This window comes from Meriones unguiculatus, chromosome 19 (genome assembly GCF_030254825.1).
Source record: "Meriones unguiculatus strain TT.TT164.6M chromosome 19, Bangor_MerUng_6.1, whole genome shotgun sequence".
Taxonomy (NCBI): Eukaryota; Metazoa; Chordata; class Mammalia; order Rodentia; family Muridae; genus Meriones; species Meriones unguiculatus.
The window spans coordinates 49,382,799-49,441,277 of record NC_083366.1 but is presented as its reverse complement, the minus strand read 5'-3'; the positions used below and the strand labels follow the sequence as shown (position 1 = coordinate 49,441,277).

General features: G+C 43.3%; 3 protein-coding genes across 3 annotated transcripts; all 3 read left to right on the top strand.

Annotated features, from left to right (window-relative positions):
- The first annotated feature begins 2,803 nt into the window (after nucleotides 1–2,803).
- Nucleotides 2,804–15,172, top strand: LOC110561375 (serpin B9-like). The gene is made up of 7 exons (XM_060372357.1): nucleotides 2,804–2,961; nucleotides 5,129–5,306; nucleotides 6,769–6,906; nucleotides 7,364–7,481; nucleotides 9,747–9,889; nucleotides 12,534–12,689; nucleotides 13,783–15,172. The coding sequence occupies exons 2-7, from the start codon at nucleotides 5,139–5,141 to the stop codon at nucleotides 14,185–14,187; spliced, it is 1,128 nt and encodes a 375-aa protein (XP_060228340.1). The 5' UTR covers nucleotides 2,804–2,961; nucleotides 5,129–5,138; the 3' UTR covers nucleotides 14,188–15,172.
- Nucleotides 15,173–24,220: 9,048 nt separating this feature from the next.
- LOC110542832 (serpin B9-like) lies at nucleotides 24,221–35,886 on the top strand. The gene is made up of 7 exons (XM_060373120.1): nucleotides 24,221–24,341; nucleotides 26,168–26,345; nucleotides 27,866–28,003; nucleotides 28,458–28,575; nucleotides 30,431–30,573; nucleotides 33,273–33,428; nucleotides 34,506–35,886. Exons 2-7 carry the CDS (start codon nucleotides 26,178–26,180, stop codon nucleotides 34,908–34,910), a joined length of 1,128 nt encoding a protein of 375 aa, XP_060229103.1. The 5' UTR covers nucleotides 24,221–24,341; nucleotides 26,168–26,177; the 3' UTR covers nucleotides 34,911–35,886.
- A 5,410-nt stretch (nucleotides 35,887–41,296) lies between these two features.
- LOC132649359 (serpin B9-like) lies at nucleotides 41,297–52,989 on the top strand. The gene is made up of 7 exons (XM_060373121.1): nucleotides 41,297–41,417; nucleotides 43,268–43,445; nucleotides 44,955–45,092; nucleotides 45,547–45,664; nucleotides 47,518–47,660; nucleotides 50,348–50,503; nucleotides 51,581–52,989. The coding sequence occupies exons 2-7, from the start codon at nucleotides 43,278–43,280 to the stop codon at nucleotides 51,980–51,982; spliced, it is 1,125 nt and encodes a 374-aa protein (XP_060229104.1). The 5' UTR covers nucleotides 41,297–41,417; nucleotides 43,268–43,277; the 3' UTR covers nucleotides 51,983–52,989.
- Nucleotides 52,990–58,479: the final 5,490 nt, after the last annotated feature.

Here is a 58,479-nt window from a genome sequence, read left to right as displayed (position 1 = left end):
CATGCTTTTATCTTACCATATTATAATGCCTATGCAAGGCACCACTAAAGTCACATTTCTTTATGAAAGACAAGGAAGAGAGCTGAGGTAGGAGGGGCAGTTGCTGTAGTCCTGTGGATTACAAGTCCTGAGCAACAACAATATGAAAGTATTTGAATAGAAAAAATACTTGAGGTGCAAAAGGATGAAGACCATGTGCCATGAAGCAAAAAGTAGAGTGAGGATGATGATGATGACAATGACTTAGCTGAGGAGGATAAAGTATGGTGAAGAGTATTGCTGTGGAAGCTGTGCTCTGAAGAATGCACAGTGTTTGAAAGCACAGATCCATGTTCTATCAGACTGCAGATAAAAAATCCAAATGAGGGTAGGGGTGGAGCAAGGCCAGAGCATTCCAGTCAAGAAGAGAAAATAACCAGGTCTTTGGTAAGAAGATGAAGAGGAGGATAGCAGAAAAGAAGGAGGAGCTGGAGGAAGCGGGGCTGAGGAAAGAGGAGAAGCAGAGCAGAAAGGAGACTCTGTGTCAGAACACACAAGGACAAAGAGGAAAGTAACCATGAGCCAGCTACTTCAGTGATGTGGGACCAAATGAAAAGTGGCCTTAAGAACACAGGCTAAGAGAGGAGATGGTCCGACTTGTTGTTGGTCAAAGCAGAGGAACTAGAGAAACCTAAAGGGCCAGAGGGTTGAAGTCCCATTCTGCTGATGGAGAACAGAGGTAACTGAGGAAGTAGATGCTGCACGTAAGCAAGCCAAAGCTTTCCTCAAGCAAGATGAGCAAGAGCCACAAGCTAAAGGTCCTTCAGCTGTGTCACTTCCTGCTGGGTCAGGGGTTAGAAGACAAGTGGTTTCTTGTGGGAATGTGGAGCCAAGCAGCAGAAGAGGAGTATCCTGGAGATGCCAAGGTGCACCACAGCAGAGCATCAGGGAGGAGGAGATTGGTGACAAGCTGTCCATCCATAAGCCACAACAGAGAACACGTGGGTGGAAAGATTTTCTAGACTGAGTGGAAACAGATAGTTTGAAAGGGAGAGAGAGCTCTCAGGCTCAGCAAAAGTCAAACCTTGATTTTGATGAGGAGAACTAGGTGAGTGATCCTGTAGACACGGTGAGGTTTTCCTGTCTGTGCAGTCTTTCTAATGTTCCTGATTCACAGCAAGGCATCTTTCTATGTTGGAGCTCTGCTTATGTGTCCTGGTCTCATATAGCTTCACTCCTTATCATTTAAAAATCTTGTCCTTAAATAAGCAAACAAATAACAATTAGAGCTGTATTCATTGTAAAGTGGAATGAGGGTTTCTCAGCAACTTTGTAGGTTGTAAGCTTTGAGAGTCACCATAGCTACTGCTGGGACACTGAAGCCATGCTCTCCCTTGAGACGTCTGCATGTTTAGGTGAGTCTCATCTTCTCTTTTCCTACTTGGCCTCCATCTACATACTACTGTTTTTAAATATATGTGTGTTTGCTTCTAAATAAATCCAGCTCTAGTTCATACTGACTCATCCTGTCACAAGCGCTTAATTATGCCTGAGGACTTTAACCGAAATGCTACAAAGGGTGGCAAGGTTTTGATAAAAGCCAATGCCAGAATGATTTTTGAATGCTGCTTTAATCACACAAATATCTAAAAGTTGCATAGCACATTATACATCTTATGGGGAATACAACCTGGCCACAGGTATGGGCTCGGACACTTTTGCCTCTGGTGTTGGGTATCTTCTAGGTCCAGCCGGACTTCAGGCGTGTCTTCTGATGACTTGATAGGCCTCGGAGCTTCTCTGTTCCAGCTAGGCCTCAGATGGGAAGGAAGCTGCAGTTGCTCCAGAGCCACCTTCCAGGGCCGGTCTGATAAGGTGGTCCTTTCAGAACGGGTTTATTAAGGTGGTGTGGGCTTTTCAAACAGCCGTTCAGAAATTGGCTGGTTATAGACAGTCCATCAGCTTCCTCATCATGAGTCTAGCCCGCCGTGCCTGTGTAGGCTCAGGGTGCATATTTACACATTTTTGGGGGCATGGCTTGGCTTATCATTCTTTCACAAGTGCCAGCTGCTAATCAGCTGACATTACCTAATTTCACTACTTAATGTCTAGGGGTGTTACTTTAATTGTTATGTTTTATTCCAGAGCATGGCTTAGCTTATCATTCTTGCACACACAGGCACACACATCAGCTGCCTTAAGGGTGTTACTTAGTTACTTAGTTACAAATATCTTCTTATCTATCCTTGACAGCTCTGCTGTCTTACAAGCTCTCAATGTCTTAGGAGTGTTGCCCAGTCAGTGTCACGAAAAATATCTCTTAACTTTGCTCCTGACAGCTCTGCTGTCTTACAGGCTCATTACACATCCTGAAATTCCATTGTGTTGCAAAGTCAAGATCTCACTTGAGTTGAGATCTCTGAAAAGAATTGAGCCCCTGAAGATGGTTTTGTGGAGCAAGTCTGTTGCCTGTGCCCCAGTCACTGCCACCTTGAAAGCTCAAGGCTCAGCCTTGGAAACGTCAGGCTAGCAAAAGAAAATTACACATGAATATGTATTCCTTTTACAAGAAATATATATATATTCTGTTTACAAGGAATATAGATTCCATTTACATGACTATTTGGGAAAAGGCAGAAGATGGATTAGTGTTTCTCAGGAAAGGAGGATGGGGCTGGGAAAATCGATATCAAAAATTGGCAACCATGAACCCATCTCCACCACTCAGAACATTATTAAAATCCTGCAAACAGTTTTTCTTGGCACACAGCAAAAGCTCCTGCTGCTTTCACTTTCTCTTAAGGGCCCATTTAACCCCAAACCACACCCATACTCTTCCTACACAGAGGCAGTCTGTTTCCTCTCCACTGACCAGAGGCACTCTCTAAATTGGATAAAGAGTCAGCAGAGCCTGGTAGGCAGCACCACTGAGCTGCTGGGACATCCAGGCTGCAGCTCCTGCTTTGAGAAGTCACTACTGAGGTAGGTGATGGTGCTGGCTCAGGCTGGGGCTGTGGGACCCACAGAGGTCAGGCTTCCAAGACACAGGCTGAGCCGGAGGGAAAACCAAGACTTCAGATTTAGGAAGGGAGACAGCTGGGAGGTGGTGTCTGATGGCATTTTAAAAGGTTGCTCCTCCAGGGACTCCAGACAATGGCAGCAAGGCTGGTCCTCAGGATGGTGTCTTGGAGCTGTGTTGGCTCCTCTTCAGCCAGGCCTAGGGGCTGCAGGTTATTGGGGGACCTTCTCCCCTGGCAGCTTTTCTCCACTGGCCTCCTTCTTGATTCCTCTCAGACCAGACCACCTAAATAACTTGCCTCTATTCTCGTCTCCCAGGTATTTTAGAAATAATGTCTCCTTTACTTCTGGGACCTTTAAAGATCTGGAGTCTCCAGTCCAAATTTGAGCACTGTTCATGCCCCTTCACATGACAATTCACTCCATGCTGACAGAAAGCTCCCTTTTCCTGAGCCTCCTTCCAGGTGCTTAGCCTCTCCCTTGCCTTCAGAGGGCGCCTGATATGATGGAGACAACAATCAGAAAGGATTACCCTTAGCAGTGATGAGCAGACCTGGGGTAGGGCAGTGGCACTAGGGTAGCACAGGCCCTGAGGTTGTCCTGTCCCAGGGAAGGTGGGAGGGCGAATAGTTTGAACTCAGTGACAGGGATGGGGGAGATGACCTTCTAGGTGGAATAAAGAGTACTTCAGGGATGGAGAAGCAACTTTAAAGTGACATAAAAATGGGCAGGAATGTAGGGTGGTAAACAGGGTCACTTGAGAGGACCAACCAGAGGAGAAGTCATTGAAATGAAGCAGCCCCAACATTCTGTCAGAGCCTGGGAGACTGAAGGGGAGGAGGCATGGGTCTAGGTACTCTCTCAGGATGCTGTGTCCCTCTGTCTGGGCAGTGGGCAGATGTATGGGATGGAGTGTTCTGAGCCTCCCTAGGCTGTCTGCTCTGCCAGAGCTGCCAGCAGAGTTGAACGGTTCTTGAGTCAGGAGTGACGATTAAAACAAATAAAATAACACACAATACATGGGACCTTTCGGGGAGGCTCTGGTGGAGACTAGACTCCGCCAGCAGCCTGGCTTTATTTCAGAATGCTTTTAAGCCAGAGTAAAAACAGCTCAGCACAGTGGGTTATATTCACAAGGAAGTGAAACAAGAGGCATGATTTTGACAAGCTGTCCCACCTGCTCTCACAAACAAAAGGAGATAGACTTGGAAATTCTTCCCTGACTTCAGTGAAGGCCAGGTAAAACCAGTCTTTCTGCTGAGATTTAAATATCAAAGCAGCTGCTAGAAGAGCAGCTCCCAACACTGATCTGCCTTTTAGCACAGAAGGAAATACTCTGGAACACACTGCCAGCGCTGAAGATCATGTGGCTGTGAGAGCAAGGCCATGGAATGCACAGTGACTCAGACCTGGGTTAAGGTTCAGCAACAGTCACTTAGTCTAGGCCAAGCTGTCCAATCACCTGGAAGGTGAGGCATGCTAAGGGAAAAGCAGCCTGGGTGCCTACAGCTGATATAAGTCCTGAGCACTGCAGGGGAATGCTCCCTGCTGCACAGCACAGGAGACAGCACCAGCCTGTAGATAGGTCTCATCCAGCATCTCAGTGTCTTTCCTGCAGCAACTGGCAAATGTGGAGCGCACTGTCTAATGTCTCCTGGATAACCCAGGAGGATTCTTCCCAGCAGAGTCCAGGATGCAGAGTTGATGAAACCACGCTAGATGGCCTGGAGGCCATGGCTGCTTCCTTCCTTTGTTCTTTCCTTCCTTCCTTCCTGCCTTCCTTCCTTCCTCTTCTCCTCCTAGGTCTCTTTATCCTGCTTCTTCAGAAGAGAGGAGTTGGTCTCTATTAAAGAAGACTAGAACCCACATCTCAGCTTGTCCAATGTATGGGTTCCTGATGGTCTTTCCTTCTACCTGTGCAGATGAGACAGAACCTAAATGATCTACTGCCATAACCTCACTTAGCTAATAATTTAAAATTGTAAAGACCTTGACCAAATATGAAGTTTAAAAATTAAATTTAGAGTACTTAAGAGCTTTGAAATGACAACCAGAGTAGAGTCCAATTTCCCTCTGTCAGGTCAATGAACATTAGGTGCTGTCTTAAGTACCATTTCTCTTTTGCATCCAGCCTCTGCATCATGAATACTGTGTCAGAAGCAAATGGCACTTTTGCCATCCAGCTTTTGAAGACGCTCTGTCAAAACAACCCTTCCAAAAATGTATGTTATTCCCCTGTGAGCATCTCCTCTGCTCTAGCGATGGTCCTCTTGGGGGCAAAGGGAGAGACTGCAGCCCAGATATGTCAGGTAAGTTTCCTGTCACCCACATACCTACCTCACTTGTCTGAAAGCTGCCAAGAACAGACAGTCGAAGATGCACACACTGTTTCATGGTGCGGCAGCTGTAGAGGAAGGAAGACAGAATCTCCTCCTGTAACACTTCCTTAAAGGCAATGAGTTTCCTTGAGTATAAATTTGCGGGGAGACTCTCAAAACTGTATCCAGACTTCACTGTGGTGCATAAATAATTTCATGCTAGGCCTGGTGGCACAAGCCTTTCATTCCAGCTACTAAGGAGACTGAAAAAGGAGGCTCCCAAGTCCAAGACTAGCCTGTGAAAATTAGTTTCAAATAAAAAAAGATTTTATAAAATAAGTTGGAAAGGAGTGGCTGGAGAGGTGCCTCATAGGTTGAGTGCACTGGCTGTTCTTCCAAAGGTCCTGAGTTCAATCCCCAGCAACCATAGGATGGCTCATAACCATCTGTAGTGAGATCTGGTGCCCTCTTCTGGTGTGCAGGCACACATGCAGGCAGAACACTGTATAAATAACAAATAAATGAATCTTAAAAAAAAAAAGAATATGGAGGAAGGGTGTCAGGGTTATAGCTTAGGTTCAGTCTCAAGTACTGCAATGTAAACGCAAAAAAGATAATGAAATTATAGAACACACAGGTTGCTGAGATCTGTCTTATTTTTAGATGGATAGAATTTGTAATTATTCATTGGCAAGGAAGGATAATTCCTCCTCTTAATTTTCTTCAATCTGCCTTGTATCAGCTAGGAAGGGGATAAAATGTGTGTAGCTGGTCTACGTTCTGAGTGGGCATTGGGTTGGTTCCTTTTAACAAGCATCCTGAGAGCCTTCCAGGGGATTAGGAATGGTTCTCAGACATGGGATGTATGTGTGTGGATGTTCCAGGGCAGGTAGGAAGCATCTGCCTGAGGGGTGTGTGGGGCCTTCAGCATCCAGTTTAACAGTTGTCACTGTTGCTTTGTGTTTGGCCAGGTCTTTCTTATGAAGCTCATTTTAGATATAACTCTGCTCATTCTAACCATTTCCAAATTCAGTCAGGAGTACAGGAAGACAAATGCAGAGAAGATGGTTCTTTGTAATCAACCTTTACTGTCTTCCCTAGGTTTTAGGTTCACTAATAAACACTTATAGAAAGCCTTTGTGTGTGTGTTTGTGTGTGTGTGTGTGTGTGTGTGTATGGCAGGTATGTGTGTGTGAGTGTATGTGTGTATGTGCCTCTGTATGAGAAGGACAGCAATCACTCCAGGGTGTCTTCTTGATAGTGCCTCTCAGTGCTGGGATTACAGCCAGACACCACTGGCCCAACTTCTTATTTGCATAGTGAGAATTCAACTCAGATTCTCATGTACTACTTTCTGAGCGATATCTATCTATCTATCTATCTATCTATCTATCTATCTATCTATCTATCTTTCCTCACTGAACTCATAATGTTTCATTCTTTTTCTCCACAGGCACTTGATTTGAACACCAAAGAAAACATCCATCAAGGCTTCCATTGGCTTCTCAGCAATCTGAACCAGCCACGCCGAAAGTATACCCTCAGCATGGCCAACAGGCTCTTTGCAGAGAACACTTGTGAAGTGCTCTCAGTAAGTTGTAGCAGTAGAATGGAAACAATTGTATTCATATAAAATGGTGCTTTGCATTTCAGAAGAAGGACCCTAGGGAACTTGAGAAAAGTCAGGACCAAGTTCTACCCAGTCTGAGGGTTTACATCTATAATATGTGCACTGAGAATGCTGAGACAGGAGGGTCATGAGTTCAAGGCCGGCCTTAGCTACATAGTGAGACTCACATATGAAACCTTCCCTGAAAACCACCATTCTATAATGATAGCATGGAATACACGAATTTTACTACTTGTGATTTTTATTTATTCTCACTGGCAAAGGCCTAAAATATGATGTTAATTGTTTAAAGTGCTATCTACACTGATTTTAGTGTTTGTTTTTTTTTTTTTTTTAATGCCATAGTATTCAGAAGGTTGGTAAGCTTGCTGCAAATTTATTTTTTATTGTTATCTCCCTGAACACTTTTTCTCCAAAGACCTTTAAGGAGTCCTGTCTTAAGTTCTATCAGTCAGAGTTGGAGCGGCTCTCCTTTGCCAAAGATGCAAAGAAGTCCAGGAAACACATAAACATGTGGGTCTCCAAGCAGACTAAAGGTCAGAATCTTAAGTCATTTCACACCCCACATTCCTGTAGTTTCCATCCCTCCCCCCCTCCTTCCTAACCTTCTCTATCTGTTAATTTCCACTTCTCTCCCCCTGGCTTAATCTCAGAGAGTCAAAGTGATGCAGACTGGCTAGCCCACGTGGTATAATTTCGAGCTCAGTGAATTCATGGAGGTTCTACTCAGACACTTAGATTTTGAAAGCAGAGCTGTTTGTGTATTTCTCTAGAACAGAGGGGGCCGATGCAATTGTTCTGAAACTCAATGGGTTTGATTTCCATTCTAACAGTTCACATTACAAGACACAGGTGGCCTGCAGTGTTCACAGGTCACCTGACTCCACCATCTCTGAGTGGAGATCCATGGGCAGACCTTCCCCACAGCTCTGCCTGGGGCTGCTTCTTCCTATAGTCTGTGTTGATTTACCCCCCTCTCCTCACCTCTGAAATGTAGAGCACACTCCTTGCTTCAGGTCTGTTACTGACATTTGAGGACACTAGACTTCATTTCCACTGGACACACTCTGTCAGGGCTGCTCAGTTACATTAACCTAAAAGCACCTTGCATTTGGGTTGGAACCTCATTTGTTTTTATGTCAGAGAAGACATCTTGGAGCATTGGTCTTTGAGATCATTGAGATCATCTTCAGATATTTGAACCATTCAGATGCCTCTGTATCACTAGCTACATTCCTATTTCTTCTAAGAGAGAGACAGAAGAGAGAGACAGACAGACAGACAGAGAGAGAAAGGAGAGAGAGAGAGAGAGAATCTCTTCTAAAGACTAAACAACCATTGCCCATTTCTTGTTGGAGTCTTTCTTCTTGTGCACACTTGCTATTGTAAGTTAGCAAGGATTGCCTTGACCAGTGAAAGGATACTCTTTAACAGAGAAGAAGGGAATCTGTTCCTTTCATCTGCATCATCTCTCCCAGGGATGGACAGCTCTCCAAAGTGTGGAGTGGTAATACCTCCTCCACAACTGCTTTCTGCCTTTGAGTCTCTGACATGTTGTCTAATCGTAGACGGTGGAGGTCTAGGTGAGATGCTGTATTTAACATTAGTAGATTAGTATGTGTTCTATAGAGGAGGAGAATGCATACATAGTATAGAGGGGATTTAGTAGATCAGCACACACAACTCAGGTTGAGTAGTCAGCCATTGACCATTGAATGTGGAGAAGCTGAGAATCTGGTGCCTGCTCAGTCTGGGAGGCTGGAGACCTCAGCAGTCTCAGTCTGGCAGGCAAAGCCTAGAGGATTCTGGTTTGTAGGCCTCTGCCATTCCAGTGTCCTCCTTTGTTAAATAGGAATTAACGACATTACCTACCCCATGGAGTGGGGGAAGGCCTGATCTAACCGCCTTTGTAATGAAGCTTTCCCTTCAGCCTCTGCTGTACTTGTAACCATCGCTAGAACCTGAGTACACTTTTGGATAGACTTTTAAACATACAGCTCTACCAGGCTTCTGGCCTCCTTCTAATGCTTCAGTCACACTGGGACATCCCAGCTCTCCATCAAAAAGGACCCCATAGAATAACCAGCTAAAGATACAGCCAACCCCAGCCTAGCAGCTACTGAGACACACTCAAACACAATGACTAAGGCTATCCATACATAGCAGCTAATACCGTCATACATATCATGAGTCTTCATGCTCATGATAGCCAGATCAGTTGTCAGCTAAACATGGCAGGTGCAGTGGCTTCAACAGTGCCCTCTCTAGCAAGGACTGAAGCAGGCAGACAAAACAGTCTGCTTCTCCCTCAGACCTTTATATCTACCAGCACAACAAAGTGTTACCCACCCTGGGGAGATCCTCTCCTTTAGTCATTCTGTCTGAGCAATGTCCTCACAGGTCTGCCCACAGACATGTCTCTTAGCTGATTCAAATCCAGTGAAGATGGCAACCAGCATTAGCCACCCCAAGGGGTAACCCTCCTACCCTCCCACCCACTTCCACTGTTCTTGCTTGTTTTCTTCTCCACCCTGGAGTCTCTTTTTCTGCTTCTCTCTAACCTGCTTTCCTTGAGAGACTTAAGAGTTTCTCACCATCCTCACCTTGGCTATGTTCCCCCAGCATGCATGACCTCAAGCCAGACATGGCTCTTGGTGTTTTGTTTTGATTCATTTTTTAATGTGTTTATCCAAATTCAGCAAACTTGAAAACATGAAGCTCGAATCTGCCCAGATATCACATCAGCATATGTCTCACAGGCGTATAAACCAACCTGACTGAAGTCTCTGCTTTCTCAAAAGGCAAAATTCCGGAGCTGTTGTCAGACAACGCAATTGATTCAGGGACCAGGCTGGTTCTTGTCAATGCCTTATATTTCAAAGGAAAGTGGGATCAACCATTTAACAAAGAATTAACCCTTGAAATGTCCTTTAAAATAAATGAGGTAAGGAACAGCATCTAAAGATTAAAAAAAAAGTCATTATATTTCAAAGGAATGTGGCATCAACAATTTGACAAAAATTGCACAATGGAAATGCCCTTTAAAATCATCAAGTCAAGGAACAGTATCCAAAAGCTCATGCCAGTGTGATGACGAAATTGCATAGAAAGCTTTAATCGTGAGTATGCAGCTCAGGGCTCAGTGATAGAGATTGGATACTCTGTGTGGGGTGCTAGGATTAATCCTCAGCTCAGGAAGAAAAAAAAACAGAAAAGCACAAAGAAACAGAGAGAGAGAGAGAGGAGAGATATTTCTCAATGAAATGTGAAACTCAGTAGAAAAATTATAAAGGTAGAGTATTTACTGCCTTTGCAATTTTGCATTCTGTTGGTGCCTCTTACCACTTCTGATAATTTGTCATAAAACCTTTGTTCTGCCTCATTCTAAAGACTAAATTTTCCTTTACATTCAAGAAAGCAAAAACTTAGGTGCTGATGTACTGTAATATATGTATGGAGCTCTAGGCAGAGTAGAAAAGAATGCACAAACATTTATAGAATTAGCATTTTTCATTTGAAATTAGCATATTGAATTATCAGTGAATTGATCAATCTTAAGTAGTATTTATAGCTTTCTAATATTGAAAATGAGTGATTAAGATCTCGGTTTGAATTACAGTATAATTACATAGATATTAGAATAGTTTCTCCAATTGCCATAAAGTATGATTAAATGCATGTTGGAGCATTATAGATGTTAAAGTTTCCATTCTTTTTTTATTAGCAATACATTAAAAAATGTTTGTAAAAGAATGAGTTTGTAGCCAGGCAGTGGTGGCACACATCTTCAATCCAAGCACATGGCAGACAAGCGCAGGCTGAGGTCAAGGCCAGCCTGGTCTACAGAGCATGTCCAAGGACAGTCATGGCTACACAGAGACACAGAGAAATGAGAAACCCTGTCTCAAGAAAAAAAAAAATTAAAAAAGAATGAATTCATTTATTAGGAAATTTAGTGTTTATTAGGTATGGTCTGTAGCAAATTTGTGTGATTTCTGTACCACCGTGATTAAAATCTGCTCAGCTGGCCCACTTCTCTGTTTAAAAATACTGCTGGACTGTTAGAGCTGAACCACCTGGAATAAGTGACAAAAAGATACATGACGTTCTATCCAGATGGTTCCCAACTGGTAATGGTGGACACACAAGCATTTTCTGCTTTGTGAAGGGTTTGTCACACTGTTACTGCATCACAAAGATACATGAGATCTGTCCAGATGCCTCCCAACTTTTAGTAATTTGACTTGGGTTTTTCATTCTCTCTTGGGCTATCAGGATGTAGCTCCACCCTGAGCCTGTGAGTGTATGTGCTCCTGAGATTTCTGCTTAGTGATGGGTTAGAAGGTTGTGACCCATTGTGAACCTCTGAGCATGTGTGCTCCTGTAGCCAGGGAGTTTTCTGAGAGAATGTGTCTGTCTATAGTTTCCCTCACAACACTATGAAAATATTCTGGTCTATGTTATGATAATTTTTTTCTGTTATTCAAAATTGATTATGCTGTTTCCTTAGATACAATTCTTAACCACATTAAATGCTGAAAATCCTACATGTGGTGTAGGATTTTCCATTAGAGTAACAAACTCTCTGAGATAGTCAACCTAAAAGGAAGAAATGTTTATTTTGGCTGATGGTTCAGAACGCCATTTGGGTCAGTTGGCCCAGTCACTCCAGGTTGTGGTGGTGCAGTGCAGCATGATGGAAATGCATGCTGGAGGCTCTTTACCTCACAGCACTCAGGAAGCAGAAGAGAGAAGCAGGAAGGGGCTGCAGTGCCCATATCCCCTTCCAGGAAACACACTCTCCAATATTGACCTTTCCTCCCATTAGTCCCTCTCTCTTAAAAGATTGGCTACTTCTCAGTAGTCACTATGTGAAGACAAAGGCTTTGAAATATGAACCTTTGTGGAATATTTATACCCAACTATAGGATTTTAAAATAGCAATATTTGAATGCTACATTTCCTTTTCTGGATAATGCCTTATCTTCCTGTACCTAGCCCAGGTCCTGATTGGTTTTGCTTGTGGTTTTTGTTTCTGTTCTTGGTGGGTGGGTGTGTGTGCCTGACACAAGCTAGCTCTAGAGGCTTATCTATCTGGGCATTTTCTTGATTAATGACTGGTGCAGGAAGGCTCAGCACACTGTGGGTTGTGCCAGCAATGGGCACGTGGTCCTGAGTTATGTAAGAAAGCAGGCTGAGAAAGCCATGAGGAATAAGCCAAAAGGCAGCACTCCTCTGTGACTTTTGCCTGAATTCCTGCTGTGACTTCACTCAGTGATGGAATGTAACCTGGGAGTTGTAATATGAAATAAACCCTTTCTTCCCCAAGTTGCTTTTTGACATGGTGTTTTCTCACACAGGATAAACCCTAACATACACAGTCCCTCCCATATCTGCTTACACCCAACATTTTTAATGAAATCAGGAACAAGCAGGCAGACATTATCTAAATGGTCACTGGAACATGAATATTGTTTTCATTGTGACTGTCAAAAATTTCGCTATGACTACTGAAATTAGCTACAGCTCATTTGGATACCTTGAACTCTCTCAGTAATATGTTTCATGTCATGTATTTGTCTGTTCAGAAGAAGGAAAGGCCAGTGGAGATGATGATGCATGAAGACATATTTAACTTGGCCTATGTCGATGAGGTGCAGGCAAAGTTGCTGGAGATTCCCTATAAGGGCATGGAGCTGAGCTTGTTTGTCCTGCTCCCAGATGACGGTGTGGACCTCAGAAAGGTGAGGCAGGAGAGTCCATAACATTCACTCCTCTAAGTGTCTTCAAGATGAAGCAAGTGTCCTTGGTGCCCTTTATCATTAGAACAGAGCTCAAAGTTGTCATCTTTGCAATTGCCAAATTGAGGTAGTGGTACTCACAGACCCAGCTTCGAGTTAGGTGTGAGCTCTGGGTTTGGGACTCAAAGCTGTGCATGAATAAGGGGTCCTTGTGAACAGAACAACTCCATCTGACTCTCAGCATCCAGCTCCCTAAATGTGGCGTTGCTTCTTTAGGGTGTTAGCTCGTTTCTCATCAATGTTAAAATGTCTGACATTGAGTAACCTAGAAGAGGAAGGATTTATCTTGGCAAAGAGATTCAGAGGGTTCATTTCAAGTTACCTGGCCGCATCATTGGTTGCCACGGTAGCAGGTGCATACAGCAGGGAACACAGACCTTTTACTTTACAGGAAGCCTAGAAAGGACAAAGGACAAAGGATCTAAGATGAAATCCTTGGTTCACCTCCAGCAGACACTTCCTTCATTTAACTGGACCCACCTCATGCCTAAAGTTTTACTTGCCTCTCAAATGTTGCCACAAGCTTAAAAACAAGGGTTCTCTGTGAGCCTTTTCAGGAAAGCATGGGTAGGGGGTCACTTTCAAGCCATAACAGCTCACAAAAGAAACAGAATTGCACCCTGGACTGACTGTCCTTCTGGTTTGGCTCATACCAAGAGTCCTTTCTTTTCTGATTTTTAATTTTTATTTCATCAGCAAATGATTTAGTATCTTCACCTAAGTCTAGATCAAGAAAACAAAAGCAAACAGAACCTAAGCCATAGCACCTGGGCATGGACACCTGTCAGAATAAAAGATGTCTTAGATGTGATTTAGGAGAGAACAGCCAGGTCTTCCTCCCCTGGGTTGTTTGGCCTCCGTGCACATCAGAGAAGTTGCATAAAAACTAGGAGATTATTGAGACCAGCATTTTGACCTTGAGAATAGGCAATGCCCTGTATGTCATGAGGGAGGGTGCTGTGAGCAAGAAGTGCCCATGGGTCTCTGGGTAAGACCTCAGCTGTGAATCTGAAAGTCTCTAATTCTGCTTTGTCAGGTGGAAAACAATCTCACTTTTGAGAAGTTGACAGCTTGGACCAGACCAGACTTTATGGAGAGCCTTAATGTTGAAGTTTACCTTCCAAAATTTAAGCTACAAGAGGATTATGACATGGAGTCCGTGTTTCAACAGTTGGGAATGGCAGATGTCTTTGATGGTAACAAGGCTGACTTATCAGGAATGTCTCCAGAGAGAGGCCTGTGTGTGTCCAAGCTTGTTCACAAGAGTGTAGTGGAGATCAGTGAGGAAGGCACAGAGGCTGCAGCAGCATCCTCTGCCATAGAATGTTGCTTTGCCAGTGAGGATGACTCAATTTTCTGTGCTGACCGCCCCTTCCTCTTCTTCATCAGGCACAACAAAACCAACAGCCTCCTCTTCTGTGGCAGGTTCTCATCTCCATAAAGGCACATTTCCTATGTGGGGAATAGTACTCTCTTCAGCATCTCCTCACGTGCTACAGCTCTGTAACCATGGGCAAATAGAGGGAAACCATTTTCCAAGCTGAGGGCATTTTCCTCCTGTTAGCCTCATCTTATGATGCCCACATTCAGCCCTCCCTATCCTGACCTTCATCGGTGTGCTTTGCCAGGTTATATCCAACAAAACCATATAGCATATGCTGTGCCATTGATAGCTCTATCTGACAGCCAATAACTTATAGCCAGTTAGATGTGGTTTCACTGTGTAAGAGGGCCATAATGGAGCTGGAGAGGAGGCTCAGTAGTTAGGAGCATTTGCTGCTTTACAGAGGACCTAAGGATACTCCACACCAACCACATGACTGCTCACAACCTCCTGCAACTCCAGGTTCATGAACTTGATGTCCTTTTCGGCTTTACTGGCTCCTGCATGCACATGGTACACTTCCCCTCACTCAGAGTCACACACATAGAAATAAATTTATTTTTTTTAATGAGTGCTGTAGGTTTATTAATGGTTGGATAATAACTGCAATTGTAGTGTTTTTATTTTATTGTAATTATTCTTGTAACAGTATCAATAGTTTATGGGTAAGCATCAGTGACATGCCATTATCATATCTTCATCGTGTACCATCAATCAGGGACTTTCAATTCTTCCTTTTCCTGTCTGTTTACCACCAATCTTCTTTCTGTCTCTGTGGTTTAACCTATAGAGGACAGTTTATATAAATGGACTCTGCTTTCTTGACAATATCCTCTAATTCACACAGGTTTCTTTGTTCAATAAAGTTCCCCTTATTTAATATTGCTCTTGACATATGGCTTCTATGTCACAGCTAAGAATCCCACTGCCATACTCAAGGTCACAAATAACTACCTCTATGTTTTTCTCCATGGCTTTCATGGCTTCTAACTTTTATGTTTGGGTCACTGATCAAATTTGAATTAAATTTTTAATTAATGTATGACGTAGGAATTCAATATGATTCTTTTTATATGAACAGCCAATTGTCCCAGTACTTGAAACTGTTTTTGAATTGTGAAATTGTTTTTGAATTCGACTAGTGGGCTAGGATAGGAGTTACGCAATTACATATATTGAACAATACCACAAGAATAACAGAAAAATATCAGAAATGAACAGGAAATGAAGGCTAAACTAAAAGATCTGAAATTGGGGCCCTCAGAAATGGCTGGGTGAGCAAAGAAGGTACTTGCTGCCATGCCTGACATCCTGAGTTCTATTTCTGGAATTCGTGTGGTGGAAGAAGAAAACGGACTCCAGCAAGTTGTCCTCTGACCTCACCATGTGCACGATGCAGTGAGGGAAACAGCCAAGGTCATCAGAGAGCTTAGACAATGTTGTCAAAGAGAGAGCTTAGGATACCTCAGAAACCACTGCCTAAGGTCTGACAACCGCAGCCCTGGCAGAAGATTCCCCAGAAACCTTAACTTTGATGCCTGTGAGGCTGTGGTTCCAGCCCTAGACCAGCCTTGCCATGTCCACACCTGAACAGGTACACAGAAGTAAACTTCCCTTTCATCAGGGCCTCTGAGAAACTCTTGGCTCCCCACATCCCCACATCAAAAATCAATCAAGAACATGTCCCTCAGATTTGCCTATGGGTCAATATATTTAAGGTGTTCTCAACTGAAGTTCCTTCCTCCTAGAGGACACTGATTTGTGACAAACAAATAAGAGCAGAGAACTATTTCTGCCAGGTCTGGTTTGGTGGGTTACTTCCAGAAGCATGAATAACTCATCAGACAGCTGCTCTCTTGAAAAACGCACTCAAAATCCATGGCCACTCTCTTATTAAAGGGCCAACAGTGGAGCAGCTTGAGCAACTTGAAGACATGTCCACTGAGGAGGCCTCTCCCTTAGCCCCTTTTCAGTGGCACACAACCTTAATGAGGGGATTTTGAGCCTGGTAACTTCTTTATGAGTTCTTTTACCCTTCTTCTGTATCCTGAGCTCCACCCACCCACCCAAGAGGGAATTTTTCAAACTGGAGGAAATAGCCACACACAAAAAAAGGCAATGGCTTAGCTCTCTGCACATCTCACACATGACAGATAGTAGGGAAAAACTTTTGAGAGGATGATTGACAAGCAGCTTTCCTAGGAGATGTTGTAGCGCTAACACCCACTGTCTCTGCTCCTCCACTCTGAATGAGGAAGAGAAATAGGCTGGCTTCCCCACACTTCCTGCAAGGTCCTCCTTACCTCACGCTTGGCAAGCAAAATCCTCACTGTCCACCATGAAAAAGCCTTGGGCTATCAGTGTTGAGTGAGACAGGTCTTGCATGGATTCCATAAAGTGCCTATCTCCAGGGCTGATGGAAGCTGTTTCTCCTGAGAGCTTGAATGGGAAAAGACTTTGTTATTGTTATTGGTAGTGAGTTTGTTTTAACACCAATCAACATTTTAATTTAAATTTTAAAAAATTTTCAAGATATTCACACATAAATGTGGCGTTTACATCATTTCCACATCCCTAATCAATTCCTGATACCACGTAAACATTCACCACGTGAGGTGAGAAGACAGCCCGAAGATAAAAGCCCCAAACTTAAAAGACTGCCCATACTTGTAATGTATGTTGCTCTGTAATTAGGAGTCTTCCTATAAACCCCTTTCTGTTTTGATAATTTGATAGTGTGAATCACAGAACCAAAGAAAGTATTAAGTGTACAAAACACAGGTTATTATAAAGAATACAGCTTTTGGTTTCTGGCTCCACCCAAACACTGGAGATCACATATTCTTAGAAGCCATGGAGCTTTCCCTAAAATGGATGATGCATTAGGACACAAAACAAGTTTTAAGAAAGATAAGAAAATTCAAATAAGTCCTTTTAGACTAGCTGCTCTCAATGGAAAAATAATTCCAAATTCAAGTAAGAAAAACTATAGAACAAAAACCAATTCAAGGAGGTTAAATAATATACCATTGACTGATGAATGATTTAATAAAGAAATCCTTCTTTATTAAAATGATAAATAAAGAAATGATTTAATAAAGATTTAATAAAGAATAAGATCAGGAAATTTTCATAAATTAAAAAGATTGAAAACATAACATACTAAACTAGTAGGGTACAACGAATGCAATCCTAAGGGGCAGGTTTGTGGTTGAAAGCACCAATATTAAAAAAAATCAGAGATATCTCAATATAACATAGTGATACATGGCAAGGCTTTGGAAAAGAATGACAAGCAGAACCCAAAATCTGTATGTGGAAAGAAATAGGTCAAGGTATAATTAAATTAATACATGAAATAAAAAAGAACAGAAGGAAATAATAAAATCAAGAGTTGATTCTTGGAAGAGATAAGCACAACTGACGAATTTGTAGCTAAAATAACCACAAAACAAGATCATAGCTAATAAAATTAGAGATGAGAAGGGATCATTACAACAATACTCATGAAACTCAGAAAGTCATGAGGACTATCTTGAAAACATATTCCACCAAACGGGAAAAATAAGAAGGATACTAATGAATTTCCAGACACACACAATCTACCAAATTATGCCAATATGATAAAAATAATTCAAACATATCTACTACAAATAACAATTATTAAAAGAAAGTTCGGGGCCAGGTTAAACCACTGTGGAGTTTTCCAAAACTTTAAAGATTTTGAACACTAATGTTCTTCACACTATTACATAAAATAAAAAAAGAAAGGAATCTATTAAACTCTTTTCATGGAGGTAGAATTATCTTCATGTCAAAATACACACAGATGGAAACACACACGAAAAAGAATGAAAATCATAGACCAATCTCCCTAAACATAGGTGAACACAGATTTTTTTTTTTTTTAATGCTTTCAAACAGAATTCAAGAAAACATCAAGGAGATAATTTATCACAACTAGGCAGGTTTGTTCCAGAGATTTGGGAGAGGTGTGTGGGTTAGTTTACGTCAACATGACACAAAGTAACATCATCTGGGGAGAGGGAACTTCAGCTCAGGGATTGCCTATGTCAGATAGGGCAGTGGGCTTGCCTATGGTACATTTTCTTGAATAAGGATCGATCTGGAAGGCCCAGAGCACAATGGGACATGGTACCCCTGAACAAGTGGTCCTGCATTGTGGAAGAAGGCAAGCTTAGTCAGCCATGGGGAGAAAACCAGTAAGCAGCATTCCCCATAGGCTGTGCTTTGGCTCCTGCCTCCAGGTTCCTGCTTTGATTGCCAGCTCTGGCTTCCCTTGATGATGGACGAGAAACTGAACTGAAATAAACCCTTTCCTCCCCAATTGCTTTTGGTCAAGTTGTGTGGAGTATATCTGCACTACAATCAGAAATAGAACAAAGATGTCCACTTGCTCCAGTGTAGTGCTGAAAACCCTAGCTAGAGCAATAGCAGACAACCAAACAGAAAGGATACAAAGGGAGAAGTAGCTGCTGTGCTCACCACTACAATATGTGAATGTGTGATGGAGAGATGGAAGAGAAAGTGAAGCTAAGGAGTTTGTACACTGCAGAGAAAAGTCCATCTGGAGACTCAACAGTGGTGAGAAACAGTCAGATATGAGGAGGCCATGGTGAGGTTCTCAAGGTGCTGCCCAAGCTGCTGCCAAGGGCTATGCCTGGGTCCATGGTCCTGCTGCCTCAGGGATCTGTGTCAATATCTGTAGCCTGGGTTTCCACCAAAGGCCAAGTAGATGTCCACAGTCTAAGCTGCAACCAGAGACCATGTGCTGCCTTGGGGAAACATGCTGATCTGAGTGGCCCATGCTGCCAGCTGAGGCCATGGGGACATCTGGGCCCAAGATTCTGCTGAGGACCATATCTGGGTTCATAGTCCTATGGTGGCCGGGGTCTGTGTTGATGTCCCAGAGGCCTATGTTACCATTAAAAGCCATACAGAGTCCCTGGTTTGGACTGCCACTTTCAGCATGTACTAAGCTAGCTCCACCCCTTGCCAGACACCACACTCAGGAGAGCTGGCCATGCCCTTCATTTGGGCTGCATAGTAGAGCTGACCCTAATAGCAGGAAGTGGAAGGGGTTGGTGGTGGGGGAGCCAGCCATGAGGGTGTGAGTGTAAGAGAGATGGAACCACCTCTAGTCCTCTATTTGGTGGCCGGAGTGAGGGAGGGATGCTTTCCCTAGACCCCTTGCTCCTTGCTGCCTACAGCAGGTGGGATAGCTGACCCTGATGTCATGAGAGCAAGAGAGCTGTCCCTGCCACTCACTGACTGCAGCCCTCAGAAAAGTGGAACATGCTGCCCCCTGGACAGCCACAATAGTACTGTCCCTGGTGGTGAAGATGAAAGCCAACCGAGCTGGGGACATGAGACAAGAAGAACTGACCTTGCTGCAACTTGGGCAGTGATGGAGAGCTCACCCTGGTGGTGAGAGCACAGGAGAGCTGGCGTGCTGTCCAAATCCCCCAGGCCTACATCCTTTGAGTTGGTGCATCCCTCAATCTACCCCATCTACGAACTGCTGGAGGGCTTGAAAGGCCAGGCCCATATATCAAACACTGCAGGATCTCCATGACACAGGGCAAAAACAGGATATCTGAGAAGAGTGCCTATGAGGATTCTGTATAGGTGGTGTAACAGAACCCAGAGGCCTTGAACAATTACAATGGTTCAATTCATTACAATGAACATTTGCAAGTAAATATGTGTGAACAAAAGAGTATAATTTGTGACGCACTGTGACACCCTACAGCTTCCAAGACAAGGTGTTTTTTTATTCTATCTTATTTCATTTTGTTTTACTTTATTTTATTATATTTTGGGAAAAAGTTTGCAAAGGTGGAGGGCAGATACAAAGGGACAGGGAGATGAGTCAGATTGGGGTGCATATGTGAAATTCACAAAGAATCAATAAAAAGGTTGTTTTTTTGTTTTGTTTTGTTTTTTTTCTTAAAGAAAACAAATGCCAACAGATGCGAGTGAGGATGTGGGGAAAGAGGATTCCGTATTCACTTTTTCTGTGAGTGTAAACTACAGCAGCCACTATGCAAATCAGCACAGACATTTCTCCAAGAGGTAAACAGAGCGACCAGGTAACCCTGTGACACAATGCTTGGGCAGGTGCCCACAGGACTCTATATACTTTTGTTCTCATCTGTTTTCACTACAACTCTACTCATGATGTCAAGGAAATGGAATCAACCTACATGTCCATCAGTAGAGGAGCTGCCAGAACTGTGGCATTCTCAGTTCCCCTTGTGCCACTTTCTATAGCAGTGACATGTGCTATGGTGTGGTACTCATGCTACCTCTGACATAGAAGGAAAGAATCACAGTCATTTCCCCCTTGTGTTTTCAATGCAAATAAACCAGAAGAGCTCAACCTCCCTTTGGTGGCATCACGTGAGTATTCTGAGTCTAGTTCATATTTTTAGTGAATTGAACTTCTGCCTTGCCCTTCCTGTCATCGGTTTTCAGTAATGTTTGCTTTCTTTAAGAAGAGCCCTTCAGGGAGTTAGTATGATGGGGAAAGGATAGGAGCTCCACAAGGACCAAATATATCTGGGCACAGGGTCTTTTCTGAGACTGACATTCAACCAAGGACCATGTATGGATATAACCTAGAACCTCTGCTCAGATGTAGCCCGTGGTACCTCAGTTACCAATTGGTTTCCCATAGAAAGGAGAAAAGGGACTATTTCTAAACAGGAGCTCAATGGCTGGCTCTTTGACTTCCCCACCCCCCAAGGGAGGAGCAGTACTGTTAGGCCACAGAGGAGGACTTTGCAGCCAGTCCTGAAGATACCTGATATAACAGGATCAGATGAGTAGGGAGGAGGTTCCCCCCCCCCATTAGTGGACTTGGAAAGGGGCAGGGTGGAGATGAGAGAGGGAGGGTGGGATTGGGAGGGAATGTGGGAGCAGGATACAGCTGGGATACAGAGTTAATTAAATGTAACTGATAAGAACAAAATAAAATTTTAAAAAAAGAAAAAATATATAAATTAAAAAAAGGGCCCTTCAGCACAAGTGACTTGTCTGGTTTCCTTTCTACTGTGCCCGTGTACCCCCACGGGAAACACAGCCTTCTGAGCACTTGCTCTTGAAGACTAGGGCGACTGTGCTTTAAACAGAAGCAATAACTCTCTAAGCACATTAAAGTTTAAGGAGTGTACTTGAACATTCATGATTTGGGGCTAAGTCTCACTTGGAGAACAGAATGGGAAATGTAGAAGGTATTTGCAGAATTCAGATGAGAAAAATAGTTCTCATGGGTTAGAATGGAATGTTGTAGTTACACCATCTATCTGGGATGTTCTTGGTTGTGTGTGTATGTGAGTCCTGAGGGTGTACGACCCCCCCCCCCCATGCCAGGCCAGGGCTTTACCATGGAGTACTACATGGAGACCCTAGGTTCTCCTCTCCTCTAAAAGACAAAGAGAATAATTTGAATGAGTTTTCTTTTTTGTAACCATTTCAGAAAGACACAAAAACAGTGATGATGATGTATCAAAAGAAAAAATGTCCATTTGGATACATTATGGACCTGAAGTGCAAGGTGCTAGAGATGCCTTACCAGGGCAGAGAACTTAGCATGGTCATTCTGCTGCCTGAAGACACTGAGAACTATTTTTGATAGTAGATAAAAGATAGAAACAATTTAAGGCTGACCAACTGAATGAAAACATATTATAGGTAAAATTATTATTAATATCCTTAGTCAGGCAAAGAAACAATGACTTAGAAATGCTGTCTTGAGATGGCAAAGAAAGACCAAGAAAGTAAAAGAGATTCAGAAAAGGAAAGAAGCCCTTCACTCCTGAGTCTGATTAACACTCTTGCCAGCCCAGTTAACCCTTTCTGTGAAGGTTGGTGACATGCACACAATACTCATTCCATGCAGAGATATTTCAAAGAAGAATGTTAAAACAGCAATCATGCTCACAGCCTAAGCATGCATGGTTGTTCTCCTTTTCCAGCTCCTTTGTCCTGCAGCTCCGTAGGAATCTTACAAGAAATCCTACTTACAGTACAAGGAATGTCTTACCACCTTTCTAAACCATGCTTTTATCTTACCATATTATAATGCCTATGCAAGGCACCACTAAAGTCACATTTCTTTATGAAACACAAGGAAGAGAGCTGAGGTAGGACGGGCAGTTGCTGTAGTCCTGTGGATTACAAGTCCTAAGCAACATCATGATGAAAGTATTTGAATAGGAAAAATACTTGAGGTGCACAAGGATGAAGACCATGTGCCATGAAGCAAAGAGCAAAGAGTGAGGATGATGGTGATGACAATGACTTAGCTGAGGAGGATAAAGTATGGTGAAGAGTATTGCTGTGGGAGCTGTGCTCTGAAGAATGCACAGTGTTTGAAAGCAGAGATCCATGTACTATCAGATTACAGATAAAAAATATCCAAATGAGGGTAGGGGTGGAGCAAGGCCAGAGCATTCCAGTCAAGAAGAGAAAATAACCAGGTCTTTGGTAAGAAGATGAAGAGGAGGATAGCAGAAAAGAAGGAGGAGCTGGAGGAAGCGGGGCTGAGGAAAGAGGAGAAGCAGAGCAGAAAGGAGACTCTGTGTCAGAACACACAAGGACAAAGAGGAAAGTAACCATGAGCCAGCTACTTCAGTGATGTGGGACCAAATGAAAAGTGGCCTTAAGAACACAGGCTAAGAGAGGAGATGGTCCGACTTGTTGTTGGTCAAAGCAGAGGAACTAGAGAAACCTAAAGGTCCAGGAGGTTGAAATCCCATTCTGCTAATGGAGAACAGAGGTAACTGAGGAAGTAGATGCTGCACGTAAGCAAGCCAAAGCTTTCCTCAAGCAAGATGAGCAAGAGCCACAAGCTAAAGGTCCTTCAGCTGTGTCACTTCCTGCCAGGCCAGGGGTTAGAAGACAAGTGGTTTCTTCTGGGAACGTGGAGCCAAGCAGAAGAGGAACACCCTGGAGATGCCAAGGTGCACCACAGCAAAGCATCAGGGAGGAGGAGATTGGTGACAAGCTGTCCATCCATAAGCCACAACAGAGAGCAGGTGGGGTGGAAAGATTTTAGACTGAGTGGAGACAGATAGTTTGAAACGGAGAGAGCTCTCAGGCTCAGCAAAAGTCAAACCTTGATTTTGATGAGGAGAACTAGGTGAGTGATCCTGTAGACACGGTGAGGTTTTCCTGACTGTGCAGTCTTTCTAATGTTCCTGATTCACAGCAAGGCACCTTTCTATGTTGGAGCTCTGCTTATGTGTCCTGGTCTCATATAGCTTCACTCCTTATCGTTTAAAAAGCTTGTCCTTAAATAAGCAAACAAATAACAATTAGAGCTGTATTCATTGTAAAGTGGAATGAGGGTTTCTCAGCAACTTTATAAGATGTAAGTTTAGAGAGTCACCAAAGCCACGTGTGTAGCTACTGCTATGACACTGAAGCCATGCCCTCCTTTGAGAGGTCTGCATGTTTAGGTGAGTCTCATCTTCTCTTCTCCTACTTGGCCTCCATTTGTGTACCACTGTTTTTAAGTATATGTGTGTTTGCTTCTAAATAAATCCAGCTCTAGCTCATACTGACTCATCCTGAAATTCCATTGTGTTGCAAAGTCAAGATCGCACTTGAGTTGAGATCTCTGAAAAGAATTGAGCCCCTGAAGATGGTTTTGTGTAGCAAGTCAGTCACCTGTGCTCTAGTCACTGCCACCTTGAAAGCTTAAGGCTCAGCCTTGGAAACGTCAGGCTAGCAAGAGAAGATTACACATGAATATGTATTCCTTTTACAAGAAATATATATATTCTGTTTACAAGGAATATAGATTCCATTTACATGACTATTGGGGAAAAGGCAGAAGATGGATTAGTGTTTCTCAGGAAAGGAGGATGGGGCTGGGAAAATGAATATCAATAATTGATACCCCTGACACATCCCCACTGCTCAGAACATTATTAAAATCCTGCAAACACTCTTTCATGGCACCCAGCAAAAGCTCCTGCTACTTTCACATTCTCTTAAGGGTCCAGTTTGTCCCCAAACCACACCCATACTCTTCCTACATAGCTAGAGGCAGTCTGTTTCCCCTCCCCTGACCAGAGGCACTCTCTAAATAGGATAAAGAGTCAGCAGAGTCTGGTAGGCAGCACCACTGAGCTGCTGGGGCATCCAGGCTGCAGCTCCTGCTTTGAGAAGTCACTACTGAGGTAGGTGATGGTGCTGGCTCAGGCTGGGGCTGTGGGACCAACAGAGGTCAGCTTTCCAAGGCACAGGCTGAGTCGGAAGGAAAACCAGGACTTCAGATTTAGGAAGGGAGACAGCTGGGATGTGGTATCTGATGGCTTTTTAAAAGGTTGCTCCTCCAGGAACTCCTGACAATGGCAGCAAGGCTGGTTCTCAGCATGGTGTCTTGGAGCTGTGTTGGCTCTTCCTCAGCCAGTCCAAGGGGCTGCAGGTTATTGGGGGACCTTCTCCCCTGACAGCTTTTCTCCTCTGGCCTCCTTCTTGATTCCTCACAGACCAGACCACCTAAATATCTTGCCTCTATCCTCTTCTCCCGGGTATTTTAGAAATAATGTCTCCTTTACTTCTGGGACCTTTAAAGATCTGGAGTCTCCAATCCAAATTTGAGCACCGTTCATTCCCCTTCACATGACAATTCACTCCATGCTGACACAAAGCTCCCTTTTCCTGAGCCTCCTTCCAGGTGCTTAGCCTCTCCCTTGCCTTCAGAGGGCGCCTGATATGATGGAGACAACAATCAGAAAGGATTACCCTTAGCAGTGATGAGCAGACCTGGGGTAGGGCAGTGGCACTCGGGTAGCACAGGCCCTGAGGTTGTCCTGTCCCAGGGAAGGTGGGAGGGGCGAATAGTTTGAACTCAGTGACAGGGATGGGATAGATGACCTTCTAGGTGGAATAAAGAGCACTTCAGGAATGGAGAAGCAACTTTAAAGTGACATAAAAATGGGCAGGAATGTAGGGTGGCAAACAGGGTCACTTGAGAGGACCAACCAGAGGAGAAGTCATTGAAATGAAGCAGCCCCAACATTCTGTCAGAGCCTGGGGGACTTTTGGGGAGGAGGCATGGGTCTAGGTACTCTCTCAGGATGCTGTGTCCCTCTGTCTGGGCAGTGGGCAGATGTATGGGATGGAGTGTTCTGAGGCTCCCTGAGCTGTCTGCTCTGCATTTTAGCACAGAAGGAAACACTCTGGAACACATGTGGTGGAGTGGTGAAGGTCATATGGCTGTGAGAGCACGGCCATGGGATGCACAAAATACTGGGTTAAAGTTCAGCAGCAGTCACTTACTCAGGGCCAAGCTGTCCATTCACCTGGGAGGTGAGGCATGCTAAGAGAAAAGCAGCCTGAGTGCCTGCAGCTGATGCAAGTCCTGAGCAGCCACTGCAGGGGAATGCTCCCTGCTGCACAGCACAGGAGACAGCACCAGCCTGTAGATGGGTCTCATCCAGCATCTCAGTGACTTTCCTGCAGCAACTGGCAAATGTGGAGCGCACTGTCTAATGCCTCATGGATAACTCAGGAGGATTCTTCCCAGCAGAGTCCAGGATGCAGAGTTGATGAAGCCATGCTAGAATACCTAGAGGCCATGGCAGCTTCCTTCCTTCCTTCCTTCCTTCCTTCCTTCCTTCCTTCCTTCCTTCCATCCTTTTTTTCCTTTTTTCCTTCCTCTTTTCTTGCTAGGTCTCTTTATCCTGCTTCTTCAGAAGAGAGGAGTTGGTCTCCATTAAAGAAGACTAGAGCCCACCTCTTAGCTTGTTCTATGTATGGGTTCCTGATGGTCTTTCCTTCTACCTGTGCAGATGAGACAGAACCTAAATGATCTACTGCCATAACCACACTTAGCTAATAATTTAAAATTGTAAAGACCTTGACCAAATATGAAGTTTAAAAATTAAATTTAGAGTGCTTAAGAGCTTTGAAATGACAACCAGAGTAGAGTCCAATTTTCCTCTGTCAGGTCAATGAACATTAGGTACTGTCTTAAGTACCATTTCTCTTTTGCCTCCAGCCTCTGCATCATGAATACTGTGTCAGAAGCAAATGGCACTTTTGCCATCCAGCTTTTGAAGACGCTCTGTCAAAACAACCCTTCCAAAAATGTATGTTATTCCCCTGTGAGCATCTCCTCTGCTCTAGCGATGGTCCTCTTGGGGGCAAAGGGAGAGACTGCAGCCCAGATATGTCAGGTAAGTTTCCTGTCACCCACATACCTACCTCACTTGTCTGAAAGCTGCCAAGAACAGACAGTCGAAGATGCACACACTGTTTCATGGTGCGGCAGTTGTAGAGGAAGGAAGACAGAATCTCCTCCTGTAACACTTCCTTAAAGGCAATGAGTTTCCCTGAGTTTATAAACTTGCGGGGAGACTCTCAAATCTGTGTCCAGACTTCACTTAACAGTGGTGCATAAATAAGTTTATGCTAGGCCTGGTGGCACAGGCCTTTCATTCCAGCTACTAAGGAGAATGGGACAGGAGGATCCCAAGTTCTAGACAAACCTGTTCAAATTAGTTTCAAATAAAAAAGATTTTAAGAAACTAGTTGGATGAGGGGTGGCTGGAAAGGTGGCTCAGAGGTTAAGTGCACTGGCTGTTCTTCTTTCAAAGGTCCTGAGTTCGATTCCCAGCAACCACACAGTGGCTCATAACCATTTGTAGTGAGATCTGGTGCCCTCTTCTGGTGTGCAGGCACACTTGCAGGCACAACACTGTATAAATAATAAATAAATGAATCTTAAAAATAAAAAAGAATATGGACGAAGGGTATCAGGGTTAAAGCTTAGGTTCAGTGTCAGGTACTGCAATGTAAACGCAAAAAAGATGCTGAAATTATAGAACACACAGGTTGGTGAGACCTGTCTTATTTTTAGTTCGATAGAATTTGTAATTATTCATTGGCAAGGAAGGATAATTCCTCCTCTTAATTTTGCCAATCTGCCTTGCATCACCTAAGACACTGAAGGGCATAAAATGTGTGTAGCTGGTCTATGTTCTGGGTGGGCATTGGGTTGGTTCCTTTTAACAAGCATCCTGAGAGCCTTCCAGGGGTTTAGAAATGGTTCTCAGACATGGGGGTGGGGATGGAGGAGGAGTTGTCCAGGGCAGGTAGGAGGCATTGGCCTGAGGTGGTGGTGGGGCCTTCAGCATCCAGTTTAACAGTTGTCGCTGTTGCTCTGTGTTTGGCCAGGTCTTTCTAATGAAGTTCCTTTCAGGTGTAACAGTGCTCATTCTAACCATTTCCAAATTCAGTCAGGAGTACAGGAAGACAAATGCATAAAAGAGGGTTTTTTGTAATTAATAATTTCTGATCTTCCCAAGGTTTTAGGTTCACTAACAATTATAGAGAGCCTGTGTGTGTGTGTGGCAGATGTGGTGTGTGTGTGTGTGTGTGTGTGTGTGTGTGTGTGTGTGTGTGTATGGCAGGTGTGTGTGTGTGTGTGTGTGTGTGTGTGTGTCTTTATGAGAAGGACAGGATTCATTCCTGGCTGTCTTCTCCTTGTTAGTTCCTCTCAGTGCTGGGATTACAGGCAGGCACCACTAGACCCAACTTTTTATTTGCATAGTGAAAATTCAACTCAGATTCTCATGTGCTTTACTTTCTGAGTCACTTCTTTATCTTGAAAATTCCTTGTTTTGCGAATATATATATATATATGCATGTATATTTTCTCACTGAGCTCATAATGTTTCATTCTTTTTCTCCACAGACACTTGGTTTGAACACCAAAGAAAACATCCATCAAGGCTTCCTTTGGCTTCTCAGCAATCTGAACCTGCCACGCCGAAAGTATACCCTCAGCATGGCCAACAGACTCTTTGCAGAGAACACTTGTGAAGTGCTCTCAGTAAGTTGTAGCAGTAGAATGGAAACAATTGTATTCATATGAAATGGTGTTTTGCATTTCAGAAGAAGGACCCTAGGGAACTTGAGAAAAGTCAGGACCAATTTCTACCCAGTCTGAGGGTTTACATCTGTAATATGTGCACTGAGAATGCTGAGACAGGAGGGTCATGAGTTCAAGGCCAGCCTTAGCTACATAGTGAGACTCACATATGAAACCTTCCCTGAAAACCACAATTCTATAATGATAGCATGGAATACACGAATTTTACTACTTGTGATTTTTATTTATTCCCACTGGCAAAGGCCTAAAATATGAAGATGTTAATTGTTTAAAGTGCTATCTACACTGATTTTAGTGTTTGTTTTTTTTTTAATGCCATAGTATTCAGAAGGTTGGTAAGCTTGCTGCAAATTTATTTTTTATTGTTATCTCCCTGAACACTTTTTCTCCAAAGACCTTTAAGGAGTCCTGTCTTAAGTTCTATCAATCGGAGTTGGAGCGGCTCTCCTTTGCCAAAGATGCAAAGAAGTCCAGGAAACACATAAACATGTGGGTCTCCAAGCAGACTAAAGGTCAGAATCTTAAGTCATTTCACACCCCACATTCATTCCTGTCGTTTCCATTCCCCCCTCTCCTTCCTAACCTTCTCTATCTGTTAATTTCCACTTCTCTCCTCCTGGCCTAATCTCAGAGAGTCAAAGTGATGCAGACTGGCTAGCCCGCATGGTATAATTTCGAGCTCAGTGAATTCATGGAGGTTCTACTCAGACACTTAGATTTTGAAAGCAGAGCTGTTTGTGTATTTCTCTAGAACAGAGGGGGCCGATGCAATTGTTCTGAAAACTCAATGGGCCTGTTTTCCATTCTAACAGTTCACATTACAAGACACAGGTGGCCTACAGTGTTTACAGGTCAGCTGACTCCACCATCTCTGAGATGGAGATCCATGGGCAGACCTTCCCCACAGTTCTGCCTGGGGCTGCTTCTTCCTATAGTCTGTGTTGATTTATCCCCCTCTCCCCACCTCTGAAACGTAGAGCACACTCCTTGCTTCAGGTCTGTTACTGACATTTGAGGACACTAGACTTCATTTCCACTGGACACACTCTGTCAGGGCTGCTCAGTTACATTAACCTAAAAGCACCTTGCATTTGGGTTGGAACCTCATTTGTTTTTATGTCAGAGAAGACATCTTGGAGCATTGGTCTTTGAGATCATTGAGATCATCTTCAGATATTTGAACCATTCAGATGCCTCTGTATCACTAGCTACATTTCTATTTCTTCTCAGAGAGAGACAGAAGAGAGAGAGACAGAGAGAGAGAGAGAGAAAGAGAGAATCTCTTCTAAAGACTAAACAACCATTTCTTGTTGGAGTCTTTCCTCCTGTGCACACTTGCTATTGTAAGTTAGCAAGGATTGCCTTGACCAGTGAAAGAAGGGAATCTGTTCCTTTCATCTGCATTATCTCTCCCAGGTATAGACAGCTCTCCAAAGTGTGGAGTGGTAATACCTCCTCCACAACTGCTTTCTGCCTTTGAGTCTCTGACATGTTGTCTAATCGTAGATGGTGGAGGTCTAGGTGAGATGCTGTATTTAACATTAGTAGATTAGTATGTGTTCTCCAGAGGAACAGAATGCATACATAGTATAGAGGGAATTTAGTAGATCGGCACACACAACTCAGGCTGAGTAGTCAGCCATTGACCATTGAATGTGGAGAAGCTGAGAATCTGGTGCCTGCTCAGTCTGGGAGGCTGGAGACCTCAGCAGTCTCAGTCTGGCAGGCAAAGCCTAGAGGATTCTGCAGAGTCACTAGTCTTCATGCTCATGATGGCCAGATCAGTTGTCAGCTAAACATGGCAGGTGCAGTGGCTTCAACAGTGCCCTCACCGGCAAGGACTGAAGCAAGCAGACAAAACAGTCTGCTTCTCCCTCAGACCTTTATATCTACCAGCACAACAAAGTGTTACCCACCCTGGGGAGATCCTCTCCCTTAGTTATTCTGTCTGAGCAATGTCCTCACAGATTTGCCCACAGACATGTCTCTTAGCTGATTCAACTACAGTGAAGATGGCAACCAGCATTAGCCACCCCAAGGGGTAACCCTCCTACCCTCCCACCCACTTCCACTGTTCTTGCTTGTTTTCTTCTCCATCCTGGAGTCTCTTTTTCTGCTTCTCTCTAACCTGCTTTCCTTGAGAGAATTACAAGGCTCTCACCATCCTCACCTTGGCTATGTTCCCCCAGCATGCATGACCTCAAGCCAGACATGGCTCTTGGTGTTTTGTTTTGATTCATTTTTTACTGTGTTTATCCAAATTCAGCAAATTGGAAAACATAAAGCTCGAATCTGCCCAGATATCACATCACCGTATGTCTCATCGGCATATAAACCAACCTGAGTGAAGTCTCTGCTTTCTCAAAGGCAAAATTCCGGAGCTGTTGTCAGAGGACGCAATTGATTCAGGGACCAGGCTGGTTCTTGTCAATGCCTTATATTTCAAAGGAAAGTGGGAGCAACCATTTAACAAAGAATTAACCCGTGAAATGTCCTTTGAAATAAGCAAGGTAAGGAACAGCATCTAAAGTTCAAAGGAAATATCCTTATATTTCAAAGGAATGTGGTATCAACAATTTGACAAAATTTGCACAATGGAAATGGCCTTTAAAATCAGCAAGTCAAGGAACTCTATCCAAAAGATCATGCCAGTGTGATGGGGAAAAAAAAATTGCATGAAAAGCTTTAATCGTGAATGTGCAATTCATGGCTCAGTGATAGAGACTAAATAACCTGTGTGGGGTGCCGGGATTGATCCTCAGCCCAGGAAGAAAGAAAACAGAAAAGTACACACACACACACACACACACACACACACACACACACATACACACAGAGACAGAGAGAGAGAAACAGAGAGGGAGAGATTTCTCAATGAAATTTTAAACTCAGTAGAAAAATTATAAGGATAAAGAGTATTTCCTGTCTTTGCGAATTTACATTCTCATGGTGCCTCTTACCACTTCTGATAATTTGTCATAAAACCTTTGTTTCTGCCTCGTTCTAAAAACTAAATTTTCCTTTACACTCAAGAAAGCAAAAACAGGTGCTGAAGAACTATAATACATGTATGGAGCTCTAGGCAGAGTAGAAAAGAATGCACAAACATTTATAGAATTAGTATTTTTCATTTGAAATTAGCATTTTGAATTATCAGTCATTTGAGCAATATTAAGTAGTATTTATAGCTTTCTAATATTGAAAATGAGTGATTAAGATCTCGGTTTGAATTACAGTATAATTACATAGATATTAGAATAGTAAAAATTAAGTAGATATTAGAATAGTTTCTCCAATTGCCATAAAGTATATTAAATGCATGTTGGAGCATTATAGATGTTAAAGTAATCGTTCATTTTTTATTAGCAATACACTAAAAAGTTTGTAAAAGAATGAGATTGTAGCCAGGCAGTGGTGGCACACATCTTTAATCCAAGCATATGGGAGGCAAAGGCAGGCTGAGGTCAAGGCCAGCCTGGTCCACAGAACATGTCCTAGGACAGTCATGGCTACACAGAGACACAGAGAAATGAGAAACCCTGTCTTGAGGAAAAAATTTTTAAAAAAGAATGAATTCATTTATTAGGAAATTTAGTGTTTATTAGGTATGGTCTGTAGCAAATTTGTGTGATTTCTATACCACGGTGATTAAAATCTGCTAAGCTGGCCCACTTCTCTGTTTAAAAATACTGCTGGACTGTTAGAGCTGAACCACCTGGAATAAGTGACAAAAAGATACATGACGTTCTATCCAGATGGTTCCCAACTGGTAATGGTGGACACACAAGCATTTTCTGCTTTGTGAAGGGTTTGTCACACTGTTACTGCATCACAAAGATACATGAGATCTGTCCAGATGCCTCCCAACTTTTAATAAATTGACTTGGGTTTTTCATTCTCTCTTGGGCTATCAGGATGTAGCTCCACCCTGAGCCTGTGAGTGTATGTGCTCCTGAGATTTCTGCTTAGTGATGGGTTAGAAGGTTGTGACCCATTGTGAACCTCTGAGCATGTGTGCTACTGTACCCAGGGAGTTTTCTGAGAGAATGTGTCTGTCTATAGTTTCTCTCACAACACTATGAAAATATTCTGGTCTATGTTATGATAATTTTTTCTGTTATTCAAAATTGATTATGCTGTTTCCTTAGATACAATTCTTAACCACATTAAATGCTGAAAATCCAACATGTGGTGTAGGATTTTCCATTAGAGTAACAAACTCTCTGAGATAGTCAACCTAAAAGGAAGAAATGTTTATTTTGGCTGATGGTTCAGAACGCCATTTGGGTCAGTTGGCCCAGTCACTCCAGGTTGTGGTGGTGCAGTGCAGCATGATGGAAATGCATGCTGGAGGCTCTTTGCCTCACAGCACTCAGGAAGCAGAAGAGAGAAGCAGGAAGGGGCTGCAGTGCCCATATCCCCTTCCAGGAAACACACTCTCCAATATTGACCTTTCCCCCCATTAGTCCCTCTCTCTTAAAAGATTGGCTACTTCTCAGTAGTCACTATGTGAAGACAAAGGCTTTGAAATATGAACCTTTCTGGAATATTTATACCCAACTATAGGATTTTAAAATAGCAATATTTGAATGCTACATTTCCTTTTCTGGATAATGCCTCATCTTTCTGTAGCTAGCCCCCATCCTGATTGGTTTGTTGTTTCTGTTCTTGGTGGGTGTGTGTTCCTGACACAAGCTAGCTCTAGAGGCATATCTATCTGGGCATTTTCTTGATTAATGACTGGTGCAGGAAGGCTCAGCACACTGTGGGTTGTGCCAGCAATGGGCACGTGGTCCTGAGTTATGTAAGAAAGCAGGCTGAGAAAGCCATGAGGAATAAGCCAAAAGACAGCACTCCTCTGTGACTTCTGCCTGAATTCTTGCTGTGACTTCACTCAGCGATGGAATGTAACCTGGGAGTTGTAATATGAAACAAACCCTTCCTTCCCCAAGTTGCTTTTTGACATGTTGCTTTCTCACACAGGATAAACCCTAACAACACAGTCCCTCCCATATCTGCTTACACCCAACATTTTTAATGACATCAGGAACAGGCAGGCAGACCTTGTCTAAGTGGTCACTGGAACATGAATATTGTTTTCATCGTGACTGCCAAAAATTTCACCATGACTCCTGAAATTAGCTACAGCTCATTTGGAAACCTGAACTCGCTCAGTAATATGTTTCATATCATGTATTTGACTTTTCAGAAGAAGAAAAAGCCAGTGCAGATGATGATGCATGAAGACATATTTAACTTGGCCTGTGTCGATGAGGTGCAGTCGAAGTTGCTGGAGATTCCCTATAAGGGCATGGAGCTGAGCTTGTTGGTCCTGCTCCCAGATGACGGTGTGGACCTCAGAAAGGTGAGGGAGGAGAGTCCATAGCATTCACTCCTCTAAGTGTCTTCAAGATGAAGCAAGTGTCCTTGGTGCCCTTTATCATTAGAACAGAGCTCAAAGTTGTCATCTTAGCAATTGCCAATTGAGGTAGTGGTACTCACAGACCCAGCTTCGAGTTAGGTGTGAGCTCTGGGTTTGGGGCTCAAAGGTGTGCATGACTAAGGGGTCCTTGTAAGCAGAAGAGCTCATCTGGCCATCAGCATCCAGCTCCCCAAGTGTGGTGTTGCTTCTTTAGGGTGTTAGCTCCTTTCTCATCACTGACAAAATGTCTGACATTGAGTAACCTAGAAGAGGAAGGATTTATCTTGGCAAAGAGATTCAGAGGGTTCATTTCAAGTTACCTGGCCCCATCATTGGTTGCCACAGTGGCAGGTGCATACGGCAGGGAACACAGACCTTTTCCTTACAGGAAGCCTAGAAAGGACAAAAGACAAAGGATCAGGGATGCACTCTCCAGCATCTCCAGCAGATACTTCCTGCATTCAGCTGGACCCACCTTATACCTGAAGTTTTACCTGCCTCCCAAATGTTGCTTAAAAACAAGGGTTCTCTATGCACCTTGGCAGGGAAGGGAGGGGTCCACTTTCAAGCCATAACAGCTCACAAAAGAAACAGAATTGCACCCTGGATTGACTGTCCTTCTGGTGTGGCTCATACCAAGAGTCCTTTCTTTTCTGATTTTTAATTTTTATTTCATCAGCAAATGATTTAGTATCTTCACCTAAGTCTAGATCAAGAAAACAAATGCAAACAGAACCTAAGCCATAAGCATCTGGGCAAGGATACCTGTCAGAATAAAAGATGTCTTAGATGTGATTTAGGAGAGAACAGCCCAGTCTTCCTCCCCTGGGTTGATTGGCCTCCGTGCACATCAGGCAAGTTGCATAAAAACTAGGAGAATATTGAGACCGGCATTTTGACCTTGAGAATAGGCCATGCCCTGTATGTCATGACGGAGGGTGCTGTGAGCAAGAAGTGCCCCTGGGGCTCTGGGTAAGACCTCAGCTGTGAATCTGAAAGTCTCTAATTCTGCTTTGTCAGGTGGAAAACAATCTCACTTTTGAGAAGTTGACAGCTTGGACCAGACCAGACTTTATGGAGAGCCGTAATGTTGAAGTTTACCTTCCAAAATTTAAGCTACAAGAGGATTATGACATGGAGTCCGTGTTTCAACAGTTGGGAATGGCGGATGTCTTTGATGGTAACAAGGCTGACTTATCAGGAATGTCTCCAGAGAGAGGCCTGTGTGTGTCCAAGCTTGTTCACAAGAGTGTAGTGGAGATCAGTGAGGAAGGCACAGAGGCTGCAGCAGCATCCTCTGCCATAGAATGTTGCTTTGCCAGTGAGGATGACTCAATTTTCTGTGCTGACCGCCCCTTCCTCTTCTTCATCAGGCACAACAAAACCAACAGCCTCCTCTTCTGTGGCAGGTTCTCATCTCCATAAAGGCACATTTTTTATGTGGGGGATAATTCTCTCTTCTACATCTCCTCACCTGCTCCAGCTCTGTGACCATGGGCAAATACTGAGAAACCATGTTCCAAGCTGAGGTCACTTGCCTCCTGTCAGCCTGATCTTATGATGTCCACATATAGCCCTCCCTATCCTGACCTTCATCAGTGTGCTTTGTCAGGTTATATCAGACAATGCCATGTAGCATATGCTGTGCCACTGATAGTATACCTTACAGCTAATAACTTATAGCCAGAAGTGGTTTCACTGTGTAAGAGGGCCATAATGGAGCTAGAGAGGAGGCTCAGTAGTTAGGAGCATTTGCTGCTTTACAGAGAACCCACGGATATTCCACACCAAACACATGACTGCTTACAACCTCCTGCAACTCCAGGTTCATGAACTTGATGTCATTTTTGTTTTCTACTGGCTCCTGCATGCACATGGTACACTTACCCTCACTCAGGCTCACACACAGAGAAATAAATTTAAATTTTTTAAAAGAGTGCTGTAGGTTTATTAATGGCTGGATAATATCTGCTATTGTGGTGTTTTTATTTTATTGCAATTATTCTTGTAACAGTATCAATAGTTTATGGGTAAGCATCAGTGACATGCCATTATCATATCTTCATCATGTACCACCAATCAGGGACACTGATTCTTCCTTTTCCTCTATGTGTAACCACCAATCTGCTTTCTGTCTCTGTGGCTTTATCTATTGATGACACTTTATATAAATGGACTCTCTGCTTTCTTGATAATGTCCTCTAATACACACAGGTTTCTTTGGTCAATGAACTTCCCCTTATTTAATATTGCTCTTGACATATGGCTTCCATGTCACAGCTAAGAATCCCACTGCCAAACTGAAGGTCACAAATAACTACCTCTATGTTTTTCTCCACTGCTTTCATGGCTTCTGACTTTTATGTTTGGGTCACCGATCAAATTTGAATTAAATTTTTAATTAATATATGATGTAGGAACTCAATATGATTATTTTTATATGAACAGCCAATTGTCCCAGTACTTGTAATTGTGTTTGAATTGTGAGTTAATGACTAATGCAAAGGAAAGCCATGCTTCGACTAGTGGGCTAGGATAGGAGTTACTCAATTACATATATTGAACAATACCACAAGACTGAAAGAAAAATATCAGAAATGAACAGGAAATGAAGGCTAAACTGAAATATCTGAAATCAAAGGTCCTCAGAAATGGCTAGGTGGGCAAAGAAGTTACTTGCTGCCATGCCTGACAACCTGCGTTCTATTTCTGGAATTTGTGTGGCAGAAGAAGAAAACGGACTCCAGCAAGTTGTCCTCTGACCTCACCATGTGCACCATGCAGTGGGGGAAACAGCCAAGGTCATCAGAGAGCTTAGACAATGTTGTCAAAGAGAGAGCTTAGGATACCTCAGAAACCACTGCCTAAGGTCTGACAACCACAGCCCAGACAGAAGATTCCTCAGAAACCTTAACTTTAGTGCCTGTGAGGCTGTGGTTCCAGCCCTAGACCAACCTTGCCATGTCCACACCTGAACAAGTACACAGAAGTAAACTTCCCTTTCATCAGGGCCTCTGAGAAACTCTTGGCTCCCCAGAGCCTCACATCAAAAATCAATCAAAAACATGTACCTCAGATTTGCCAATTGGTCAATATACTTAAGGTGTTCTCAACTGAAGTTCCTTCCTCCTAGAGGACCCTGATTTTTGTCAAACAAATAAGAGCAGAGAGCTATTTCTGTCAAGTCTCATTTGGTGGGTTACTTCCAGAAGCATGATTGACTCATCAGACAGCTGCTCTCTTGAAAAGCACACTCAAGATCCATGGCCACTCTCTTATTAAAGGGCCAATAGTGGAGCAGCTTGAGCAACTTGAAGACCTGTCCACTGAGGAGGTCTCTCCCTTAGCCACTTTTCAGTGGCACACAACCTTAATGAGGGGATTCTTGAGCCTGGTAGCTTCCTTATGATTTCTTTTACCTTTCTTCTGTTATCCTGAGTTCCACCCACCCAGCCAAAAGGGAACTTTTCAAACTGGAGAAAATAGCCGCGCAAAGAAAGGCAATGGCTTAGCTCTCTGTACATCTCACACATAATAGATGTCCACAGATTCTTAGACAAGATCTTTTTTATGTTTTCTTATTTTATTTTATTTTATTTTGGGGTTAAGTTTGCAAGGGTGGAGGGCTGGTAAAAAGGGACAGGGAGATGAGTGAGATTGGGGTACATAATGTGACATTCACAAAGAATCAATAAAAAGTTTTTTTTTTAAAGAAAACAAATATTGACAAATGCTCTTGAGGATGTGGGGAAAGAGGATTCCGTATTCACTTTTTCTGTGAGTGTAAACTACAGCAGTCACTATGCAAATCATCACAGACATTTCTCCAAGAGGTAAACAGAGCGACCAGGTAACCCTGTGACACAATGCTTGGGCAGGTGCCCACAGGACTCTATATACTTTTGTTCTCATCTGTTTTCACTACAACTCTACTCATGATGTCAAGGAAATGGAATCAACCTACATGTCCATCAGTAGAGGAGCTGCCAGAACTGTGGCATTCTCAGTTCCCCTTGTGCCACTTTCTATAGCAGAGACACATGCTATGGTGTGGTGCTCATGCTACCTCTGACATAGAAGGAAAGAATCACAGTCATTTCCCCCTCGTGTTTTCAATGCAAATAAACCAGAAGAGCTTGACCTCCCTTTGGTGGCATCACGTGAGTATTCTGAGTCTAGTTCATAATTTTAGTGAATTGAACTTCTGCCTTGCCCTTCCTGTCATCGGTTTTCAGTAATGTTTGCTTTCTTTAAGAAGAGCCCTTCAGGGAGTTAGTATGATGGGGAAAGGATAGGAGCTCCACAAGGACCAAATATATCTGGGCACAGGGTCTTTTCTGAGACTGATGTTCAACCAAGGACCATGTATGGATATAACCTAAACTTCTGCTCAGATGTAGCCCGTGGTACCTCAGTAACCAATTGGTTTCCCATAAGAAGGGGAACAGGGACTATTTCTAACAGGAACTCAATGGCTGGCTCTTTGACCTCCCCATCCTCCAAGGGTGGAGCAGTCTTGTTAGGCCACAGAGGAGGACTTTGCAGCCAGTCCTGAAGATAGCTGATATAACAGGATCAGATGAATGGGGAGGAGGTCCCCCCCCCATCAATGGACTTGGAAAGGGGCAGGGTGGAGATGAGGGAGGGAGGGTGGGATTGGGAGGGAATGAGGGAGCAGGATACAGCTGGGATACACAGTTAATAAAATGTAACTGATAAGAAAAAAATAAAATTAAAAAAATAAAAAATATATAAATTAAAAAAAAGGGCCCTTCAGCACAAGTGACTTGTCTGGTTTCCTTTCTACTGTGCCCGTGTACCCCCATGGGAAACACAGCCTTCTGAGCACTTGTCTTGAAGACTAGGGCGACTGTGCTTTAAAACAGAAGCAATAACTCTCTAAGCACATTAAAGTTTAGGGAGTGTACTTGAACATTCATGATTTGGGGCTAAGTCTCACTTGGAGAACAGAATGGGAAATGTAGAAAGTATTTGCAGAATTCAGATGAGAAAAATAGTTCTCATGGGTTAGAATGGAATGTTGTAGTTACACCATCTATCCGGGATGTTCTTGGTTGTGTGTGTATGTGAGTCCTGAGGGTGTACGACCCCCCCCCCCACCATGCCAGGCCAGGGCTTTACCATGGAGTACTACATGGAGACCCCAGGTTCTCCTCTCCTCTAAAAGACAAAGGGAATAATTTGAATGAGTTTTCTTTTTTGTAACCATTTCAGAAAGACACAAAAATAGTGATGATGATGTATCAAAAGAAAAAATGTCCATTTGGATACATTATGGACCTGAAGTGCAAGGTGCTAGAGATGCCTTACCAGGGCAGAGAACTTAGCATGGTCATTCTGCTGCCTGAAGACACTGAGAACTATTTTTGATAGTAGATAAAAGATAGAAACAGTTTAAGGCTGACCAACTGAATGAAAACATATTATAGGTAAAATTATTATTAATATCCTTAGTCAGGCAAAGAAACAATGACTTAGAAATGCTGTCTTGAGATGGCAAAGAAAGACCAAGAAAGTAAAAGAGATTCAGAAAAGGAAAGAAGCCCTTCACTCCTGAGTCTGATTAACACTCTTGCCAGCCTAGTTAACCCTTTCTGTGAAGGTTGGTGACATGCACACTATACTCATTCCATGCAGAGATATTTCAAAGAAGAATGGTAAAACAGCAATCATGCTCACAGCCTAAGTGTGCATGGTATTCTCCTTTTCCAGATAAAAACCTACAGCTCCCTAGGAATCTTACAAGAAGTCCTACTTACAGTACAAGGCATGTCTTACCACCTTCCTAAACCATGCTTTTATCTTACCATATTATAATGCCTATGCAAGGCACCACTAAAGTCACATTTCTTTATGAAACACAAGGAAAAGGGCTGAGGTAGGAGGGGCAGTTGCTGTAGTCCTGTGGATTACAAGTCCTAAGCAACATCCATATGAAATTATTTGAATAGGAAAAATAATTGAGGTGCAAAAGGATGAAGACCATGTGCCATGAAGCAAAAAGTAGAGTGAGGATGATGATGATGACAATGACTTAGCTGAGGAGGATAAAGTATGGTGAAGAGTATTGCTGTGGGAGCTGTGCTCTGAAGAATGCACAGTGTTTGAAAGCACAGATCTATGTTCTATCAGATTACAGATAAAAAATCCAAATGAGGGTAGGGGTGGAGCAAGGCCAGAGCATTCCAGTCAAGAAGAGAAAATAACCAGGTCTTTGGTAAGAAGATGAAGAGGAGGATAGCAGAAAAGACTCTGGAGGAAGCAGGGCTGTGGAAGAAGGAGAAGCAGAGCAGAAAGGAGACTCTGTGTCAGAACACACAAGGACAAAGAGGAAAGTAACCTTGAGCCAGCTACTTCAGTGATGTGGGACCAAATGAAAAGTCGCCTTAAGAACACAAGTTAAGAGAGGAGATGGTCTGAATTGTTGTTGATTAAAGCAGAGGAACTAGAGAAACCTAAAGGTCCAGGAGGTTGAAATCCCATTCTGCTAATGGAGAACAGAGGTAACTGAGGAAGTAGATGCTGCACGTAAGCAAGCCAAAGCTTTCCTCAAGCAAGATGAGCAAGAGCCACAAGCTAAAGGTCCTTCAGCTGTGTCACTTCCTGCCGGGTCAGGGGTTAGAAGACAAGTGGTTTCTTGTGGGAACGTGGAGCCAAGCAGAAGAGGAACACCCTGGAGATGCCAAGGTGCACCACAGCAGAGCATCAGGGAGGAGGAGATTGGTGACAAGCTGTCCATCCATAAGCCACAACAGAGAGCAGGTGGGGTGGAAAGATTTTAGACTGAGTGGAGACAGATAGTTTGAAACGGAGAGAGCTCTCAGGCTCAGCAAAAGTCAAACCTTGATTTTGATGAGAAGAACTAGGTGAGTGATCCTGTAGACACGGTGAGGTTTTCCTGTCTGTGCAGTCTTTCTAATGTTCCTGATTCACAGCAAGGCACCTTTCTATATTGGAGCTCTGCTTATGTGTCCTGGTCTCATATAGCTTCGCTCCTTGTCATTTTTTAAGCTTGTCCTTAAATAAGCAAACAAATAACAATTAGAGCTGTATTCATTGTAAAGTGGAATGAGGGTTTCTCAGCAACTTTATAAGATGTAAGTTTAGAGAGTCACCAAAGCCACGTGTGTAGCTACTGCTATGACACTGAAGCCATGCCCTCCTTTGAGAGGTCTGCATGTTTAGGTGAGTCTCATCTTCTCTTCTCCTACTTGGCCTCCATTTGTGTACCACTGTTTTTAAGTATATGTGTGTTTGCTTCTAAATAAATCCAGCTCTAGCTCATACTGACTCATCCTGAAATTCCATTGTGTTGCAAAGTCAAGATCGCACTTGAGTTGAGATCTCTGAAAAGAATTGAGCCCCTGAAGATGGTTTTGTGTAGCAAGTCAGTCACCTGTGCTCTAGTCACTGCCACCTTGAAAGCTTAAGGCTCAGCCTTGGAAACGTCAGGCTAGCAAGAGAAGATTACACATGAATATGTATTCCTTTTACAAGAAATATATATATTCTGTTTACAAGGAATATAGATTCCATTTACATGACTATTGGGGAAAAGGCAGAAGATGGATTAGTGTTTCTCAGGAAAGGAGGATGGGGCTGGGAAAATGAATATCAATAATTGATACCCCTGACACATCCCCACTGCTCAGAACATTATTAAAATCCTGCAAACACTCTTTCATGGCACCCAGCAAAAGCTCCTGCTACTTTCACATTCTCTTAAGGGTCCAGTTTGTCCCCAAACCACACCCATACTCTTCCTACATAGCTAGAGGCAGTCTGTTTCCCCTCCCCTGACCAGAGGCACTCTCTAAATAGGATAAAGAGTCAGCAGAGTCTGGTAGGCAGCACCACTGAGCTGCTGGGGCATCCAGGCTGCAGCTCCTGCTTTGAGAAGTCACTACTGAGGTAGGTGATGGTGCTGGCTCAGGCTGGGGCTGTGGGACCAACAGAGGTCAGCTTTCCAAGGCACAGGCTGAGTCGGAAGGAAAACCAGGACTTCAGATTTAGGAAGGGAGACAGCTGGGATGTGGTATCTGATGGCTTTTTAAAAGGTTGCTCCTCCAGGAACTCCTGACAATGGCAGCAAGGCTGGTTCTCAGCATGGTGTCTTGGAGCTGTGTTGGCTCTTCCTCAGCCAGTCCAAGGGGCTGCAGGTTATTGGGGGACCTTCTCCACTGACAGCTTTTCTCCTCTGGCCTCCTTCTTGATTCCTCACAGACCAGACCACCTAAATATCTTGCCTCTATCCTCTTCTCCCGGGTATTTTAGAAATAATGTCTCCTTTACTTCTGGGACCTTTAAAGATCTGGAGTCTCCAATCCAAATTTGAGCACCGTTCATTCCCCTTCACATGACAATTCACTCCATGCTGACACAAAGCTCCCTTTTCCTGAGCCTCCTTCCAGGTGCTTAGCCTCTCCCTTGCCTTCAGAGGGCTCCTGATATGATGGAGACAACAATCAGAAAGGATTACCCTTAGCAGTGATGAGCAGACCTGGGGTAGGGCAGTGGCACTCGGGTAGCACAGGCCCTGAGGTTGTCCTATCCCAGGGAAGGGGGGAGGGGCGAATAGTTTGAACTCAGTGACAGGGATGGGATAGATGACCTTCTAGGTGGAATAAAGAGCACTTCAGGAATGGAGAAGCAACTTTAAAGTGACATAAAAATGGGCAGGAATGTAGGGTGGCAAACAGGGTCACTTGAGAGGACCAACCAGAGGAGAAGTCATTGAAATGAAGCAGCCCCAACATTCTGTCAGAGCCTGGGGGACTTTTGGGGAGGAGGCATGGGTCTAGGTACTCTCTCAGGATGCTGTGTCCCTCTGTCTGGGCAGTGGGCAGATGTATGGGATGGAGTGTTCTGAGGCTCCCTGAGCTGTCTGCTCTGCATTTTAGCACAGAAGGAAACACTCTGGAACACATGTGGTGGAGTGGTGAAGGTCATGTGGCTGTGAAAGCATGGCCATGGGATGCACAAAATACTGGGTTAAAGTTCAGCAGTCACTTACTCAGGGCCAAGCTGTCCATTCACCTGGGAGGTGAGGCATGCTAAGAGAAAAGCAGCCTGAGTGCCTGCAGCTGATGCAAGTCCTGAGCAGCCACTGCAGGGGAATGCTCCCTGCTGAACAGCACAGGAGACAGCACCAGCGTGTAGATGGGTCTCATCCAGCATCTCAGTGACTTTCCTGCAGCAACTGGCAAATGTGGAGCGCACTGTCTAATGCCTCATGGATAACTCAGGAGGATTCTTCCCAGCAGAGTCCAGGATGCAGAGTTGATGAAGCCACGCTAGAATACCTAGAGGCCATGGCAGCTTCCTTCCTTCCTTCCTTCCTTCCTTCCTTCCTTCCTTCCTTCCTTCCTTCCTTCCTTCCTTCCATCCTTCCTTCCTTCCTTTTTTCCTTTTTTCCTTCTTCTTTTCTTGCTAGGTCTCTTTATCCTGCTTCTTCAGAAGAGAGGAGTTGGTCTCCATTAAAGAAGACTAGAGCCCACCTCTTAGCTTGTCCTATGTATGGGTTCCTGATGGTCTTTCCTTCTACCTGTGCAGATGAGACAGAACGTAAATGATCTACTGCCATAACCACACTTAGCTAATAATTTAAAATTGTAAAGACCTTGACCAAATATGAAGTTTAAAAATTAAATTTAGAGTGCTTAAGAGCTTTGAAATGACAACCAGAGTAGAGTCCAATTTTCCTCTGTCAGGTCAATGAACATTAGGTACTGTCTTAAGTACCATTTCTCTTTTGCCTCCAGCCTCTGCATCATGAATACTGTGTCAGAAGCAAATGGCACTTTTGCCATCCAGCTTTTGAAGACGCTCTGTCAAAACAACCCTTCCAAAAATGTATGTTATTCCCCTGTGAGCATCTCCTCTGCTCTAGCGATGGTCCTCTTGGGGGCAAAGGGAGAGACTGCAGCCCAGATATGTCAGGTAAGTTTCCTGTCACCCACATACCTACCTCACTTGTCTGAAAGCTGCCAAGAACAGACATTCGAAGATGCACACACTGTTTCATGGTGCGGCAGTTGTAGAGGAAGGAAGACAGAATCTCCTCCTGTAACACTTCCTTAAAGGCAATGAGTTTCCCTGAGTTTATAAACTTGCGGGGAGACTCTCAAATCTGTGTCCAGACTTCACTTAACAGTGGTGCATAAATAAGTTTATGCTAGGCCTGGTGGCACAGGCCTTTCATTCCAGCTACTAAGGATAATGGGACAGGAGGATCTCAAGTTCTAGACAAACCTGTTCAAATTAGTTTCAAATAAAAAAGATTTTAAGAAACTAGTTGGATGAGGGGTGGCTGGAAAGGTGGCTCAGAGGTTGAGTGCACTGGCTGTTCTTCTTTCAAAGGTCCTGAGTTCGATTCCCAGCAACCACACAGTGGCTCATAACCATTTGTAGTGAGATCTGGTGCCCTCTTCTGGTGTGCAGGCACACTTGCAGGCACAACACTGTATAAATAATAAATAAATGAATCTTAAAAATAAAAAAGAATATGGACGAAGGGTATCAGGGTTAAAGCTTAGGTTCAGTGTCAGGTACTGCAATGTAAACGCAAAAAAGATGCTGAAATTATAGAACACACAGGTTGGTGAGACCTGTCTTATTTTTAGTTCGATAGAATTTGTAATTATTCATTGGCAAGGAAGGATAATTCCTCCTCTTAATTTTGCCAATCTGCCTTGCATCACCTAAGACACTGAAGGGCATAAAATGTGTGTAGCTGGTCTATGTTCTGGGTGGGCATTGGGTTGGTTCCTTTTAACAAGCATCCTGAGAGCCTTCCAGGGGATTAGAAATGGTTCTCAGACATGGGGGTGGGGATGGAGGAGGAGTTGTCCAGGGCAGGTAGGAGGCATTGGCCTGAGGTGGTGGTGGGGCCTTCAGCATCCAGTTTAACAGTTGTCGCTGTTGCTCTGTGTCTGGCCAGGTCTTTCTAATGAAGTTCCTTTCAGGTGTAACAGTGCTCATTCTAACCATTTCCAAATTCAGTCAGGAGTACAGGAAGACAAATGCATAAAAGAGGGTTTTTTGTAATTAATAATTTCTGATCTTCCCAAGGTTTTAGGTTCACTAACAATTATAGAGAGCCTATGTGTGTGTGTGTGGCAGATGTGGTGTGTGTGTGTGTGTGTGTGTATGGCAGGTGTGTGTGTGTGTGTGTGTGTGTGTGTGTGTGTCTTTATGAGAAGGACAGGATTCATTCCTGGCTGTCTTCTCCTTGTTAGTTCCTCTCAGTGCTGGGATTACAGGCAGGCACCACTAGACCCAACTTTTTATTTGCATAGTGAAAATTCAACTCAGATTCTCATGTGCTTTACTTTCTGAGTCACTTCTTTATTTGAAAATTCCTTGTTTTGCGAATATATATATATATATATATATATGCATGTATATTTTCTCACTGAGCTCATAATGTTTCATTCTTTTTCTCCACAGACACTTGGTTTGAACACCAAAGAAAACATCCATCAAGGCTTCCTTTGGCTTCTCAGCAATCTGAACCTGCCACGCCGAAAGTATACCCTCAGCATGGCCAACAGACTCTTTGCAGAGAACACTTGTGAAGTGCTCTCAGTAAGTTGTAGCAGTAGAATGGAAACAATTGTATTCATATGAAATGGTGTTTTGCATTTCAGAAGAAGGACCCTAGGGAACTTGAGAAAAGTCAGGACCAAGTTCTACCCAGTCTGAGGGTTTACATCTGTAATATGTGCACTGAGAATGCTGAGACAGGAGGGTCATGAGTTCAAGGCCGGCCTTAGCTACATAGTGAGACTCACATATGAAACCTTCCCTGAAAACCACAATTCTATAATGATAGCATGGAATACACGAATTTTACTACTTGTGATTTTTATTTATTCCCACTGGCAAAGGCCTAAAATATGAAGATGTTAATTGTTTAAAGTGCTATCTACACTGATTTTAGTGTTTGTTTTTTTTTTAATGCCATAGTATTCAGAAGGTTGGTAAGCTTGCTGCAAATTTATTTTTTATTGTTATCTCCCTGAACACTTTTTCTCCAAAGACCTTTAAGGAGTCCTGTCTTAAGTTCTATCAATCGGAGTTGGAGCGGCTCTCCTTTGCCAAAGATGCAAAGAAGTCCAGGAAACACATAAACATGTGGGTCTCCAAGCAGACTAAAGGTCAGAATCTTAAGTCATTTCACACCCCACATTCATTCCTGTCGTTTCCATCCCCCCCTCTCCTTCCTAACCTTCTCTATCTGTTAATTTCCACTTCTCTCCTCCTGGCCTAATCTCAGAGAGTCAAAGTGATGCAGACTGGCTAGCCCGCATGGTATAATTTCGAGCTCAGTGAATTCATGGAGGTTCTACTCAGACACTTAGATTTTGAAAGCAGAGCTGTTTGTGTATTTCTCTAGAACAGAGGGGGCCGATGCAATTGTTCTGAAAACTCAATGGGCCTGTTTTCCATTCTAACAGTTCACATTACAAGACACAGGTGGCCTACAGTGTTTACAGGTCAGCTGACTCCACCATCTCTGAGATGGAGATCCATGGGCAGACCTTCCCCACAGTTCTGCCTGGGGCTGCTTCTTCCTATAGTCTGTGTTGATTTATCCCCCTCTCCCCACCTCTGAAACGTAGAGCACACTCCTTGCTTCAGGTCTGTTACTGACATTTGAGGACACTAGACTTCATTTCCACTGGACACACTCTGTCAGGGCTGCTCAGTTACATTAACCTAAAAGCACCTTGCATTTGGGTTGGAACCTCATTTGTTTTTATGTCAGAGAAGACATCTTGGAGCATTGGTTTTTGAGATCATTGAGATCATCTTCAGATATTTGAACCATTCAGATGCCTCTGTATCACTAGCTACATTCCTATTTCTTCTCAGAGAGAGACAGAAGAGAGAGAGACAGAGAGAGAGAGAGAAAGAGAGAATCTCTTCTAAAGACTAAACAACCATTTCTTGTTGGAGTCTTTCCTCCTGTGCACACTTGCTATTGTAAGTTAGCAAGGATTGCCTTGACCAGTGAAAGAAGGGAATCTGTTCCTTTCATCTGCATTATCTCTCCCAGGTATAGACAGCTCTCCAAAGTGTGGAGTGGTAATACCTCCTCCACAACTGCTTTCTGCCTTTGAGTCTCTGACATGTTGTCTAATCGTAGATGGTGGAGGTCTAGGTGAGATGCTGTATTTAACATTAGTAGATTAGTATGTGTTCTCCGGAGGAACAGAATGCATACATAGTATAGAGGGAATTTAGTAGATCGGCACACACAACTCAGGCTGAGTAGTCAGCCATTGACCATTGAATGTGGAGAAGCTGAGAATCTGGTGCCTGCTCAGTCTGGGAGGCTGGAGACCTCAGCAGTGTCAGTCTGGCAGGCAAAGCCTAGAGGATTCTGCAGAGTCACTAGTCTTCATGCTCATGATGGCCAGATCAGTTGTCAGCTAAACATGGCAGGTGCAGTGGCTTCAACAGTGCCCTCACCGGCAAGGACTGAAGCAGGCAGACAAAACAGTCTGCTTCTCCCTCAGACCTTTATATCTACCAGCACAACAAAGTGTTACCCACCCTGGGGAGATCCTCTCCTTTAGTCATTCTGTCTGAGCAATGTCCTCACAGGTCTGCCCACAGACATGTCTCTTAGCTGATTCAAATCCAGTGAAGATGGCAACCAGCATTAGCCACCCCAAGGGGTAACCCTCCTACCCTCCCACCCACTTCCACTGTTCTTGCTTGTTTTCTTCTCCATCCTGGAGTCTCTTTTTCTGCTTCTCTCTAACCTGCTTTCCTTGAGAGAATTACAAGGCTCTCACCATCCTCACCTTGGCTATGTTCCCCCAGCATGCATGACCTCAAGCCAGACATGGCTCTTGGTGTTTTGTTTTGATTCATTTTTTACTGTGTTTATCCAAATTCAGCAAATTGGAAAACATAAAGCTCGAATCTGCCCAGATATCACATCACCGTATGTCTCACAGGCATATAAACCAACCTGAGTGAAGTCTCTGCTTTCTCAAAGGCAAAATTCCGGAGCTGTTGTCAGAGGATGCAATTGATTCAGGGACCAGGCTGGTTCTTGTCAATGCCTTATATTTCAAAGGAAAGTGGGAGCAACCATTTAACAAAGAATTAACCCGTGAAATGTCCTTTGAAATAAGCAAGGTAAGGAACAGCATCTAAAGTTCAAAGGAAATATCCTTAGATTTCAAAGGAATGTGGTATCAACAATTTGACAAAAATTGCACAATGGAAATGACCTTTAAAATCAGCAAGTCAAGGAACTCTATCCAAAAGATCATGCCAGTGTGATAGGGAAAAAAAAATTGCATGAAAAGCTTTAATCGTGAATGTGCAATTCATGGCTCAGTGATAGAGACTAAATAACCTGTGTGGGGTGCCGGGATTGATCCTCAGCCCAGGAAGAAAGAAAATAGAAAAGTACACACACACACACACACACACACACAGACAGAGACAGAGAGAGAGAAACAGAGAGGGAGAGATTTCTCAATGAAATTTTAAACTCAGTAGAAAAATTATAAGGATAAAGAGTATTTCCTGTCTTTGCGAATTTACATTCTCATGGTGCCTCTTACCACTTCTGATAATTTGTCATAAAACCTTTGTTTCTGCCTTGTTCTAAAAACTAAATTTTCCTTTACACTCAAGAAAGCAAAAACAGGTGCTGAGGAACTATAATACATGTATGGAGCATTAGGCAGAGTAGAAAAGAATGCACAAACATTTATAGAATTAGTATTTTTCATTTGAAATTAGCATTTTGAATTATCAGTCATTTGAGCAATATTAAGTAGTATTTATAGCTTTCTAATATTGAAAATGAGTGATTAAGATCTCGGTTTGAATTACAGTATAATTACATAGATATTAGAATAGTAAAAATTAAGTAGATATTAGAATAGTTTCTCCAATTGCCATAAAGTATATTAAATGCATGTTGGAGCATTATAGATGTTAAAGTAATCGTTCATTTTTTATTAGCAATACACTAAAAAGTTTGTAAAAGAATGAGATTGTAGCCAGGCAGTGGTGGCACACATCTTTAATCCAAGCATATGGGAGGCAAAGGCAGGCTGAGGTCAAGGCCAGCCTGGTCCACAGAACATGTCCTAGGACAGTCATGGCTACACAGAGACACAGAGAAATGAGAAACCCTGTCTTGAGGAAAAAAATTTTAAAAAAGAATGAATTCATTTATTAGGAAATTTAGTGTTTATTAGGTATGGTCTGTAGCAAATTTGTGTGATTTCTGTACCACCGTGATTAAAATCTGCTCAGCTGGCCCACTTCTCTGTTTAACAATACTGCTGGACTGTTAGAACTGAACCACCTGGAATAAGTGACAAAAAGATACATGACGTTCTATCCAGATGGTTCCCAACTGGTAATGGTGGACACACAAGCATTTTCTGCTTTGTGAAGGGTTTGTCACACTGTTACTGCATCACAAAGATATGTGAGATCTGTCCAGATGCCTCCCAAGTTTTAGTAATTTGACTTGGGTTTTTCATTCTCTCTTGGGCTATCAGGATGTAGCTCCACCCTGAGCCTGTGAGTGTATGTGCTCCTGAGATTTCTGCTTAGTGATGGGTTAGAAGGTTGTGACCCATTGTGAACCTCTGAGCATGTGTGCTCCTGTAGCCAGGGAGTTTTCTGAGAGAATGTGTCTGTCTATAGTTTCTCTCACAACACTATGAAAATATTCTGGTCTATGTTATGATAATTTTTTTCTGTTATTCAAAATTGATTATGCTGTTTCCTTAGATACAATTCTTAACCACATTAAATGCTGAAAATCCTACATGTGGTGTAGGATTTTCCATTAGAGTAACAAACTCTCTGAGATAGTCAACCTAAAAGGAAGAAATGTTTATTTTGGCTGATGGTTCAGAACGCCATTTGGGTCAGTTGGCCCAGTCACTCCAGGTTGTGGTGGTGCAGTGCAGCATGATGGAAATGCATGCTGGAGGCTCTTTGCCTCACAGCACTCAGGAAGCAGAAGAGAGAAGCAGGAAGGGGCTGCAGTGCCCATATCCCCTTCCAGGAAACACACTCTCCAATATTGACCTTTCCTCCCATTAGTCCCTCTCTCTTAAAAGATTGGCTACCTCTCAGTAGTCACTATGTGAAGACAAAGGCTTTGAAATATGAACCTTTGTGGAATATTTATACCCAACTATAGGATTTTAAAATAGCAATATTTGAATGCTACATTTCCTTTTCTGGATAATGCCTCATTTTTCTGTAGCTAGCCCCAATCCTGATTGGTTTTTGTTTCTGTTCTTGGTGTGTGTGTGTATACCTGATACAAGCTAGCTCTAGAGGCATATCTATCTGGGCATTTTCTTGATTAATGACTGGTACAGTAAGTCTCAGCACACTGTGGGTTGTGCTAGCAGTGGGCAAGTGGTCATGAGTTATGTAAGAAAGCAGGCTGAGAAAGCCATGAGGAATAAGCCAAAAGGCAGCACTCCTCTGTGACTTCTGCCTGAATTCCTGCTGTGACTTTACTCAGTGATGGAATGTAACCTGGGAGTTGTAATATGAAATAAACCCTTTCTTCCCCAAGTTGCTTTTTGACATGGTGTTTTCTCACACAGGATAAACCCTAACATACACAGTCCCTCCCATATCTGCTTACACCCAACATTTTTAATGAAATCAGGAACAGGCAGGCAGACATTATCTAAGTGGTCACTGGAACATGAATATTGTTTTCATTGTGACTGTCAAAAATTGCGCTATGACTCCTGAAATTAGCTACAGCTCATTTGGATACCTTGAACTCTCTCAGTAATATGTTTCATGTCATGTATTTGACTTTTCAGAAGAAGAAAAAGCCAGTGCAGATGATGATGCATGAAGACATATTTAACTTGGCCTGTGTCGATGAGGTGCAGTCGAAGTTGCTGGAGATTCCCTATAAGGGCATGGAGCTGAGCTTGTTGGTCCTGCTCCCAGATGACGGTGTGGACCTCAGAAAGGTGAGGGAGGAGAGTCCATAGCATTCACTCCTCTAAGTGTCTTCAAGATGAAGCAAGTGTCCTTGGTGCCCTTTATCATTAGAACAGAGCTCAAAGTTGTCATCTTAGCAATTGCCAATTGAGGTAGTGGTACTCACAGACCCAGCTTCGAGTTAGGTGTGAGCTCTGGGTTTGGGGCTCAAAGGTGTGCATGACTAAGGGGTCCTTGTAAGCAGAAGAGCTCATCTGGCCATCAGCATCCAGCTCCCCAAGTGTGGTGTTGCTTCTTTAGGGTGTTAGCTCCTTTCTCATCACTGACAAAATGTCTGACATTGAGTAACCTAGAAGAGGAAGGATTTATCTTGGCAAAGAGATTCAGAGGGTTCATTTCAAGTTACCTGGCCCCATCATTGGTTGCCACAGTGGCAGGTGCATACAGCAGGGAACACAGACCTTTTCCTTACAGGAAGCCTAGAAAGGACAAAAGACAAAGGATCAGGGATGCACTCTCCAGCATCTCCAGCAGATACTTCCTACATTCAGCTGGACCCACCTTATACCTGAAGTTTTACCTGCCTCCCAAATGTTGCTTAAAAACAAGGGTTCTCTATGCACCTTGGCAGGGAAGGGAGGGGTCCACTTTCAAGCCATAACAGCTCACAAAAGAAACAGAATTGCACCCTGCATTGACTGTCCTTCTGGTGTGGCTCATACCAAGAGTCCTTTCTTTTCTGATTTTTAATTTTTATTTCATCAGCAAATGATTTAGTATCTTCACCTAAGTCTAGATCAAGAAAACAAATGCAAACAGAACCTAAGCCATAAGCATCTGGGCAAGGACACCTGTCAGAATAAAAGATGTCTTAGATGTGATTTAGGAGAGAACAGCCAGGTCTTCCTCCCCTGGGTCGTTTGGCCTCCGTGCACATCAGGGAAGTTGCATAAAAACTAGGAGAATATTGAGACCGGCATTTTGACCTTGAGAATAGGCAATGCCCTGTATGTCATGACAGAGGTTGCTGTGAGCAAGAAGTGCCCCTGGGGCTCTGGGTAAGACCTCAGCTGTGAATCTGAAAGTCTCTAATTCTGCTTTGTCAGGTGGAAAACAATCTCACTTTTGAGAAGTTGACAGCCTGGACCAAACCAGACTTTATGGAGAGCCGTAATGTTGAAGTTTACCTTCCAAAATTTAAGCTACAAGAGGATTATGAAATGGAGTCCGTGTTTCAACAGTTGGGAGTGGTGGATGTCTTTGATGGCTACAAGGCTGACTTATCAGGAATGTGTCCAGAGAGAGGCCTGTGTGTGTCCAAGCTTGTTCACAAGAGTGTAGTGGAGATCAGTGAGGAAGGCACAGAGGCTGTAGCAGCATCTGACACAGACGGTTCAGATGCTGATTCAGATGACCCAATTTTCTGTGCTAAGCGCCCCTTCCTCTTCTTCATCAGGCACAACAAAACCAACAGCCTCCTGTTCTGTGGCAGGTTCTCATCTCCATAAAGGCACATTTCCTATGTGGGGGATAGTTCTCTCTTCTACATCTCCTCACCTGCTCCAGCTCTGTGACCTTGGGCAAATACTGGGAAACCATGTTCCAAGCTGAGGTCACTTGCCTCCTGTCAGCCTGATCTTATGATGTCCACATATAGCCCTCCCTATCCTGACCTTCATCAGTGTGCTTTGTCAGGTTATATCAGACAATGCCATGTAGCATATGCTGTGCCACTGATAGTATACCTCACAGCCAATAACTTATAGCCAGAAGTGATTTCACTGTGTAAGAGGGCCATAATGGAGCTGGAGAGGAGGCTCAGTAGTTAGGAGCATTTGCTGCTTTACAGAGAACCCACGGATATTCCACACCAAACACATGACTGCTTACAACCTCCTGCAACTCCAGGTTCATGAACTTGATGTCATTTTTGTCTTCTACTGGCTCCCGCATGCACATGGTACACTTACCCTCACTCAGGCTCACACACAGAGAAATAAATTTAAATTTTTTAAAAGAGTGCTGTAGGTTTATTAATGGCTGGATAATATCTGCTATTGTGGTGTTTTTATTTTATTGCAATTATTCTTGTAACAGTATCAATAGTTTATGGGTAAGCATCAGTGACATGCCATTATCATATCTTCATCATGTACCACCAATCAGGGACACTGATTCTTCCTTTTCCTCTATGTGTAACCACCAATCTGCTTTCTGTCTCTGTGGCTTTATCTATTGATGACACTTTATATAAATGGACTCTCTGCTTTCTTGATAATGTCCTCTAATACACACAGGTTTCTTTGGTCAATGAACTTCCCCTTATTTAATATTGCTCTTGACATATGGCTTCCATGTCACAGCTAAGAATCCCACTGCCAAACTGAAGGTCACAAATAACTACCTCTATGTTTTTCTCCACTGCTTTCATGGCTTCTGACTTTTATGTTTGGGTCACCGATCAAATTTGAATTAAATTTTTAATTAATATATGATGTAGGAACTCAATATGATTATTTTTATATGAACAGCCAATTGTCCCAGTACTTGTAATTGTGTTTGAATTGTGAGTTAATGACTAATGCAAAGGAAAGCCATGCTTCGACTAGTGGGCTAGGATAGGAGTTACTCAATTACATATATTGAACAATACCACAAGACTGAAAGAAAAATATCAGAAATGAACAGGAAATGAAGGCTAAACTGAAATATCTGAAATCAAAGGTCCTCAGAAATGGCTGGGTGGGCAAAGAAGTTACTTGCTGCCATGCCTGACAACCTGAGTTCTATTTCTGGAATTTGTGTGGCAGAAGAAGAAAATGGACTCCAGCAAGTTGTCCTCTGACCTCACCATGTGCACCATGCAGTGGGGGAAACAGCCAAGGTCATCAGGAAGCTTAGACAATGTTGTCAAAGAGAGAGCTTAGGATACCTCAGAAACCACTGCCTAAGGTCTGACAACCACAGCCCAGACAGAAGATTCCTCAGAAACCTTAACTTTAGTGCCTGTGAGGCTGTGGTTCCAGCCCTAGACCAACCTTGCCATGTCCACACCTGAACAAGTACACAGAAGTAAACTTCCCTTTCATCAGGGCCTCTGAGAAACTCTTGGCTCCCCAGAGCCTCACATCAAAAATCAATCAAAAACATGTACCTCAGATTTGCCAATTGGTCAATATACTTAAGGTGTTCTCAACTGAAGTTCCTTCCTCCTAGAGGACCCTGATTTTTGTCAAACAAATAAGAGCAGAGAGCTATTTCTGTCAAGTCTCATTTGGTGGATTACTTCCAGAAGCATGATTGACTCATCAGACAGCTGCTCTCTTGAAAAGCACACTCAAGATCCATGGCCACTCTCTTATTAAAGGGCCAACAGTGGAGCAGCTTGAGCAACTTGAAGACCTGTCCACTGAGGAGGCCTCTCCCTTAGCCACTTTTCAGTGGCACACAACCTTAATGAGGGGATTCTTGAGCCTGGTAGCTTCCTTATGATTTCTTTTACCTTTCTTCTGTTATCCTGAGCTCCACCCACCCAGCCAAAAGGGAACTTTTCAAACTGGAGAAAATAGCCACGCAAAGAAAGGCAATGGCTTAGCTCTCTGCACATCTCACACATAATAGATGTCCACAGATTCTTAGACAAGATCTTTTTTATGTTTTCTTATTTTATTTTATTTTATTTTATTTTATTTTATTTTATTTTATTTTATTTTGGGGTTAAGTTTGCAAGGGTGGAGGGCTGGTACAAAGGGACAGGGAGATGAGTGAGATTGGGGTACATAATGTGACATTCACAAAGAATCAATAAAAAGTTTTTTTTAAAGAAAACAAATATTGACAAATGCTGTTGAGGATGTGGGGAAAGAGGATTCCGTATTCACTTTTTCTGTGAGTGTAAACTACAGCAGCCACTATACAAATCATCACAGACATTTCTCCAAGAGGTAAACAGAGCGACCAGGTAACCCTGTGACACAATGCTTGGGCAGGTGCCCACAGGACTCTATATACTTTTGTTCTCATCTGTTTTCACTACAACTCTACTCATGATGTCAAGGAAATGGAATCAACCTACATGTCCATCAGTAGAGGAGCTGCCAGAACTGTGGCATTCTCAGTTCCCCTTGTGCCACTTTCTATAGCAGTGACACATGCTATGGTGTGGTGCTCATACTACCTCTGACATAGAAGGAAAGAATCACAGTCATTTCCCCCTTGTGCTATCAATGCAAATAAACCAGAAGAGCTCAACCTCCCTTTGGTGGCGTCACGTGAGTGTTCTTAGTCAAGTTCATATTTTTAGTGAGTTGAACTTCTGCCTTGTTCTTCCTGTCATTCGTTTTTAGAAATATTTGCTTCCTTTAAGAAGAGCCCTTCCGCACAAGTGATTTGTCCGGTTTCGTTTCTACTGTGCCCGTGTACCCCCATGGGAAACACAGTCTTATGAGCACTTGCTCTTGAAGACTAGGGCTGCTGTGCTTCATGACAGAAGCAATAAATCACTAAGCACATTAAAGGTTTAGGGAGCATATTTGAACATTCATGATTTGGGGCTAAGTCTCACTTGGAGAAATGAATGGGAAATGTATAAAGTATTTTCAGAATTCAGATGAGGAAAATAGTTTTCATGGGTTAGAATCGAATGTTTTAGCTACAAGTTAGTAGCTAATAAAATTTCAGGTTGTTGCTTTTGGAGGGGACTACGTTGTCATATTGGGCCCTAATTATCTCTGCCCTAGTGGCCTGGGTCCAGGAACCCAGGCTAGGGGCTGCAAGGGAATGAAGAAAAAACACAGCATAAATGCATGTTCAGAAGATCTCGTGTCCAATGGCATGTGGAGCCATACCCACTATGTGGCAAAAACCTCAGCATGTTTATTATGTACAACACAGGGGGAGGGTTTTCTAGTGTAGGTAGGAGGTCTCTGTAGGTGTGGAGAGCTGCTTATTTGTCAAGCTGCTCTGTTATTGACTATTCAGTGAAAAACATGTTTTCACCTTGTCCTTCACCTTGAGACAGAGATAAGCAGGATGTTTCCCAAAGTTCCTTAAACTTGTTTGTGTGACCTTAGATCATATCTGCTACTGGGAAGTGGTTTAAGAAGACAAGTTTGGCAGTTCCATGAACTTCTTTCTTGTATTGATATGACTTGTTCTTGCTTTGCCTATAAAAATGGATTGTGGAATAAACTCGCTGCTGCAGTCTTACTGACAGCCCTCTTGTGCTGATCCTTTGTGACTTGTGTTATTTATTTCAGTCCTCACTCCCCGCTGAGGTACAGTTTGACCCTGCTGGCAGGCTCTGGTATGTAGGCAAGAAGTCTCTGGCTGCAATCACCTGGGAGCAAAGAAGGTGTTATAGAGTTTGAGACAGTGATCTCATGTTTGCACTCAGGCCCCCACTGAAAGCTCTGCAACCCCTCTGAGCCTCATGTAGGTAAAGCTTTATCACTACCATGTGGCTGAGGCATTAGAGTCCTCTACATATGACTATGCCCATGCCAATAATACACGTTCATTCAGGACTTCACTCACTCAAGACTTCCTCCAAGCCCTATACCTAACAGAGCAGATGGAAAATCTAGACAGAGTCCATCACTGTAATCAAAGCTAGTGAAGAATTTAAGTTAGCTTTGGTGACTCCATTTTGAAATGAGCCATCTTGACCAGGAGCTGAACTCAGGTACCAGGAAATATCACAGAATATGCACTTGGCAGAAAACAAACTTAACTCTCCTAGCAACAGCCTCCAGGAAATATCACAGAATAAATATTTCATAGAAAATAGAGACAATCTCCCTGGCAATAATCAATGAGAATCGGTTGGGGAAAATTCTCCCCAACGTTTGTTCCAGATGCAATTGTGAATATGTAAAAGGTCACCTAGCCCCTATGGCTTTTACCCAAACCTGTAACATAAAGACATGAACCCCCCTGCTTGCTGTCATGGAAACCCCCTGCTTGCAGCCTTTCCCTTCAAAAACCCTGCTCACTCAGGACTTGGGGTCCCACTTTTCTACTGCTGTGTCAGTGAGACTTTGGTCCCGAGTTAGTTTGCTCTTGTAATAAAGCTCTCTTGCTCTTGCATAGAGTCATCTCCTGGTGGTCTCTGAGGGTTCCGTGATCCTGGTATAAGGCTAGCAAGCCAAATCTAAGTTGTCATCTGACCTGAGACAAACAATGAGAAAAAGATAACAGCCATTTTACAACAGTAAGTTGATTCCTGTCCCGGGACAGAATCCATAAAACAAACAGCAACAAAAAACACTGTACTTGAAGCCCAGGCTCCTTATGGCTCATAGTTTCAATCATTTTGTAACTCTTGGTGTGGGAGCGCATCATGGCAGGAGTGCAAGCTGTAGTAAGACATTCCCTCTCCATCACAGTGGCCAGGAAGCCTAAGGAGAAAAAGAGGTCCAGAGAGCCAACAGTCCTTTTAGGACATACCTCTCCCTGCTGCTCCTCCCACCCCCCTCAATGACCCAGCATCCTCAAAACAACAACAACAACAACAACAAAAAACCAGTTTCCTCTAAAAGTTCTGTCATCTCTCAGTAGTGCTACAAGTTGGTCACCAAGGCTTTCTCACATGGGCCTTTGGGGGAGAATCCAGGTCCAAACCCCTAGCCCTGGAATTATTCAGTCTCCCTGCCCCTGGCTTATCAGAAAAATAACTTTGAAATGACTACTCTGCTTTTAGTTCTGCGTTTCTGCATTCTTTAGCTTGTTCTATGTCTATAAAGCCTGCCTCCTCCGCTCTGCTTTCCAGAGTTCAAGTGACATCTCCACCAATGACATAAACACTCTTGGAATGTAGGAACATGTCATTCTTTAAGGAGTATGTTGTCCATCTCAAAAAAAAAAAAAATGCATGCCTGTCCTTAATTCAGGCTGGAATACAGTTAGGCAGCCGGTGCATCAAGCATCCCTACAACTGGAAAGGCAGATCTTTGAGAACAAGAGTTGTTCTCAGCCCAGATACACTTCACCCAATACTCAGTTACCAGACGATCAGGTAACCCCCCAACCCATCGATGGTGTTATAAATGCACCTTTCGCTTTAAGGCTGGACAGAGTTACATTTTTGCTGTGCACACACATCACGCTCTACTTTCCTGTTCATCTGTTGGTGGACCCGGCAGATCTCTAACTTAGCTGTTAGGGTTAAAGCTGTGAAAAACGCACGGTGTCACCATCTTTCGGACATACAGATTTCATTTCCTTTAGCTATGTAGCCAGAAGTGGGATTGCTGAACCATATGATAGCTCTACTTTCTATTTTTGGAACACAATCGATATTGTCTTCGATAATATCCGTACCGATTTGAGTTCCCACAGTGTATAAGGGTTTCTTTTCTTCACATCCTTGTGAAAACATATTATCTTGATTGTTCGGGCTTTATTTTTTATTTACATATATATTAACATTTTTTCATTGTATATATTCATTGTACATGGTAAGGACACTTTCACACCATATACAAAGTATATTGCACACATCCTCCCTTCTCCTACTATCTTTGCTGTTTTTATAACAACTTGAAGTCACAGGCAAGGCAGGACTCATTACCCTTTTTTTTTTTTTTAGTATGAGAACCTGAGCGAGGAAAGGGCGTAACTCTCCTTAGCTCAAACTAAACATTTGTTTAGTTGTCTGAAATCACATGGATTCTAAGCAAAGCTGGGATGTAAATTTAGGCATTTGGTAGCAAAAATACAAGCAGGAGACAAGGGCAGGAAGTTAAACTCCAAACTCATGGAAGTGGCTGATGGTTGAACATCGGAAAAGATGCAATAAGAAAGGCACCAATAGGAGCCAAGCTGCTGAGGGGAACTGGCTGCATCCAGACCCAGACAGAGAGACAAAAGGGTAGGTGCCACACAGGCCATGCTGACACTGAATTGTACTGTCTGATCAGGGTCACCACACAGCCTCACTGAAGGCTGGAACAGTTTCACTTCTCATTTCCCAGACCCAACCCGTTTCCTGGCAGGCCAACTGGAG

What these genes read in the sequence shown, in the direction of transcription:
- LOC110561375 (XM_060372357.1), top strand. Translation starts at nt 5,139, where the DNA reads ATGAATACTGTGTCAGAAGCAAATGGCACTTTTGCCATCCAGCTTTTG. An exon ending in GGTCTCCAAGCAGACTAAAG is followed by an intron (nt 7,482 to 9,746) that starts GTCAGAATCTTA and finishes CTTTCTCAAAAG; the next exon opens with GCAAAATTCCGGAGCTGTTG. An exon ending in TGTCCTTTAAAATAAATGAG is followed by an intron (nt 9,890 to 12,533) that starts GTAAGGAACAGC and finishes TTGTCTGTTCAG; the next exon opens with AAGAAGGAAAGGCCAGTGGA.
- LOC110542832 (XM_060373120.1), top strand. Translation starts at nt 26,178, where the DNA reads ATGAATACTGTGTCAGAAGCAAATGGCACTTTTGCCATCCAGCTTTTG. An exon ending in GGTCTCCAAGCAGACTAAAG is followed by an intron (nt 28,576 to 30,430) that starts GTCAGAATCTTA and finishes GCTTTCTCAAAG; the next exon opens with GCAAAATTCCGGAGCTGTTG. An exon ending in TGTCCTTTGAAATAAGCAAG is followed by an intron (nt 30,574 to 33,272) that starts GTAAGGAACAGC and finishes TTGACTTTTCAG; the next exon opens with AAGAAGAAAAAGCCAGTGCA.
- LOC132649359 (XM_060373121.1), top strand. Translation starts at nt 43,278, where the DNA reads ATGAATACTGTGTCAGAAGCAAATGGCACTTTTGCCATCCAGCTTTTG. An exon ending in CTGCAGCCCAGATATGTCAG is followed by an intron (nt 43,446 to 44,954) that starts GTAAGTTTCCTG and finishes TTTTCTCCACAG; the next exon opens with ACACTTGGTTTGAACACCAA. An exon ending in TGTCCTTTGAAATAAGCAAG is followed by an intron (nt 47,661 to 50,347) that starts GTAAGGAACAGC and finishes TTGACTTTTCAG; the next exon opens with AAGAAGAAAAAGCCAGTGCA.